The sequence below is a fragment of the Leptonychotes weddellii genome, chromosome 2 (assembly GCF_054177405.1).
Source record: "Leptonychotes weddellii isolate Sample4059 chromosome 2, ASM5417740v2, whole genome shotgun sequence".
Lineage (NCBI taxonomy): Eukaryota > Metazoa > Chordata > Mammalia > Carnivora > Phocidae > Leptonychotes > Leptonychotes weddellii.
This window is the reverse complement of record NC_138370.1, coordinates 25,497,005-25,566,782: the sequence shown is the minus strand read 5'-3', so window position 1 is coordinate 25,566,782 and position 69,778 is coordinate 25,497,005. Positions and strand designations below refer to the sequence as shown.

At 46.9% G+C, this 69,778-nt stretch overlaps 3 protein-coding genes and 2 non-coding genes across 10 annotated transcripts in view; 3 read left to right on the top strand and 2 right to left on the bottom strand.

The window, feature by feature from the left end:
• Positions 1–10,746: 10,746 nt before the first annotated feature.
• On the top strand, positions 10,747–19,582 carry DUSP26 (dual specificity phosphatase 26). 3 transcript variants are annotated; one of them, XM_081808921.1, is made up of 5 exons: positions 10,747–10,916; positions 12,832–12,989; positions 15,926–16,208; positions 17,656–17,870; positions 18,398–19,582. In XM_081808921.1, exons 3-5 carry the CDS (start codon positions 15,988–15,990, stop codon positions 18,595–18,597), a joined length of 636 nt encoding a protein of 211 aa, XP_081665047.1. In that variant the 5' UTR covers positions 10,747–10,916; positions 12,832–12,989; positions 15,926–15,987; the 3' UTR covers positions 18,598–19,582. The 3 variants fall into 3 exon arrangements, with proteins under 3 accessions (XP_081665047.1, XP_081665054.1, XP_006750731.1); XM_081808928.1 differs by lacking the exon at positions 10,747–10,916 and having other exon boundaries at positions 12,820–12,989; XM_006750668.3 differs by lacking the exons at positions 10,747–10,916; positions 12,832–12,989 and adding an exon at positions 13,661–13,933.
• Positions 19,583–31,051: 11,469 nt separating this feature from the next.
• Positions 31,052–45,778, top strand: RNF122 (ring finger protein 122). 2 transcript variants are annotated; one of them, XM_081808910.1, is made up of 6 exons: positions 31,052–31,492; positions 36,490–36,646; positions 42,264–42,309; positions 42,611–42,652; positions 44,067–44,146; positions 44,394–45,778. In XM_081808910.1, the coding sequence occupies exons 1-6, from the start codon at positions 31,468–31,470 to the stop codon at positions 44,506–44,508; spliced, it is 465 nt and encodes a 154-aa protein (XP_081665036.1). In that variant the 5' UTR covers positions 31,052–31,467; the 3' UTR covers positions 44,509–45,778. The 2 variants fall into 2 exon arrangements, with proteins under 2 accessions (XP_081665036.1, XP_081665026.1); XM_081808900.1 differs by having other exon boundaries at positions 31,053–31,492; positions 44,064–44,146; positions 44,394–45,522.
• Positions 45,779–57,538: 11,760 nt separating this feature from the next.
• LOC115937328 (small nucleolar RNA SNORA70) lies at positions 57,539–57,672 on the bottom strand. The gene has a single exon (XR_004072633.1). It is a non-coding gene; the product is annotated as a small nucleolar RNA SNORA70 (small nucleolar RNA).
• A 5,989-nt stretch (positions 57,673–63,661) lies between these two features.
• On the bottom strand, positions 63,662–63,765 carry LOC115937329 (small nucleolar RNA U13). The gene has a single exon (XR_004072634.2). It is a non-coding gene; the product is annotated as a small nucleolar RNA U13 (small nucleolar RNA).
• Positions 63,766–64,073: 308 nt separating this feature from the next.
• Positions 64,074–69,778, top strand: part of TTI2 (TELO2 interacting protein 2) — a 10,558-nt gene continuing 4,853 nt past the window's right edge. The window contains exons 1-6 of one of the 3 annotated variants that reach the window (XM_081808869.1): positions 64,074–64,342; positions 64,458–65,173; positions 66,328–66,514; positions 67,198–67,290; positions 68,957–69,144; positions 69,216–69,359. In XM_081808869.1, the coding sequence (XP_081664995.1) occupies positions 64,527–65,173; positions 66,328–66,514; positions 67,198–67,290; positions 68,957–69,144; positions 69,216–69,359 (1,259 nt within the window). In that variant the 5' untranslated portion in view covers positions 64,074–64,342; positions 64,458–64,526. Of the gene's footprint in view, positions 65,174–66,327; positions 66,515–67,197; positions 67,291–68,956; positions 69,145–69,215; positions 69,360–69,778 lie in introns of all 3 variants that reach the window. The other 2 variants (XM_081808879.1, XM_081808864.1) reach the window with 2 other exon arrangements.

Genomic DNA, 69,778 nt, shown 5'->3' with positions numbered 1-69,778 from the left:
GCTCAGTTGGTAGAGCACGTGATTTTGATCTCAGGGTGGTGAGTTCAAGCCCCATGTTGGGGGTGGAGCCACTTAAAAAATTATTTTAAAAGAAAACCAAATTATTGACTTCATGTGAAAAATTATAATTGTCTTGTGCTTTATTTTCTTGCCTTTCTTTTTTTTGTAATCTCTACCCCCAAAGTGGGGCTCAAACTCACAACCCTGAGCTTAAGAGTCACATGTTCTATTGACTGAGCCAGCCCAGGGCTCCTTGCCTTGTCTTTATTTAACTGTCTCCTATTTGACCTGACTTACTGAATCTTATTTTGTGAACATGTAAAAATTCTGTAACTAGGGGCACATGGGTGGCTCAGTTGGTTAAGCAACTGCCTTCGGCTCGGGTCATGATCCCGTAGTTCTGGGATCAAGTCCCACATTGGGCTCCCGGCCCAGCGGGGAGCCTGCTTCTCCCTCTGACCCTCTCCCCTCTCATGCTGTTTCTCACTCCTTCCCTCTCTCTCAAATAAATAAATAAATAAATAAATAAAATCTTTTTAAAAAAATTCTATAACTACGTGGATTTAAATGGTTATTTCCAAATGCTTAAAGGTACTTGGAAATTTCATTTCCTGCATTTTTTTTTTTAATGTCCCTTTCTAATTGGTTACACTGTGATATATCCACAAAGTGAAGTACTATGTAGCCATTTAAAATGGTTTGCATTTAGGGGCACCCGGGTGGCTCAGCCGTTAAGCGTCTGCCTTCGGCTCGGGTCATGATCCCAGGGTCCTGGGATCCAGCCCCGCATCGGGCTCCCTGCTTGGCGGGAGTCTGCTTCTCCCTCTCCCACAACTCCTACTTGTGTTCCTGCTGTCACTATCTCTCTCTGTCAAATAAATAAATAAAATCCTTAAAAAAATAAAAAATAAAATGGTTTGTATTTAAAAATATTTAATGAATGGGGAAATCATTATGAAGTACTCCTAAGTGAAAAAAGGGCAGGTTACAAAATAGAATGCACAATCTGATTCTAATTTTCATAAAAATATGTGTGCATCTGTATACATAGGGGAAATAGTGGAAGGCAAAACAGCAAAATTTCATTCTGAGTGTTGAGAATTTGAAATGATTTTTTATCTTCTTGTGCCTTTATGCATTTGACAAATTCAAAACAATGAATATTTAATATCCTAGGGTTTAAAAATTCATATTGTTTCCAAATGTTTTGCCTTATAAATTTATTCCACACCCACAGCGGCAAATCTTAAAACTGAAAATAAATTCACCAAATCAGCAGACGTTATCTCTGGATTGTGGGGCTAAGAGCCCTAGATTTTCCTTATGCTTTTTTGCGCTTTTCCCCCATCATGGAAAGGTTTATAATTAGAAACAGGTTTTTAGGAGGAAATACATTTCTTTCCTTCCTCTGGCTCAATGAAGTTCACTATCAGGAAAGAACCTGATGTTAGTCATTTGCACCTCCATGGGAATTTGACACCTCTCCTTCAGAGGTATGTAGGCTCCCCTTATGTTCTCTAATTAGGAGGATCTCTAAGTTCTACTATGTTCAGATGTCCTGTGGCTCAGCCCACCTACTGCCCCACCAGGCTTTCCGTAAAGAGTTATGGCCTCATGGGAGATCCCGTCTTCATGATTTGTCCTTCTCCTGCCAGGGACGAAGAGCCCTGTGTCCAGAGTTCTCTCCTCAGTCGTGTTTCTTTCCTATTTTTGCTCTTCCGCGTTCAGTGTAAGATTCCTTGGCTAGTAAAAGCATGTTGGCTTCATGGAGCTACTTATAAGAGAAACCAGAGCAGCCTCCAGTGGCTGGAGAAGTGAATTCCTCCTAGATCTCTTTTTCTTACTCTTAACCCCAAGCCCCATCGTTTTTGCTTTTTTTCTCCCAGTTAATTTCCCCCTTTACAGCAAGTCCTGGATTTTCTGAGGCAATGCATTTACAAATACCTTGTGCCACTATCCCCTGATGTACCCTCGTGCTTTGCTTTTGTCAGATCATGCATTCTCATTCCTGGTTCGGGAAATGTGGTCCCCATCGATGACCTCCCTATGAGCCTCGCAACAGCCCTGCAAGGTCAACGGGGCCGGGTGGAGATTAGAATTCCCCCTCTATCTACAGGTGAGGAGGTGAGGCTCCGGGAGATTAAATGCTTTGCCACAGGCGGTGAAAATGGCCCAGAGCCAATAGGCAAGCACAGCGTTCCTTTATTTACTCCTGCTTTCCTGAGCTCTGAAACTCCCTTACTAGACACAGAACCTTTCATTCCATCTTTGGAAAGAAGTCCTAGATGCCAGCTGAACTTGAAAGGAATGACTCATTGTGAACAGCTGAGTTTCCTAGATAGCTAAGGGCTCACTTTTCTATCATCCATTTCCATTCCTTCCTCCTTGCCTTATCCCCCTTCCTCCCCTCTGTTTCCCTCAATTACTTTTAAACTATTTGGGGTTTTGTTAAAGATTTTTTTATTCATTCATTGAGAGAGAGAGAGAATGATAGAGAGCATGAGAGGGAGGAGGGTCAGAGGGAGAAGCAGACTTCCTGCTGAGCAGAGAGCCTGATGCGGGACTCGATCCTGGGACTCCAGGATCATGACCTGAGCCGAAGGCAGTCGCTGAACCAACTGAGCTACCCAGGCGCCCCACTTTTAAACTATTTGGAAGAGTTTTTATCTGGCTGCCTTCAAAGGTGAGCTTCGGCCCCCACCCTATCCACCTGGCTGCGGCAGGCCCTGCATGAGTCATAGCAGGTGGGTTGGTGGGGAGGGAGGGAAAACTGGGTCTACGTTTTTCTTTTTTTTTTTTAAGATTTTTATTTATTTATTCATGAGAGACAGAGAGAGAGAGAGGCAGAGGGAGAAGCAGGCTCCCAAGGAGCAGAGAGCCCGATGCGGGACTCGATCCCAGGACTCCGGGATCATGACCTGAGCCGAAGGCAGACGCTCAACCATCTGAGCCACCCAGGCGCCCCTGGGTCTACATTTTTCAAGAGCACATGGGAGGCCCCGAGCTTCCATTATTGCCTTCAACAGTTCATCCAGCAAAATATATTGCAAAGTTTCTTGCCTTAGAAATAAAAGAGCTGAATGTGTGACAACACAAGACTATCATGAAATGCCTAACTATAGCTAATATTTATTTGGTGCCAGACATGATTCTAACTGCTTTCCATGTATGCATTCGTTGATCGATATCATCGCATTCCCTCAGTTACGTTGCAATGCTGTACAACAGCAACGTTTGGGGGGCTATTGAAGTATGGGGACTATTTGCCTCTACATTTTTTAATTCTTGGATTTCTTTTTTCCTTTTTCTGAACCTCCCATTGCTATTAGGTTGCTAAATATCACCATTGTGGATTTCTGATTTGCTTCCTTTAATCTCCTACAAATTTAGAAGGATAAATCAATCGTGTTAGAACTCTATCCAGAGAAAGGTAAATATGCTTGATAAGAGCATATAAGTAAAATATAGTAACAATCATGCATGTGTGGTGCCCAGATAGAAATATACTTGATACATCTGTTTCATTCATTTTAGGTGCCAGAGCCTTTATGTTAACTTTTTATGTTGAAATAATTTCCAGTTTACAGAAAAGTTGCAAGAACAGTACAAGGAACATCCGTATACTTTTCACCAACCTTTCACTGATTCTGGCTGGAAGGATCTCAATGAGTTCATGGGGTACAATTTCTCAGGATCACTAGTAAAGAATGTCACCATTCTAAGTATTGCTTAGTCTGTCATACATTCAATCTTCTAATTTTTCTTCCTGCCGTGAATGATTAAGATCTGGCTAAATTAATTTTTTCTATCTATTTCGAACCTGAAATCAGAAGTATGGAAAGCCCTGGAGATACTGAAACCATTGACCTGATGAATCACAGAAGGTAAACTATTTCAGACTGAAGAAAATTAATCCTGGCTTGTAGCTATACTATTTATTTATTCATTACAAATATTTGTTGCTAGGAACATTTTGTAATGGATATAACACTGTCAGAAGGCCTTTTTATCTACTCTTGCGTTCTAATATGGAAGCACATCTGACCTCATCGAGGATGGAGGATATTTTGATAAACTAAAATTTTAAAAAATCTTTTAATTTCTCTTTAATCTTCCCTTCTGTAGCCAAATTATTCATCCCTGAAGCTTTTTTTTAGTGATCCTATTTTCTAATGCCTGGAATCTGTGTTGCTAAAATGGATTTTAAAAGATTGACACGTGGGCGCCTGGGTGGCTCAGTTGGTTAAGCGACTGCCTTCAGCTCAGGTCATGATCCTGGAGTCCCGGGATCGAGTCCCGCATCGGGCTCCCTGCTCGGCAGGGAGTCTGCTTCTCCCTCTGACCCTCCCCCCTCTCATGCTCTCTCTCTCTCTCATTCTCTCTCTCAAATAAAAAAAAAAAAAAGATTGACACGTAAGGACTGCATGTTGCACACGGTAGAGACTTTCAGTGCTTAAGCTAATGCTGAATTAAACACCAAGCTGGTTTGAATTAAATGTTGAATTAATGCTAAATTAAACACCATGGTGGTTCCACCATTGGTGAGAAAAATGTCAAGATGATCTTCCCCATGGTCTCTCTAGACCACGCTCCTCTTCATGCAACCCAGAACTGGGCATACTTCTTAAATCTGTATTTATTTAGTCATTCATACATTTAGTCATTCATACAATATGTGTATGGTAGGTATCTTTTATCTTAAGGAAAAAAAATACAGGGGATGCGGAGAAAGGGGAACCCTCCTACACTGTTGGTGGGAATGCAAGCTGGTGCAGCCACTCTGGAAAACAGTATGGAGGTTCCTCAAGAAGTTAAAAATAGAGCTACCCTCGACCAGCAATTGCACTACTAGGTATTTACCCTAAAGATACAGATGTAATGACCCAAAGGGGTACATGCACCCCAATGTTTATAGCAGCAATATCCACAATAGCTAAACTACGGAAAGAGCCAAGATATCCATCAACAGAAAAATGAATAAAGAAGATGTGGTTCAAAAAAAAAAAAAGAAGAAGATGTGGTTCATATATACAATGGAATATTACTCAGCCATTAGAAAGGATGAATACTTACCATTTACATCGACGTGGGTGGAACTGGAGAGTATTATGCTGAGTGAAATAAGTCAATCAGGGAAAGACAATTATCCTATGGTTTCACTCATATGTGGAATATAAGAAACAGCACAGAGGATCATAGGGGAAGGGAGGGAAAACTAAATGGGAAGTTATCAGAGAGGAAGACAAATCATGAGAGACTCTTAACTATAGGAAACAAACTAAGGGTTGGTGGAGGGGAGGTGAGAGGGGGGATGGGGTAATTGGGTGATGGGCTTTAAAGAGGGCATGTGATGAGCACTGGATGTTGAATACAACTGATGAATTATTGAACTCTACATCTGAAACTAATGATGTAATATATGTTGGCTAATTGAATTTTAAATTAAAAAATTTATATTTATAAAACAACAGAAAATTATGTGTGTATATCTATATCAGCAGGAAATTAGAAATAAATCGCATACATATTTATATCAACATACATTTACACATACACAAATAGAAAAAGCAAAGGTGACAAAACGTTAACAACTGTTAAATCTAGATGGTGAATAGTATTCATTCCACTATATTTTTAAATTCTCTTTAAGACTGAAATTTTGTAGCATAAAATGTTGATGAGAAAAACACATAGCAAAGGAAGGGAAACCTCTACACACCAGAAACTGGGAGAGTGGTAAGAGGGGGCTGAAGCCACGGATCCCACAGCGGGGCTAAGACCAGGCAGGGACCACATGGGCTGAGTTTTCAACGTCTGAGCAGAAACAAGAGTTGGCCCCACAGGTACAACAGCTCCCATAGGGAAATAGTGTAAAGTCAGGATCTGGGAGTAAATAATCATCTAACAAAAAGAGCAAGAAATCTGATGCTTATGGAGGTTGAAACAAACATCCTCAGAACTTTGGAGGTTGAACTGATCATTCCCAGAAACTTGGTACATGATTGGGTTACCTCAAAGAGCAGTGAAGACCCAGACTGATCGCACACCCCAATACTAGTGGCCCATCATTATCCTCTAGCTCAGGCTGGAAAATGGCCACAAGGAAGAACAATGAAAACCAAGACTACCTACACCCACATAGTTTGGTGTCTTCATTAACATGACCTTACTATTCCATTGCCTTCATCAGCATAATTTTGCTAATCCACGTGACTCTTATCCAAGAAAGGAAAAGTTGCAAATAACTTTACAGTTCATCATAGGAACTTATCAAAAGACCCAGCAATTCAGGGTGCCTGGGTGGCTCAGTCGTTAAGCGTCTGCCTTCGGCTCAGGTCATGGTCCCAGGGTCCTGGGATCGAGCCCAGCATCGGGCTCCCTGCTCCGCGGGAAGCCTGCTTCTCCCTCTCCCACTCCCGCTCTTTGTGTTCCCTCTCTCGCTGTCTCCCTCTCTGTCAAATAAATAAATAAAATCTTCAAAAGACCCAGCAATTCAAGAAAGCATCAACACACAGTTTACATTCCAAGATTCTTTGAATGCCTTGTCTCAAAACCCTCACCTTGCTGTTTCCACAAATCCTAACCTCTTTTTTTTTTTTTAAAGATTTTATTTATTTGTTTGAGAGAAAGAGAGAGTGTGCGCAAGCACTAGTGGGAGCCCGAAGTGGGAGTCGATCCCAGAACCTTAAGATCATGATCCGAACTGAAGGCAGATGCTTAACCGACTGAGTCACCCAGGCACCCCCTGCAAATCCTGAACTCTAATATCATGATAATTGCCCAATTCTAATCAAGTCCCTACATTGAAAGACCTGCCTTAAACCAGAGATCAAATCTCAATAAATCAGGTCTTGTGGAGAAGCTATTTGTGAAGTTAGCATTCTTCCTCCCTCTAATAAGCAATAAACGCAGTTTTGTGTTACCAAGAGGTTATTCGGGTACTGTTTGGGAAGCCAGCATTCTACAAGGACAAAGAGAAAATTCTACAGCCAACAAAGGAAAAAGGCAGATTACAATAAAGTAATGGCAGGAACACTGAAAAAAAAAAAAAAAAGACTTCTCATCAGCAAAAATAAATGCTGGAAGACAATGAAGTAATATCTTTGATGTGCTGAGGAAACATAATTGGACCCGAAATTTCTAAAGTCAGGCAAAATATCATTTACAAGTCAAGGCAAATTAGAAATTTTTTGACACTGAAGCACTTGGAAATTACTACCAATAGACTCGTACAAAAAGAAATACTAAATATGAAAAAATGTACCTAGAAGGGATAAAAAGGATAAAGAAGCAAGAGTATGCAAAAGAATTGTTAAAATACGCTGGTAAGTCTAAATAAATACTGAATGTGAAAAAAAATTACAATATCAATCATTTTGTGCGTGTTTTCAAAAACCAGCTGGCGTTCCCAGTTAAAGACAGCATATTAAAAGCCAGCATTTGATTCTGCTTCTTCCTGAAATCCCACAAAAATGACAAAGAATTTTCTTCAAACATAGAACCCACCAGCATGAAAAGAACAGGAAATATTTCAGTAGCAACAAAATTTTGGATGCTGAGAAGCAGAAGGCAAGTCAGTTGGGGAATATTGGTGATCGATCTGATTTTACCACAGAGAACCCAAAAGGCCAGGTGGCTGGCAACACTAGCTATCTCTAGAACTAAGTCTGAAGATGGACTAAACCCATCCTACTAAAAACAGGAGGATGCCCAAGGAACCGGGCTTCCAGAGGCGAAAGGAATTCCCAGCATGAGAATAAGAGGAGATCCTAGGGTAACGGCTCAATGTGAGTGTAGAGAGCAACCGGTCCGGACGGGGATAAGTCAGAAAGTTCCAGAAAAGACTTATGGAAAAAAAAATGACACTGAGAAAGTAATTGATATGTTTGCCAAGAGGAGATTTAGGCAACTGGGGGAAAGTGTGGGGCTGAATTAGTGAGACATCGCTGAAAATTAAGCAAACAAACAATACTCATTAACTGGAGGGAAAACAAAGTTACGAAAGAAAGGAAACATCATAGCAAATAATGTGGTTCAACTGTGAATAATACTTCTATAGTTTTAATACCTTAAACACTGACTACTTATAAACAAAATTATGATATAGCTATTTTAAAAAAATGTATAGGGAGGGGATGTTGATATATACCTTGTGGGGGATGGAATAAAGAGGAAAAAAAAAAAAAACCCCTCAGTGTTCATCGTGAGAAATCAATAGGTAATGCCTAAAACTGAAAACTCAAAAAAACAGCAATATAAACATATTATTGAGAGAGGTGAAATGAAAGAAATACCCAGTGTTTTTCAATACCTTTGCTTCCAGGCAGTGGGGAACCAGGAAGGGGAGCGAGGCGGAAGGGGGAAGACACACATGGAGGGCTCTAGGCAGAGGGGTACTACTGTTTCACAAGTATTGCAGAAAGCATCAATCTTTATGCACGCTATGGGACTGATGACCATAGAAACAAACATTTTTCTAAAGCTGGATTCAAAGTACTGGATCGTAATTAATAAAGAAGATGGGAGGAAAAGTATTTCTGAAGGAAATTAAAATAAAAATCCTCATGCAGAGGGTAAAAGGACCAATTAAATGTAGACTTTGTTTAACTTGAAAATTGACAGAGCTCAGTAAAGAGAATAAAAAACACGAGATAAACCGAACCAAAGAAAGGAGACAAGAAGAAAGAGAAAGCACGATAAACTTAAAAAAACAAAAAGTAAGATGGCAGAAATTATTTTAAATAGATCAGTCATCACAATAAATATAAAAAGAGAATCACTATTAAAATACAGATTGCGGCGCCTGGGTTGCTCAGTCAGTTTAGCGGCCAACTCTTGATTTCAGGTCAGGTCATGATCTCAGGGTCCTGAGATCGAGTCCTGCCTCCGGCTTGAGCTCAGCCTGGAGTCTGCTTGAGGTTTTCTCCCTCTGCTTCTGCCCCTCCCCCTGCTTGAGTGCTCTCTCCCTCTCTAAAATAAATAAATTTTCAAAAATATAATACAGATTGATTTTTAAAACTACCTATAAACAGTTTATGAGAGCTACACTTAAAATAAAATAAAATATATATACATGTGTTCCAGACAGAGATTTTTTTAAAGTCTTAGAGAGACAACCTACCAACTAAAAAAAGTTATAATTTTTTTTAAAAACCTGTGAATTTTACGTATCTAATAACACAACTTGGTACTATCCCAAACAAAAACGGACAGAGCTATCTTGCAGGACTTTTTTCTCCACCAGTGCCCGCAGTTCTTGGTCATGCCACTTCAAAGAATGAAGAGGTAGACCAGACAGAGTGGTGGGCAGCAAGGCAAGGTTTATTGAGCGATAGCAAAGTAATGGTACAAAGCTCCCAAGGAAGGAGGGGACCCAAAGGGATTGCCATCAGAGTTTCTAAATCTAGGGGTTTTTATGCGCTTGTTCGTGGGCTGTTTTAATCTGGTTAACCCTCCCTGTGCCTGTCACCCAATGAGGTTTTTGTCACCTGGCTATCATATGGGATAGGGTGGAGGGCTCTTTCCAGGGTGGTGTAAAATCCTCTTAGGGTGGGGGCCTGTTATCCCTGCCTGCCTGCCTTCCAACTATCCTTCATCAATTAGAGTACGGAATTAGCAAGCCCATAAACCTGGGAGATTTTAATCCATCTCTCAAAAGCTGATAAATCAAGAATATTTTAAAACCTTATATAGGACGGAAAGAAAGATAGAAACTTGAATTCCAAGACAGAGATTAAATAGCCTCTTCTAGCATGTGCGGGACATTTGCTAAAAAATTGGCCACATAGAAAGCCACTCAGGAAATCTCAACCAATTTCATAGAACTGACATTTAAAATGAAGTCATATGGACTGTAGAAAAATTGGGAAATGTAGATATTTTAAAGCACAAGATAAAAATTATCTGCCATCCCACTCTGTCTAGAGATGACCTCTTTTAATATTCGGCATATTTTCTTTGGGTCTTTTTCAAAATGTGTATTTATACCTGCTTTTCTTTTCCTTCCCTTCTTTTTTTAATAGGGGGATTTGCTGCATATGCCTTTTGTATCCTGTTTATTTGCACATAATGTCCTCGTTTATTTCTAGCCTCTCTAGAGTTTATTTTCATTCTAAAGTCAGGCTGATGGAAGGAATATCTGCTCAGTGCGATAATGTGTGGCTCTTGGAGAAAGTGAATATTCACAGCGGTAAGATGTGTTCACCCTTAGGTAAACCAGGAGGAAAGTGGCTACAGACTGCATTGCAGGAGAGGTGGAGAGGAAGTTATTAGAGTTGAAGCAAAAGCCGGATTGCCCCTCTACCAAAAGGACCCACGCGCCTCCTCTCACCCCCAATTCAGAACCAGCAGGAGCCGGGCAGAGGAAATGCTCACTCACACCCGGCCGACACCCGAGAGGGCAGGCCCACCAATCCCACGTGCGGACCTGGGGGAGAGGAGGTGTTAACCAGGGGCGGAGGAAGAAGCCAAAGGACAGGCACTGGATGAATGGAGATTTAGAAGAATAAGTCAGAATCAACACGGGGCCCCTCAAAAGGACACCAAGTCTTCTGCCCCGCCTCCCCTCTCCACATTCCCACCGCCAAATAAAGTCACAATTGTCTGTCTTCTGCTACTGGACCCTTCCGGTGAAAATGCTGTCTACACCGGCAGCAGAGGTCAGGGTGGACCAGCCCGGGAGCGAGGGGCGTGGCGGTACTTAGGGCGTGGTGGCTGGAAGGAAGCCAGGTCCCCGTCCTTCTGCCTGTGTCTTGTGTCGGGAAAGCAGTAACCTGCAGCAGCGGACGTCCCCAGCGCGCACACCCAGCGGATCCTGCCCCTGGCCAGCCACGCCCCCTAAGGGCCCAGGACTCAAGGCTTGAGCATGCCTTCCTTCATGTAATTTCTGCTGAATGCCTGACACACAGTAGGACTTGGTACATTTTAGCTATTGCTATTCTTTTTCTTTAGGTATGCCTACTTGCTACAGTGATGTGAGACACAGGCTTTGGTTTAAAACAGTCCTGGGTTTAAATCCATGCTCAAATCCCACTTATTAGCTGCTTGGCCGCTTCAGAGTGGATTTGCCCCCACTCTAAACCTGTTTCCTCAACTGTAAAATGGAATTAATAATACCTACTTTATGGGATTAAATTAGCTAATCTATGTAAAGCACTTAGCATAGTGCCCAGCCTGTAGTTAATGGTAGGGGTTAGAATTACCATTTAACACATGGTTGTTGGTGTCTCTTGGGGTTTTTTTCCCCACTCCTCCCCCTCTCTCTCTTACTTAAATTTTTTGGGGGGAGCGAGGTGTTTCTTTTGAGACCGTTTGGAAATCTATTCCTATTTTTCAGTAGCCTCATTTTTCCATCTTAGTTATCCCAGTATAATGTATCCATTCATGCCTTCTAGTATGGAGGGCAGAGATTTAAAGAAATATAGAGGGGCACCTGGGTGGTTCAACCGGTTAGGCGTCTGCCTCCTGCTTGGGTCGTGATCCCCCGGGGTCCTGGGATGGAATCCCAGCATAGGGCTCCTTGCTCAGCAGGGAGCCTGCTTCTCCCTCTCCCTCTGCTGCTCCCCCTGCTTTTGCTCTCTTGCTCTCTCTGTCCAATAAATAAATAATATTTAAAAAGAAAGAAAGAAACATAGAAATAAGTGAGGTTACATATAGCTCATGGGTCCTTCCATAGATATCTGTATCAACACAAACAAGGAAGCAGACAAAAGACAGTGGATCCAGAAAGGTTTTATAAAGGAAACAACTCTTCAGCCTCATCTTGAAATAGAAGCGTTTGGAATCAGATAGCCCTGAGTTTGGACCCGTGGTCTGCCATTGACTAGCTGTGGGTGAATTAACATCTGGCCGAGTGTCAGTCTCCTCATGCATTCAGTGAGGATAATAACACCCACCTAAAAGTTGGGTGGGATCAAATGAGCTGATAAATGTGAAAGCACAAGGAATTTACAGATAGTAAATTATCAATACATGTGCTTCTATTAGCTTCCAACCCTCTCCTGTCCTACCTTCTGCATTACCTTCTCCCCACTAACTCTTTCCTCCATCCTCCCTCCCCCTCTCATCCTTAATTTTGTTTGATGTCACCTAGAAACATAATAAACCTCCTAGCTACAAAGAAAAATATAAAGCCGCCTGAGTTATGGGTTGACCCCTGGTCATTAGTGGTCCATTAATGAAGATGTTGATCCATGGACAACTTCTATGGGTACCTGTAAACATCTGCCCATGTTGTCCATGGCATGCTTTAAAGCATATTTTTCCAGCTTTTTGAGAAAAGTGAAATGCAGGGTTGAAACGGAAGTCTTGCCAAAGCTTGAGATCAAGTTTGCCTACAACATCTTCTCAACCTACCAACCCTAAAGACTCTGTCACTTAAAATGAGGTTAGTCCAATAATATGTGCTCTTTCACGATTTGACTTGTGACCATTTTTTACTGACTTTTCTTGGGACGACAAATTAAAATTTCAAATTTCCCAGGCCAATTCTTTGTTTTAAATGATGAGGATTTCATTTCTTCATGTAAATCGTCATGCCAAGAAGGCATGGAAAGGAATTGAGTTTGCTTCTCTAGAAAGGAAAAGGCTGGGGGGTGGGAGGGATTAATCCTTGCTGGCAGCCTGTAATGGAACCTCCTCTTTAGCACAGAACTGACCTGAGGATTGTGTCACTTTGGCCAATAAGTACTTTCTCTGACCGGAGATCAAAGCCTCACCCACCACCCCTGCTGGGAACATAGTCAGTCCCGATTTTGGCTGCAGTTGCTAATGTGTTCTCATCTGAAACTAGGTCCAGCCTGACCTTATCCACTTCCTGCCTCCTTCCTGCAGACAACTCTCCCGGGAGTCCACATCTGCCTGGTTTTCAACAGCATCCTCTGCTGACATGCATTCACTCTGCCACCTCCCCCATCACACGATGACCTGGGGACTGGGGACGGCAGCACCGCCCCTGCCTGCGAAGTGTTGACCGACTTCGAACTGACAAGGTGATTACAGTAGAAAAGCAGCTAAAGCTAAACATCACTGAAAGGCAGCACAAGGGAAGAGGTAGGGGCATGAATTTCTTCCAGAGTCGGGGGGAAAGGTGTTCCCTTAAGAGCTGAGCTGCCGGAAGTGGCTTCCTGATAGAAATCCACTGTGCCTTCTCCATTGTGTGGGGTCACTGGTTTAGAACAGTTAAAGACATGAACTTCGAGTCAGACTGCCAGGGTCTGAAACTCAGCTCAGCCCATAACTAGCGTGTGGCCTGGGCAAATGACTTCACCTCCCTGGGCCTCAGTCTCCTCCTCCCTAAAATGGGGACAATGATAATGCAACCTAGCTCACAGACTTGTGGTGAGGATAAACTGAGGGAAGAGATGTGAAACACGTGGTATATACTAAATACTAATAAGGGCTCCCGACCCGTGTTGTTTATGACACGGTGTTCTTGAGAATAAGAAATGGACAAGAAAGGCGCGCCATGGTGTCTATGTAATTAATTAATGCTGTCTGGGGAGGAGCGAGTGTGTTTAAGGCATCGTCTGGGACGGCTTGTGTAATGTCATCCTCAAGCAAAATGCCTTGTAATTGGCGCAGCTCCGAAAACACACGTCCGCCCGAGCATGCACGCGAGGCGGGGCTGCTCGGCTGCGTGCTCTGTGTCCGGGCTGTAAACACCCGCGGGTGAGCCCACGCTGCGTGTGCGCTCGGGCCGCTGGGTGTCGGGCTGCGTCTCTGTGTGTCAGCGACACACCGATAGGAACCCTGCTTCGACGTGCGTGTCATGGCTTAAAAATAGAGGCTAATCCGTCAGCCGGTCTCGCAGCGGCAGCGGCAGCGGCAGCGGGCGGGGGCGGCGGCGGCGGCCGCAGGAGAGTCATGGCCGTGGGGCCGGTTGCGCCTGCCATCGGCCTCCGCGACTGAGACCCCGCGCCGCGCTCGCACCCAGGTAGAGGGGCTGCGGGGGGTGGTCGCCTCCCCCGCGGCGCGGAGAGGCGCACGGCTCCGGGCTGGGCTGGGCTGGGCTGGGCTTGGGGCGGGGGGTGCGGGACGCGGGAGCCGAGCTAGCTGAGCTCCCCAGGGCTCCCTCCCTGCACCTTCAGCGCCGGGTTGTCTGGGTTAGCCGGGGCTGGGGCGACAGCCATGAACCTGTTACAACCTCCACGGCGGCCGGGGGGGGAGGGGGCCGCGGACCAAGGCGCCTGAACGCGGCTGATGGGATTGGAGAAGGCCGAGGGGTATACCCCGGGACGTAATGGGGTTCCGCCAGCCTCGAGGAGAAATAGAGTCCCACCGAGCTCCTCCCTACACCTGGGCTCCTTCCCGCTTCCTCTTTACCCTTTAGCATCAATCACCCGGGCAGCAGAACCCATTTCGAGAAACCGTTGTTTGGGAATAAAGTGATGGGGTCTTTAGGCCTGAGGAGACAAGGCAGATGATGATGATGATGATGATGATGATGATGATGATGATGGAATGATGATGGTGGTGGTGGTTGGTGATGGCGATGGTGGCTAGAGTGCTATATTTCTGTGCTCTTTCTGCCCCAGCCTTTGCAAACATCTCTCTCCCTGAACGCCCTAAGATCCAGGCTCCCCTCAGCAGCCCTGATCCTAATGCCCATGCTTCCTAAGACCTGTTAGTGCTCGGTCTCCCCTGGCCTGGGGGAAAGGAGAGCCGGGGCCCTGGCTCACAGGGAGGGATGGGTCCGCAGAGTGTGTGCAGGTCAAAGATGGCCTCTCGATACTAGACTTTTGGTTGAGGACCAGGAAGGGAGGGGAAAGGGAATCCTTGGGACCAGTCCACCCTGGTGATGGGAGAGGGGGAGGAGGAGGACGGAGGGGCTCTTGTCACAGTGGCCTCTCTGCCTGAAGGACCCAGGACAAGTCTCAAAGGCTGGCTCTTCCCAGCTCTGCAGCTCTGCACAAGCCTTTTACAAAGGCCAGTTGTCCACAGGGAGTCTGAGGCACACCTGCTAAGCCCCTCACTGCCAGCCCCATGCCCCGAATAGGGTCACTTGACTCCAACAGCAACTCAGATGGTCATTTCAGCCTCTGAGCCCCTGGGCCTGGCAGAATCCCTTATCCCTTCCCTTCTTCAGCCCCCAGCCTCCGCCTCTCCCCTACACACCCAGACACATTACTCCAGCCCTGCTTGACTCAGAAATCCTCACATGAGAGATGAGGTTTGATCAATAATTTCTGCATGCTGATCAAAGGAGAGTAGATTGGCTGTTGTGCACTTAGCTTGGCACCCTCTTCCATTAGTGCATGCCTTCGGCAAGTATTTTTCAGAAACTTACACTTTCTCGTTATTGCTGTTCCCCACTCACCCCAGCCCCCAACGTAACACTTCCCATAGTAGGCTTAACTCTGAGGCAGTGGTAGGGCAGCAATGGGTTAAAGCAGCCCATCTCTCTGGTGCTGAGAAGGGCTTGGCATATGTCATGGCCCCAGCTGCTGCTATCTTCCTGCTCATTCTCTCCGGGTGGGTCCAAAGCCACCCCCCCATTCCCCTCCCAGCTCCCTGGGCTCTTTGCCTGGGGACCCAGGCAGATGAGACCCAGATTCCGGCTGGCGGGAGCTCCCACAATGGGCACTGCCACCCAAATATCAAATGTGTGCGCGTGTGTGTGTTTGTGTATGTGTGTTGGGAGTGGGGGTGGAGTGGTGGGGCAAAAAGCCAGCAGCTGGGCAGCTCCCTCTCCCGTAAACAAGGACATGTGACTCCCACCTCCTTGCCTGGCTGAGCCAAAGAGCAGAAAGGAGCTGCCGCAGCTTGGAGGAAAGAGTAATTAGGGAGCCCCTCCCCCCGCCCCCGCCAGGGCCAGACTTCCCTTCCCTCCCTTGAGAAGCTTCTCCCCAGGGCCCAGCCCAGTTGGCAAGAAGCAGCAGCTGCTCCGGAGCCACTCAGGTGTGTCTCCCTTCCGTCCCTCCTCCAGCAACAGCTACCTGGAGACTGACCCAGCATCGGCGCATAGCCACCCCTGCAGCCGCCTCTAAGATGTGCCCTGGTAACTGGCTCTGGGCCTCCATGACTTTTATGGCCCGCTTCTCCCGGAGCGGCTCAAGGTCTCCTGTTCGCACTAGAGGGGCCCTGGAGGAGATGCCAGATGTGCAACATCCCTTCCTCAATGTCTTTGAGTTGGAGAGGCTGCTCTACACAGGCAAGACCGCCTGTAACCATGCCGATGAGGTCTGGCCGGGCCTCTACCTCGGAGACCAGTACGTACCCGGCATCCCGGGGTCATGGCTGCGCGCGCGCGCGCGCGCGCGTGTGTGTGTGTGTGTGTGTGTGTACGCACGCAAGAAGAAAGGAGAAGGGTGGCAGGCAGGTGCTGAGTCGTGTTGCTGGTTCCAGGGTGAGGAGGGAGGGGCAGGGGTGCACGGGCAGAGAGTGGAGGCTGGAGGGTTTGGGGCGGTTGGGGCAGGATTATTGATATGCCCAACTCTGGACAGATAGTCTCTGTTCAAGTAATAACGTCACTCACTTAGCAAAATTAATTACTGAGTGCCAATGCCATGTGGCGGACACTGTAGATGACTTCCCTAACCTTCCATGTGTTGTGCTGTGATGCTGGCCACGGGCAGCCATCGGGAGCCAGGGAGTGGGTAGGAAGCCGAGGGGTTGACCAGGCAAAGCTGCAGTGTATGCAGAGGCCCTGCAGCAGGAGGGCCTGGAGAGAAGAGCATCCAGGGAGGAGGCCCCTCACTTCTCTGTCTCTCAAGGGCTTCATAGTCTACAAGGAGTTTTTCACATGCATTTTCTCTCTTAATCTTCACAACAGCCTTGTGAGGTAGGTACCACTGCCCCCAGGTTACAGATGGCAAAACTGAAGCTCAGAGACGTTGTGACTGGCCCAAGGTCACACGGGTCGTAAGTAGCAGAGCCAGGACTTGGAGGTTCAAGTTCAGGGCTCGTACTTGAGGAGTTTGCACTGGACAGGGCGTTGGCCCTGAGGTATGGCCATGTTGCCTGAGAGATGTCTGCCACTAAGCTGAGGGGGATGGGCCAGAGGAACCCCCGAAGGTGACGTCGTAAAACATGGTCCAAATGAGCATGGAATAACTAGTAGAACATGAGAACATTCTGGGTGTCAACGAGAGCAGAAAGTAACAGGGGAGCTAGGTGTGGGAGCAAGGGTCAGAATCCTATCACCTCAAGGTCAACAAGGAGGTTGAACGTGAGCTGGTCCAACAACCCAGCTGAGGTCCAGATTCCCTCTTGCGCATCCATGCCTATACACTGACCTCCTCTCTGTGCTTGAATACCCCAGTGACAGGAGAGTCATTCTCTCCCAAGGTGTTTCCGTCTTTCTTCAGCTGGATTCCACGGTTAGTACATACTTCTGTACACGAAGTGCAGAGCCAGTCAGTCCTTCCCACAGATCAAGCTGCCTTGGAGGACTCTCAATATTTTATTATGGCTATCGTTCGCCCACCCCATTAGTCTTCTCTTCTCCAGGCAGAACCTCCCCAGTACCCTCAACCCTTGCTCAAGGACGAGACGCCAGGTCGTTGCCCATCTTGGTTCCCCCCTCTGGGTCCTCAGTAAGTACAGCGGAGGCATGGAGCCAATGACGTTAGCTAGGCAGTGGACAGGGTGGAGGCCAGGGCTTCTTGCCCCAGAGCCTAGCTTCCCCACCCTCCCTTTATCCTCTACTCAATGCAGGGACATAGCCAACAACCGCCGGGAGCTCCGTCGCCTGGGCGTCACCCACGTCCTCAATGCCTCACACAGCAGGTGGCGAGGCACGCCCGAGGCCTACGAGGGGCTGGGCATTCGCTACCTGGGTGTTGAGGCCCATGACTCGCCAGCCTTTGACATGAGCATCCACTTCCAGACGGCTGCTGACTTCATCCACCGGGCGCTGAACCAGCCAGGAGGTAGGAGGGGGAAGCCAGGGGGAGGGAAGGAACAAGGGACATGGGAGTTAGGGGAAAGCTGGAGGGTTCAAGGCTGGAGAGATTTGAATGACGTGACAGAATGCTCAGGATCTGATATGAAGGCAAGAAGAACACTCTCAACTATTTGTTAAAGGCAGTGCATGAGAAGAGAAGGAAATAATCCAAAGTGTTAACAGAGCACAGATGCTAATGCACTGGGGAACACTCACCAGATCCCCAGATCCTCACGCTGTGCGAGACTCAGTTTTACATTAGTGATGAGCGGCTGTCTCCCTGGGAGCCCCTTTCAGGCTCCCGGACGCTGAGCTGCTGCACGCTGTCCATCTTATCCCGACCAGGCCTCCCAGGGGTCGGCATTCTTCCCACCCCTAGTCGGCACCCCATCCTGTCTCCGTGTGCACCTGCTTCCCTGTCGTCCTCCTCACCTGGCCCCGTCGCCCTCTCCCTAGCCGCCTCCAGCCCACCGCAGACAGTCCCACAGCCTCCTCGTGTGTCTGTCCTCGCAGGGAAGATCCTGGTACACTGCGCCGTGGGAGTGAGCCGATCTGCCACGCTGGTACTGGCCTACCTCATGCTGTACCACCACCTCACCCTCGTGGAGGCCATCAAGAAAGTCAAGGACCACCGAGGCATCATCCCCAACCGGGGCTTCTTGCGACAGCTCCTGGCCCTGGACCGCAGGCTGCGGCAGGGTCTGGAGGCCTGAGGGGAGGGGATAGGGGGTCAGGCCAGGTGCATTTGGCCCTGGCTCCCAGCTGGAGGGAGGAGGCCCAGATACCCCACCTTCCCCTGTCCTGTGCCTGCGCAGGGAGTCAGGGATGCTGCAAGCACGAACGTGATGGTGTAGATATGTTGTGTAGATGGTGGTGTAGAGACAGACGGTAAAGAGAGAGTGTGAAAAGCTGTGAGACCAGAGGGAGACACTCACAGACTTGTTACTCCAAGCGCAGGAAGAGGAGGTGTGGGAGGATTGGCGCTGTGCCCGCGGGCGCTGGTCGCGGCCAAAAGCTGCAGGGGTGCATGCCTGGGAGTCTTTAGATGATCGCTCGCTTCCTGGCTGCAGGTGTCTTGAGGGAAAATAAAGATGGTGGACAAGACAAGATCCTGGTGAAGTCGTTGACAGCTTGTAGGAGCTCCCCACCTCTCTCCTGGAAAACCCTGGCTTTCTGGGGATAGCAACAGTTCCTGACTCCCTCACCGTGGTCATAAACCTCCAGTGATTCTCGGGGGGGCGGTTCTTTCTCTCAAGTCCAATTTTACTCTGGCCACAAGCGAGATCTTGAAGTGTTGTTTCCCGCTATGTGCACACAGGGGCAGCAGAGGACCAAAAACTTCAGGCTCACAGCCCCTTTGTGCAGCTGCGAGGAAGGCACGTCCACCGCCCGGCTTAAAATAGGTCTCTGTTCCAAGCTCAGGTGTGGACGAAATATCGCTTTATTTTCAAAAAAATTTCCAGTTTCAATATCAAGTCCCCATCGTGATTGGATAGCAGAATGTGAATCTTAAATCAACCCCAGCCCTAAATCCTACATTCAGGGGGGTCTGGGCTTTGCCTGGTACCAAGGAATTGGAGGAGAGGGAAAGAAGGGTGATGTAATTGCTTCCTCTTGTCATCTTTCCAGGTTTGCCTCATTAGAATGTAATGCAATCTCCTTAGTAAACTTAGTAAAAATTTAGACTCACCAGCCAGAGAGAGTAGTATGTATGGTCTTTCTGTTATCCCAGCTGCCCAAATTGCCAGCCACCACATCCCTCCTTTTAAAAAAGACGTGTTCCCAGAACAGAATATCTGCATGAAGAGGAGAAGGGGACAGAAGAGAAAGTGAAAAATACAGGGAAAAGAAATCACTTAATATGCCTGAAGAGTCTATCTTACCCCAAAGTATAGAAACACTCAGAATCTCAAAGCTGGAAGGTGCCTTCCTAGATGACCCATTTCCACCCTCCAACAAGGCATAAATAAATTACCTTTTTAATATCTTTGATGAGATCCATCACACACCTCCTTGGACACCTTCGATGGTACAGAACTGGTACAGAACTTCCATACCATTGTACCAGCTCTGACTATGAGAAAGCTCTAATATCACACATGCATCATGCAGTCCCGTTACAGTGGTCGTGACATGAGGCCAAAAGATCTGCCAGCCTGAGCCCCCTGGCTATGAGAGCCTTTGGGCAGGTCACTTTGCCTCTTGCCCACCTCGTCTCGTGCGAGAGTTCTGTCTCTTCCATAGCGTTGCGAAGGGAGCTTAATTAGATATGCGATACTGTGCTCAGAGCACAGTGGTATTTAGTAAGTGTTCTTTCTCTTGCCCCATCCCTTCCCATGGTGTGAAGCCAGCTCCCCTGGCTCTCCTGTGTCCCCCGCTTTCCGCCTAACAGCTCTGATTGTTTCCAAGAGTCTGCGTTTGTCATGTTTCAAGTTTCCTCCCCAGCCAACAGCGGCATCTCTCTCTGTTTGTGGCAACCAATGCTGGTCTCGGTGCTTCAAGCAAAGCGTAGTTGCCAGGACCTCAGATTTCTGGTACTGTTGAGGGTCAAGAGCATCTAAGGGTCATAGAGTGAGGCCTTCATTAGGAATGTGGATTCCAATTAAAATGCATCAACCCCCTATCAGAACCATGAGCAGGAGGACTTAAGAATAAGTACAAATAACCCAGAAGTAACTCAGGCTCTTGGACGGACTGAGTGTTGACCTGACCAGTACAGAGTACTGTGGACTTGGCCCCTCCTTCGTTCTAGTCTAGTACACATATCTGTTACTATTGATGTAACCTGCAGCGCCTTCTAGCTTCTAGTAGAGAAGTATGGCTACTAACGCCGATTTGGCCAAAGATTATCCTCACAGAGCAGGTGAGTTCGAGCCCCACGTCGGGTGGAGATATTGCTTAAATAAATGAAAACACAGCTGTATGAGTGCAGGCCGAACGTGCCTCACGCGAATCCCCTCGCATTGTTTCAAGCTGAGTCACTTGGGAATTTATTTCTAACTTCTAGTAGAGAAGTACAGCTATTAAAGTAGAGTTGGCCAAAGATCATCCTTCAGAGCAGGGTACGTATTTGTAGATTTAACAAAGCTGTGTGACGGGGTTGCCGAGGCAGTGTCCTGCCTTTACAGATATTAAGCTATTAACCCGTTTAATCCTCCTTAAAAACCCCGTGAAAGGTGTCGTTGGCATTGCTTAAGAACAGGGCAACTGAGGTAAATAATTTTCGGGAGGACACACAGTGGCCAATGAAAGTGCTGGGATTCACCCTGGTGTAATCATCCTGCTGCCATGCCTTTCGTCCCTGACTCTACCACTGAAGGTTGTGAGCGTGTGTGCACGTGTGTGTGTGTGTGCGTGTGTGTGTGTGTTGTGGACCTATATGGTTCCAGGGAGAGAGACGGGGGGCACAGCCTGGTCATTACGCAGAATCAGTGCTATCCTCCCAAGCGGTTGGGGGTGGGGGGCGGGTAGCTGTCACAGGTTGGTCTTCCTCCCACCTGCCAAAACTGATGCTAAAAGTCCAGACTCCCTAATCCTCTTCGTGGGAGCAGTTGGCCATTTGAACCCAAGCAAAGGACTTGACGACGGACAGGACTAAGTGAGCTCTTGTCAGATGCAGCCTGAGCTTCCAGCTGGCCGGGCCCTGCCCCTCGGGGACGGGGCAGCCCACGTCAGTCTTGTCGTCCTGCTCTCTTCCTGCCCTCGCCGCCTCCAGCCCCAGCCTGGGTGATGTTGACTCCAGCCTTGGCGGCAAGCCCCGGAACCTTCGCCGCACCTGGGGAGAAGGAGGCCCCCGTCCCTCACCCTGTAAGTAATCCCAGCTGAGAAGCTCCACAGGGAGGGGAGCTAAGGGAGAAGGGCTGCTTCTGAGCCCCGAGGTAGCAGATGGCACCGGGGCCAGAGAGGCAGCTGAGCGTTCCACTGGCTGGAGCGGGCCCCGGCCTGGCGGCACAGAAAGGCCCCTGCTAGAATAATCTCTTACAGAGAAGGAAGCCTGATTGGGGCGGGGAGAGTGAGTCTGGTTATGAAGAAAGATAAACCCCAACTGATGGTTACCAGAGGGGAGGGGTGAAGTAGGTGATGGGGATTACGAATGCACTTGTGATGAACATTGGGTGATGTACAGAATTGTTGAATCAGGGACACCTGGGTGGCTCAGTCGGTTAAGCATCTGCCTTCTGGTCATGATCCCGGAGTCCAGGGATCGAGCCCCACATCGGGCTCCCTGCTCAGCAGAGAGCCTGCTTCTCCTTGTGCTCGCTGTCTCTCTCTCTCTCTCTCAAATAAATAAATCTTAAAAAAAAAGAATCTGTTTAAAAAGAAAAAAAATTGTTGAATCACTCTATTGTATACCTGAAACTAATATAACACTGTATGTGGAATTAAGACTTTTAAAAAATAATAAAACAAGAAAACAGACAGAAAGAAAGAAAGAAGCTGTTTATCTTAGGTTTCTCTCCCCAGAGCTTTTTTTGAAGAAAAGATTCAAAAGTTTAGAGAAGAGCCCTGTTCATACCCTAATGCCTGGATCCTATAAAAATGTTCCCTCGTGTGGCAAAAGGGATTTTGCAGAGGCATTTATTTTTTTTTAAAGATTTATTTATTTATTTATTTGACAGAGAGAGAGAGATAGCGAGAGCAGGAACACAAGCAGGGGGAGTGGGAGAGCGAGAAGCAGGCTTCCTGCCGAGCAGGGAGCCCGATGTGGGACTCGATGTGGGACTTGATCCCGGGACCCTGGGATCATGACCTGAGCCGAAGGCAGACGCTTAATGACTGAGCCACCCAGGCGCCCTGCAGAGGCATTTAAACTACAACTTTGTGGGATACCTGGCTGGCTCCGTGGGTGGAGCATGCAACTCTGGATCTCGGCATCATGAGTTCAAGCCCCACACTGGGTGCAGAGATTGCTTAAATAAATTAAAAAACAAAAAACACTTTAAACTACAACCTTGTATGAGGAAATAACACTGGATTGCCTGGTGGGCCCAATCACATGAATCCTGAAAAGCAGAGAACCTTTTGATGCTGTAATGAGAGATTTGATGTGCGGGCTGAACCCCCTTGCTGGGTCAGGAAGGAAGGAATGCCGGCAGCTTCTAGAAGCCGGGAAAAGGCAAGAAAGTGGATTCTCCTCTGATCCTCCAGAAGGGAACATAGCCCTGCAGACAGGGCTTGATTTTAGCCCCATGAGACCCGTGTCAGACTTCTGATCTACAAAACCGTAAGATAATAAATTCACATTGTTTAAGCCATTCAGTTTAAGCCATTCAGTTTGGGGTGATTTGTTTCAACACAATGGGAAACGAATATAAGCCCCTGGACTCTCCATGAAGACCTTCCCATGTGAACATCTAGCCACTGGTTCAAAATGCTGAGACTAATCTCCAACATGGTTTCGTTGGGTTTTTTGTTTGTTTTGTTTTGTTTTTGTTTTAAATTGGGAGCTGGTGACACACTGGAGGGAGAAAGATTCACGCGGGAAGGGCTTGCCCTTAGGGGTAAGCGAAGTGGCAGCCGGAGAGCTGAACCTGCCCGCAGAGGGTGCTCCGTGTTCCGTGCCATGTGTCAACGCCGGGGAAATGTTCCACCAAACTTGGATGTCTAGTTTCTCTTAAAAAGTTGAAAGGGACAGCGACGCCTGGGTGGCTCAGTCATTAAGCGTCTGCCTTCGGCTCAGGTCATGATCCCAGGGTTCTGGGATCGAGCTCCACATTGGGCTCCCTGCTCAGCGGGAAGCCTGCTTCTCCCTCTCCCACTCCTCCTGCTTGTGTTCCCTCTCTCGCTGTGTCTCTCTCTGTCAAATAAATAAATCTTAAAAAAAAAAAAGTTGAAAGGGATAGTGAGCCTACGTCTCCACTTGACCGTGGTGATTGGGGGCTGCCCCGTTTCGATGAGGTACCACCTGCTGTCCGGTTCATTATGACCCATCACGATGTATGTTCTAACCCTGGACCTGCCTCACTCCTTAAGATCATTTGCCTGCAGCCCCTGTGCTAAACCAACCCCACGGGGTCCTAACGTCTTGCCCAGGAATGTAAGATATTCCTTATCCTAAGAAGCCCAGAGCGGTCCACCTTGCCTCCTTTCTTCCCAATCACCACTTCAATCCCAGCCATTCTTGGAATGTTCTGTTTGTGGCCAGTGGTCACTAGCCTTCGAAATGGCCTAGGATTGTCCCCTTGATTTGGCAGACACTTAAGCCCTCTGCCCAATTCCTGTTTAGCATCTGGAGGTGGCCTGGGAGAAGGTGGTGAGCACAGCCAGTCTCTCAGGAAGGAATCTTAAGCCAGTGGAAACAAGTAGAAAGTGACCTTGGGCAGCAGGGAAAGGAATGTTTATCAGCCACGTTCTGACGGTCTGCAGACTAAAAGAAAGGAACTCTCTTCCCCCTAGGTAACTTTCCCTGAGGCAGTTTATATTTTTGAGAATTGTGGGATTATTTTGGGTAGGGAAAAATCAGAGAGGAGGGGCCTCTCCCTGTTGCTCTTTGGAGTTCACTCACAAACTGGGTCAGGGCTGGGCAAGTCCACATCCACCACTTATAACCTCGAGGGAACCTGAGCTCCTAATCCCAGTTGAGGCCAATGGCAGCTGGGAAGAGGACAGGCAAGAGGGGCAGTAGAAATATTAACCTGGGGGTGGGGGGCACCTGGGTGGCTCAGTCGGTTAAGTGGCTGCCTTGCACCCCTGTCATGATCTCAGGGCCCTGGAATGGAGCCCCACTTTGGGCTCCCTGCTCAGCAGGGAGTCTGCTTCTCCCTCTCCCTCTGCGGCTCCCCCTGCTAGTGCTCTCTCTTTCTCTCTCAAATAAATAAGATCTTAGAAAGAAAGGAAGGAAGGAAGAAAGGAAGGAAGGAAGAAAGGGAGAGAGAAAAAGAAAAGAAAGAAAAGGAGAAAGAAAGAAATATTAATCTGGGAGGAAGACAGTCTGCTTCAAGAATCTCTACATCCCCACCTGTGGGACTGAACACAAGGATAAATTGTACTGGCAACTTAGAACACTCCTTCCTAGCTGCACGGCACCTTGGCCCCTGGCCCAGGGATGGGAGGACACTTGTTTGCATTAGGAGAAAGGAGAGATATGGTACAAGATAAGGAAAGGAGTCAAAGAAGTGAGGAGAGGCCTGACACCCAGAGCAAAAGCTCATTCTGGTGTGTCCCCTGCCAATGCACGCAGGTCCGGCAAACTCCCAGCTGCCACGCAAGACAAGGCTGTGATCCAGCCCAGCTCAGGACACACAGGTGGATGATCACAACCTCAAAAACACCAGAACTGGAAGGAATCCAGGAGCATTTTTCATTTGGTGGATTTCTGACCATGCCTCACAGAGCCCCAGCATTTCAAATAACTTTTCATGGGGCCACCAATGTGGGAGCATGCTCAGGGAGAGACACCCCATGGTAATTCAAACAGAGCAGATCTGTTTTTATTTCTTTTATGCAGGCAGTTTCTGTTTTAAAATATATGTAATAAAAAGATTCTGCTAAAAAAAAACGGGGGGGGGGGTTGAAATCCACCAATCTCATCGGATTCTTCACTTTCTAAATGAGAAAGCAGCCCTGGAGAGGTAACTAATTGAAAGTCTCAGAGAAGGCACCAACACCAGGACCTGGGTAGAAGAGACCACTCATCGTCCACTAGATTCAATTCCATTCTCCACTTCTTCCTGTTATTAATAGAACCACCCTGAGTTTCAGCAGGACTCATGACTGTCCACCCAGAGACTCCATTTCCCAGCCTCCTTTGCAGCTAGGTGGAACCATATGACTAAATTCTCACCAATGGGATGGGAACAAGAGTAATGCTCTATTTCTTACAGAGAAGACGCTGTCTCCCCACTCTTTCATACCCTCCCTTGGGGTTGAAACATAAGATACATAACTGGCAAGCCAGCTTCTAATGGATGAACAAGGAACACATCTCAGGATGAGGCCAAGTGGCAAGAGAAAAGAACCTGAGTCTCTGGATGGCTTTGGAAAGCTGAACTTCCTCCTTGCCTTGCCCCTCCTTTTCTTGGAATATTTACAAGACAGAAATAAACTAGATTTTTTTGAGTCTCTGCATTTTTATGTCTCTTTGCTACAATAGCTGTATTATTTGTCCATTGCTAAACAGCACATTACCCCAAAACTCGGTGGCTTAAAACAACAAAAATTTATTGTCTCATAGTTTCTGTGGGTCAGGAATTCAGTGTGAATGAACTGTGTGGTTTTTTGTCTCGGGATCTCTCCTGCGGTCGCAGCCAGGGTGTTGGCTGGGCCCCGAAGTCATTAGAGGTTTGACCAAAGCAAAGTATCTCCTTCCAAGCTCATTCACATGGCTGTTAACAGAGACTTCCCTGTTAACAGAGACCGTCCCCACCACATGGCTTTTCTGTAGGTAAGTGTCTTTGAAGAAAACTGCAGTGCATTTTTATGACCCAGTCTCCAAAGTCAGGAGTTGTCACCTCTGCTTCATTCTACTTGTTAGAAGGTCTACAAACCCAGCACACTCTCCAGGGGATGGGAACTAGGCTCCACCTTTTCAGGGGACAAATATTAAAGAATTTGTGGACATGTTTTCAAAAACCACCCCAGGGACCCAGCCTGCATCCTAATTAATACACTAGACATACTGGCTCTTTGGTCCAGTGCCCCTTCTGAGCCCTGAGACTTCAGGATGTAGTTTAATGATAATAAGAAAACATTTACTAGGGGCTTTTTTTGTTGTTGTTGTTCCTGTCATATGCCAAGCATTTATCACGCATTGTTCCGAATGTGATCCTCTACGGTAGATTCTACTACTAGCCCTAATTTTCCAGGTAAGGAAACTGAGGGTTAGCAGAGTTCACACCAGGCCATATTCCAGAGACTTCACTCGTAACCACTGTACCAGTGTTGAGGAAAAGGCGTGTTTAGTGGAGAGAGACGTCAGTTTGGTTGGAAATCTGTCACTAACACTTAAGAGTTCTGTGATTTTTGCTAAGATCTAACCTTCTTGGGCTTTCCATTTTATCCTATAGGCAAGGAGAAAACAATAGTACCTGGAGGGTTGTGGTGAGGAATAAAGGAAAATACACGAAGCACTGGGCACAGGGCTTGGCATGCGGTGGGTGGTTAATCAGAGGTGTGACTCTCCTCCCGTCTACTTTATTATCCTATCTCCACTTGCACACATGAGATGGTTCAGCTGTGGCCTAAAACATCAGCTTCATTCCAGAAACCCAGAGACACAGCAGAACTATGTATAATTCCTAGGAAAAATAGGGCCCTAAACCCCCCTAGCTTCTGTTTCCTTCCAGCCTCCTTTGATACTTACGAAGAGCATCACAGGGGTGCCCGGTGGCTCAGTTGGTTAAGCGTCTGACTCTTGATTTCGGCTCAACTTATAACCTCAGGGTCATGAGATTGAGCCCTGTGTCAGTGGATGCTGCTTGAGATTCTCTCCCTTTCTTTCTGCCCCCTCCATGGATTTCCCATGTGGGTCAGGAGCTGAGAACAGGGTGAGGAAATTGCTGCTTCACTTTCCTGGGGAAAGAAGGAAATTATGAACACATTTCATCAAGAGTTGTATCAATCCCTGAAAAGCATCTTGGTACTGAGACCTCTAGGGTATCTGGACAGAGGAAGGCCAGATCTCTCAAGAATAAAATGAGTGAAGGATCTGATTTGCCCAAATATACAATGAACAACTCTCAACGCCTTCAAAGAATCATGTGATCCTCTCATGCAAACTTCTCTTAAGAAATAAAACAGTTAGTTGGATTTAATTATCAGCTTTTCTTAAGATTTTATTTATTTATTTTTATTTATTTGTTTATTTATTTGAGAGAGATGGGGGATGGGCAGAGGGAGAGGCAGAGGATCCCAAGCAGATTCCAAGCTGTGTTTGGAGCCCAACATGGGGCTCGAAGTCACCACCCACAACCCATGACCTGAGTGGCCAAGACCCAGGTCCCAGGACCCAGGCACCCCTTAATTATCACTTAATTACCACCATGGTTAGCATTCTCTTCCATATCTTATGGCTGGCTTTGGAGAACCATAGAAGAGAGACTCTTACTGAAGGTGAAATGGGATGATCAAGTCTTCTGGCCCCGTGCTCCTCCACAGAATTAGCTGTCTCTCCCCAAAGTAGTTCTCTGGTGCTTGCAAGGCCTTAAAATGGGGGGGGCTCCTGGCGTGTCTAAGAAGATGTTAGGGTAGGACAGTAGGGATAAAGACAACCCCTGACTCCTTAGAAGTTTTCCTGGAAGAAAACTTTCCTTTCCCTCTTTCTATGGAAGATTTAGAAACACATTCTACTTCAGATTCCTCAAGTAACTTCGACTATATAATCCATCATCTTCTTCACTGTTTCAATGTCTTCCTCAATGAAATAACCAGATGTGTCTTCCTGATTCACAAGGGGCTGAGGGTCTGAACCATCATCTGGATGGGGGAGCAGGGGTAAGTTACCTAAATTGTATTGACACAATGTGGGAAATCAGCTTGTCTTTGGTAAGACCTTTGGTCTAGGAAATGCTGGGAGACTGAACCAATCTTTTCAAGGATGTGTGCAAGACCAAAGCCCTTCAACCTATATCTCCCCCAGTCTATGCCATCATCTGAGGCACAGCCCTGTGGCCACAATGGCCAAGGAAGGTTGAGGGTGAGGAACTGGAAAGGGATGCATTGGGCTTGCCAAATTAGAGTCCTTTAGTGCCTCCGGAGACCTTACTGAATGTTTAAAATATCAGGCTTAGAACATAAATTGTTATAGAACATTGTGTCTGATGACCGAATTCATGGTCCTTGTAGGTATGACCCTAGACGTTCACTGTCCTGATTGACCAGCTCTATTCCCCATGAGAACTCCTGCTGTTCCTACCTTCAAGGCATCTTTCCCCCTTGGGGCTCTCTTTAGTCTAAGAAGGGTGGGAAGAAGAAGTATTTCTCACTTCTTGTCAAGTTTTCCTTCAAAGTTGGAAAATTTGTGCCCTAGAGGCACCTAGCAGGAACTTAATGCAATCAGGCTCACCTATCAACACCTTTCTCTTGAGCCAATGTATAGAAAGAATTATTGCGTAACAATTATACACATGTTTAAATCCTCAACACTGTTCCTAGAACATGGCTTAAATTGTATGGTTATTTATATACATGCACATACATAAATCTATTCCAAAAATACTTATTGGACCAGACACTTGGAACCACAAAAGTGGTTCATGCCCTTGAAAAATCTCTTATTAAGGAGGACTCATGAAGTGTTCAAATTTAGGAAATCATCGAATTATCTTTATAATCCCATAACATACTACATCGTACATGAAGTGTTGAAAGAGATGCCGAGACAGGGATGATGACAATGGTGAGCCACAGAAGAGGTGTATTTTTAGCTGAATCTTGCAAAATGTCAGGCACAGAAAGAAAAAGGGCATTCAAACATAAGTGATACCGTGTACAAAATCAGTCAAGAAAGAATATCCTCTGTTCAAGGGACAACAACAAAAGCTTTGTGGCTGACCAATAGTATGTGAGGAAAAAGAGCATATTTGGCATTAGAAAGACAGGCAAAGGCCAGACTGAAACCATTTGAATGGGACACTCTACAATTTGGCTTTATCCAGTAAATAACAGGGACCAATAAAGGTTATCAAGCAAGAGAAGTAAATGACCAGGTTTAAGTTTTAGTAAGATAACGCTGGCCCAGCAGAGAGGCCGGATTTGAGAGTAAGATCAGAGCATTATTTCTCTGCATAATTGCTAGAGAATTTGGCAGCGGAGGGATGGGGGAGGGTGGAGACAAGGCATTCTGGGGCCCACCCTTTAACTACTGAATCTCCGAGCTCCAGGCCTCGGAGTCTGCATATGTAGCATCTCTAAACAGAAGTGATTCACAGGGGCTCTAAAGTCTGAGGCCTAGACTAGAGTCAGAAAGGCCAGGTAGGAAGCTTTTGCAATTGCCCAATTAAGAGATGAAATGCTCTGGATCTGTACGTGATTCCGATCCTCAAGAACGGCTCATAAGAAAAAACAATTGTTTTAAGACAATTACGTAATTAAGTGCTAAAGTAGTTGTTCCAGACTGCTCTGTGATTTTAGCCAAGTTATTTAATACCTTAACCACCATGCTTTTAAATGACAAAGCACTCATATGCATAATCTTGTGTTGAGTGTCACAAATTCCCAAGAGTTAGGGAAAGTGTTTATCACCTTCAATTAACAGATTAAGCTTAATTGAAAGATGAGATTGAGTCATTCTTATTTGTTTGCTTGCTTGTTTACTGTCTGTCTCCTCAGGCACTGAAAATCACGGGAGAGTAGAACCCCGCTGACTCCGATGACCTTGATGGGTCCCCTGAGCCACAGTGCTTGGCACAAAGTAGGTTCACAGTGAATACATTCTGAATAAATGAAAGACAGAAAGACAGACAAGATAGAAATAAACAAGCGATGCAACATCAGATAAAAAGAAAGCATGGGGGGGGGGGTTTAAGAGATTCAGTCTTTCCTCCAACTGCTATTTATTTCAACACCTACGTGGTGCTAGATGCTGAAGATACTGCCCGTAAGGTATTGCCAATGTCGATTCCGGGGTTTGATTCTGCTACTCAGGAGCGTGGAGCCCTGATAAGTCTACCTTAAACTTAACCTTCGGGCCTTAGCTCCTTGTTTGTGAAACGAGGGGCTGACCAAAAATGAGAGGACAACTCGAGCTCTTTCCAGATCTCACTTTTGTAATTCGTCTGCTTCACTCTCTTGCTCCAGTTCCTCCATTTCCATTGAGCAAAGGAACGTGGTAGCCGCCACCCAGGACCAAGTCCTTGCCCACGGAGCAGAAATGTAACGCCTCCCTAGAACTGGCTTCTCAGAGAGCAATGGAAATGCTAAACAGCAGCAACTCTGAAGGCGGAAAACAATGTGGCAGTTAATTGTTCCGTTTCCTCCAGGTCCTCGGCGGAGGAGGCCGGCCCCCGCGCGCTCCGAGCACCGCACCGCGCGGCTCGCTTCTCTTTAGAGTTAAGTTTCCCGAGGACTGGGGAAGGCGAAGCGGGAGGCGCCCACGGTGCAAAGATGCTCTCCCCTCGGAGGGGGGCGGGCCTGCAAAGAATACCCGGGGCCAGCAGCAAGGCTCTCATTGGCCGGAGGGCGGGTGACGGGCGCGGGGCGGAGTTTCCCGGGGGGAGTAAAAGGGAGGGGGGTGTGCGCAGCCCGTGTCAGTTTCGGAGTCCTGGCTGTTCACCTTCTCGTCTCCGGGATCCTGAGCCCAGCTTCCCGCTGAAGCTTTTTCCCTCCTCGGCGGGCGAACTGGGCGCCCCCACCCTGTTCTGCAGCGCGCTGCATCTCCCCCCAGCCCGGGGCCCCTTCCTGTATTTCCTCTGTGGTGTACTGATCCAGGGGACTTTCTGTCTGTTTTCTCCTTTTCCCTCTTTGTTGCTCTAAAACCATTTAAGCCCAAACCCGCCGCGCAGGAGGGAGTTCGGTTTCTCCAGAAAGGCGGCTGCCAGGGGCTACACCGGCCCCTCCTGCGGACCCGAAAGCCGGTGCGCCCACCCCACCTGCCCTACCCGCCGCCTGCCTTCGTTCGCCGGAGGAAGCCAGCCGAGAGTTCATTGATGCACCCATTCCAGTGGTGTAACGGTGAGTCCCCGGGCCGGGAGGGCGAGCGGACGCTGGGCTGGCCGCAGACGAGGTGGGGCGCAAGGCTTGAAATCAGACAGACGGCTCGCGCTCTTCCTCTTGAGCTAAGTTTCTCATGAAATGGGACGGGCGAGAAAGCGTCCTGGCGCCCAACTCGGCTCAGCACAGCGCGGAATTTGAAAAAAAAAAAAAAAAAGAAAAAGAATCACAAGGCCCGGGACCGTCTCTGAACGTTGCGGCGGGCGGGGGGCGTGGGAGCCGAGGGGTTCGCGGCCTTTGTGTCGCGGCTTCGCTCTTCTACCCCGTTCCCTTGCCTTTGTGCGCTCAAACTCTGGTCTTTGTTGTGGTTGTCGGAGGAGAATTAAATCCGCGCTCGGGTGGGGATCTCCTAGAGGGAGCTCAAGTTCCCGGCCTGGAACTTTGCAGGCTATTTTAAATATGTATACAATGCAGCGTGCGGGACCGGGCGCGGGGGCGGCTCCTTCTGTGTCTTTGTTGGCTTCTCACTCGCTGCTAGGGGGCTTTTTGTTTGTGGAAGACGCCAGATTAAAGAGCGTGTCTTTACTGGGTTGATAAAGCCTTGCAGATGTCTCGGCGCCCGGGTACCTTTGGGTGCAGGGCCAGGCCGGCGGGAGCCGTGCTCTCTGGCCCCGAGGCCAGATTACCGCACCCGCGCCCGAGCCTGGGTGGTGGCCGCACCTCCTTGCCCAGTCACTCCTCCACCCCACTCCCTACCCACCCTCCCGGGCCTGGAGTGATGCTAAATCCATCTCACCTGAGGCTTTTTGGCGTTTCAGGTGATACAGGTTGGGCTTGGGGCTGACTCCACCCAAGCTACCTTAAAGAAGGGCCTTTCTGAGCCGGTCAGTCAAAAGGTATTGGTTTGGGATACTAATACGTTCCAATGGGTTTGGGGTTTTAACCGTGTTGTTCCAAGGCATGGAGTTTCTGGAGAAGGGGGAAGGGGGGGGGCGCTTGCAGCTGGCCTTATCTCAGTATGGTAAGCTGGCTAGTTAGGAAAAAAAAAAGGAAAAGAAAAAAAGAAGAGAAAAAAAACCCTTCTTGAGAGCAGACCCCTGTCAGATCTTGGATGAATTCTTCCAAGCGGCTTTTGTTTTAAGGCAGGGTTTGGACAGCATGTGTATGAGCGTCCCCCATCCCCCTCTTCCTCTTGCTGGTAGGATCTAATTTCCTGAAAATGAACCAAGCTGTGTGTGATAGGCGGGCATTGAGGGACAGGGGGCGGAGGATGGGGGTGAGGGAGGACGGTGCATCCCAGCATCTGGGAAAGCTTCCCGTTGGCTGGGCAGGGGAAGCATTTCCCAGACCCACTGGTCTTTCTTGGCCAGCCCTTCTCTTGACGTCATTCCAGCCCCCAGCCTGCGCACCACGGAGATGAGACACTCTGATGTCAGGGCTTTGCTAGGTCAGCTGAGACAATGGAACAGAGACTTCAGAAGAACCAAGGTGGCTGGCACTTGATTCTGGCACTCCTATTTCATATGGGGTTTTTAGACCAGGAGAGGGCTTGCTGCTTTTTCTTGTCACTTAAAGTGACTGATAGATCCTGTTCTTTGACTCCAAGGAGGAAGCAGTCCCTTCCCCTGCCCCCAATCCCTTTGTTGGGGGTGGGGGTGGGGAATATCTGGAGTCTCTCTTTCCTCAGGTTGGTATTCTGCCCTTACAAGTTTTGGAGGAAAAATGACTCCTACACCTTTTGGCCAATATATATCTTTACCATTTATTTTTAATTGTAAGTAAATATACCATCTCCTCTTGGCTGTGAAGCTCTTCTCACCTATATCTTTTTATCACATGAAGTCCCAAGCTCACTGACTCAGTCCTGGAACCCAGGAGAAGTCTCTGTCAGAAGAGCTAAGACGGTCAAGGTAAACGGATCAGAGGCCCACTGAGGCCAGAGTGCCTGCAGAGTGCATACACATATCCTCTACAATAGCAGTTTCCCAGGACGGGAAACCAATGAGGTTCTTTGGGACCCTAAAGATAACCAGGATCCAGCTCATAAAACGTGCATGGAGAGCCAAGAGGGATTGGGGTTAGACCCTCTTATGGCATCAAATGTTGCTGAGGTAGGGAGCCTAGAAGCAAGGGCTTCCTGTTGAACATAGCAAGATTAGGAGCTAATTATTTAATCTTTTCAACAAAGTCTTTCAGGACAAGAACTACTTCTATTTTTTGTTTTCCCACAATGTCTAGGTCAGTGCATAAATCAGGCTCTCAATAATACTTGTTGGTTGACCGGTCATTCATTAGCTGAGGGCAGTTTCTGGGCAATTTTCCCAAATATCACTCTCCTTACTTTGAAGTGGGAGCCTTTGCCAAGGGTACCAGGTTGTCTTGAAAATCAGGAGTTATTTATCTGTCAACTAGTTAATTGAAAACAAGCCAAACGCTGGGCGAGGCACTGGAGAATATACACAAGTCCAAGTCCGCTGTCCTCAGACTTCACTCAGACTTACGAACATTCAAGCTGGTTAGGACTGTTTCCTTTCTGATTTCAGGATTCTCGTCCCACCTCTATTGCCATGCCTCCCTTGGTACAGTGAAAGCCTTTGTGTTTTCTTTGTCCCTACACAGTAAAATCATCCAGTCATTCTTTGCTTTTTTATATTCAATGTCTGTCATGCTACTTGTCCTGTAGTCAATATTTGAGTTCAATTAAGTTGATGCTTGGAACAGCATCTGAGTATGCAAGAACGAGAATGCGTTGTACAGGTTGTGAGCCCTGTAGAATTCAGAGGAAGAGGGGGCTCCCTGGGATATCATGAGGAGCAGGCTTGGTGGACTTCCAGAAGGCAGAGGGAGTTTCGGGCAGGGAAAAGTTGGCATGAACAAAGGTCTGGAAGCAGGTTAAGGACAGTTTGGACAAGAAATAGTGAGACAGGTTCCTGGTGGGTGATTCCATAAGACGGTGAGCGGGGGACGTTGAAGAGACCCAGGGCGTGTGTGTTTAGGAGGACTGGAAGCCAGTCACAAGCTTGGGAAATAGTGGTGGGCTAAATTAGAGGAGGGACCAGACATCGATGAGGTGTCTGGGACAGGGACTTGGAATAGAATTGGGCCCAACATCTGAAAGAGGTTTGAAGGGAGGCTCATGAGGTTTGAAGGGAGTCTCACCAGATTGATCTAGGGGATGACAGGGCATGAGATGTAGGACGTCAAAATTGACTTCCAGTCCTTTAAACCAGTCTTCTGAGTTCTGGTAGCACTGGAAATTATAATCTAGAATTCTGAAGTATATTTATGGGTTCTGGCTCCCAACCAAGATGTCAGGCCAGTGCTTAAAACCCATGTTGAAGACTTGAGTGCAGAGGTCTTTGGATACAAGCCTTCTTAGCTGCTTGACATTAGACAGCTTATTTAGTGATTCTTTTTTTCCTGTTGAAGGGGGAAAGTAAGTTTCACAGTGGCATTACAAAGATTAAATTCGTAGCCTGAGAATGTGCTTGGGATATAGCAGGTTTATGGTAGATGCTAGTTTTCTTGTCCCCACACGTGCTGAAATCCAAGAATTGTATTATGCTTGCCTTTTGGATCGCTGTAGTATTTTGTCCTGGTTGCAGGACAGAACATTCCACCCGGCTTATTGTTTATATCCTGTATATATTTTTTCGTACTGTTAAACATTACAGGAAATTTACTATTTCTCAAAACGAGTACTCCCAAAACAGAGCGGCTCCAGGATTGGTTCATCCAGCAGTAACCGCCATAATCTTGTCTCCTCTTTCCCTGTCCCTTCTGCCACCTTCTACCCTTGGCTTTATATTGAACAGCTTTCTCGTCCAGCTGTAACCTGGCTGTCACCATTTCAGTTGTCTCGGGAAGATGTGACTCTTTCCTTGTCCAGCAGGACTTCGCTCTGTTTCTGGCCAGAACCCTGTCAACATACCTACCTCCACACCAAACCCTGGCAAGGGAAAGGTGACTACAACGATTAGTAGGCCAGTCGGGATTTACCCGAGTGATGGGAGAAAGAGAAGTGTCTAGTGGCGGGTCAGTGTTTCCCACAAGGCATGTGTAAGAATCTGCCAAGGACCTTGTTCAAAATGTAGATTCTGGAGGGAAAAAAATGGGGGGGTTGTGCTCAGGTCATGATCCCAGGGTCCTGGGATCGAGCCCCGCATCATCCGGCTCCCTGCTCTGCGGGAAGCCTGCTTCTCGCTTTCCCACTCCCCCTGCTTGTGTTCCCTCTCTCGCTGTGTCTCTGTCAAATAAATAAGATCTTAAAAGAAATGTAGATTCAGATTCGTTTTGTTCAGGGTGGGCCTGAGATTTTGCATTTCTTACAAGATTCTGAGTCGGTGCCAATGCCATAAGATGGCTGCACATGGAGGCTTTGAGTGCAAGCGGGGAAAGTGGCCAAAGTAAGCGGCACCTGAAACACTTTCTGGAACACTGGCCCAGCCTTGGGGTGAACAGTTTCTCTTCTGGTCCTGGTGCAGCTTGTCTCCTGGAGCAGGTGACTTCATAATGACAGCTGACCTTTGCAACCGCACCTTGCGATTTTACAAAGCTTTGTTCTTACACACGGACTTGGTCCTCTCTGTTTTTTGCTTGTTTTTAAGTGACAAAGGGAAGCTCAGATAGGTCTACGTTCTTAAAGCCGCATCTCTAGGGAGAGGCGGTGTTTGCAACCCCAATACCCATGTTGTCAACCCAGGGCCCGTCATTTTGCTGCTGAGCTCTGTGAGCTTCTAGCTGATGGGATCAAGTCTTCCATTGGCTCGTAACCTTGATCCCCTAGGTGGGGATGCAGTTTTAAGTGCTAGATGTGCTATCCCATTTCACGGGTGACTTATTTACCCAAGATCACATGGCGGCTCAGTGTTAGAGCTAGGATATAGAGTTAAGCCTCTGTATCAAAGAGGTTTAGCAGCCCAGGGCCTGCCATTTCTCTCTCCATCCTGGCTGACCCAAGTAACATCAGCCTGGTGGTACATTTCCAACAATAAGTCTTCCTCTCCCTTTCTTTGCAGGGTGTTTCTGTGGCCTGGGACTGGTTAGTACCAACAAGTCCTGCTCCATGCCACCCATCAGTTTCCAGGACCTTCCTCTCAACATCTACATGGTCATCTTTGGTACGGGCATCTTCGTCTTCATGCTCAGCCTCATCTTCTGCTGCTATTTTATCAGGTGGGTGGCACCCTGGGTAACCTGGGGCAGGCAGGCAGGGAGAAGGAGGCCTGGGGTGGGGTGAGCCAAGTGAGACTTCCTCAGCAGAGCCCCTGGCTTCCCCCTGGGGCCCCTGCTTTGAGGACAGGGCTTAGCCTGCCCTTCACTGGGCCCCTGAGGCCTGCTGTTTCTATTTTCGTCAGCCTATCAAGTTGTCCAGAGCGTATAAGGTCAACCATTGGTTGGGCTGCATCGCACCTCTTGGCCTGTTATCCTAGGGTGGCCTAGGATTACCGTCTGACCACGTAATATCGTGAGTCCATCCCTTCACTGTGTCTCCACTCCCGGCTCACAACTCTGGGTAGCCAGGAATAGGTGGCCATCAGTTAGACCAGTGGCATGTCCCTCTGGCCTCCTGGGAAATCCTGTTGTCAGCCCTCCAGATGCTAATATTAGCAAGCTGATGTCTGGAGAGCTGGTTGTTTATTCTGCCTTGTAAGCTCTTATTTTTTGATATGGGGTGGGGGACACAAAAACCCCCAAAAAACTAAAAACGTCACTTGTTCTTATTACGTAGAGATCCAGGGAAGGACTTGAGCATGGCAGGGCTCCTGAGGCTAGCCAAGCTCCAGGAATGGTTTCTTCACCTCCTGTTGAAAGACATGGGAACTGGTGGCAGGTTTTCTACCAAAAATTTGGGGCATGACTGGTACTTAGACTGGAAATTAAAGTAGTGTTTCTGACGAGGGCATGCTCTTGGTATTAACAGTTCCTCATTGTCTGGGACTACCTTGCATACTGAGGAGTGTGCAGCATCCCTGGGCACCCTAGTGGTCCTTAGGGCCATTGTGAGAACCACTCCCTACCCCCCTACACACACACACACACACACACACACACACACACACCCTAGTGGTCCTTAGGGCCATTGTGAGAACCACTCCCAACCCCCCTACACACACACACACACACACACACACACACACCCTAGTGGTCCTTAGGGCCATTGTGAGAACCACTCCCTACCCCCCCTACACACACACACACACACACACACACACACTTGACCAAATGCCTGAGTAGCTCTCAGCTGGAGTCTTGCCAGATCATTTAAGTTGAAGGAAAGAAGGAGTTCTGGCTCCCTACTGCGAAGTCGTGGTGGGTCTGAGTGCTTCACCTGGAGGGAGGCTGGGGGGAAGGCAGACACTCTTCCGTCTGTATTCCTGAAGCTAGAAGAGCTTCCTCTAAAAAAGGGGAAGTGCCCTGAGTGCCGCCAGCCAGCTACTTTAGGCCTCTTCTTTCTCAGAACTTAAAGTTCCTGGAACTGGAGTTTTCCACTTACAAGTTTATGCAGAGAAGATAGTGGTTTACTTTCCCTCTTTTACAATTGAGTCCAAAATTTGCATAAGTGGGAATGAGGGCAATTCTTCTAGTAGCTCTCCGTCCCCCATTTCTCTTTCCCCAAGCCTGTGTTTTCTTCCTCAAACTTTCTGGCTTCCTGACCACCAGCCACCCCCGTCTCCCCACACCAAGCAGTTCATGCAGTTCCCCAGAGACTGAAGATGGACACATACCAAATACCAAAGGTTTATGTATGATGCTGGGGGAGGAGTCTGCAGAAGCAGCTCTGTCTGGTACACACCCACGCTGCAAAGGGGGGCGTCGAGTGAAGAAAAATCTAGAAAATGGCCCTGGGCCAGGAAGTGGGTGACCAGGGTTCATTTCCTAATTCTGCCACTAATAGGATAGGTGTGACCTTGCCTTTTTGCTACTGTTTACCAAGCACCTGCTGTGTGCCACATTATGGTTGGCGTTTTGGGACACACACACACACCCCCGCCCCCCAACAGCCCACTTTGTAAATGAGGAAATTCATGCTCAGGCAGTTACGGGTTTGCCCAAGGTCCTAATGTCAAGGAAGATCCAGACGTGGGCTAGCCTGGTGGTCATGAGCTAGAGTCTTTCAGATTCCATACAGTTGCCTTCTCTGATTCTTACTCCTTGAATGGGAAGGGAAGGGGCAGCTGTGGAAGGTCCCTCAGCACCCCCTTACGGCTAGAGATCGGGGTCCCGCAGGAGGACAGGCTGGGGAGCTAGGCCTGGCTGACTTATTTTTGGCTGGCTGGAGTAAGAGAGCAAAAACCAAAAGCTTTCCTGACTGCGGGCCGCTTGGCACCACCTGTCCCTTCTGTCACCCCACCTTCTGTTCTGCAGCCTGCCCAAAGCCAGCTGACCCCGGAGTTTCATGGTTCCAGAGGCTCACTGCTGTGTGGCAGCCTGGGGTGTCTATATATAGAAAGACACACACAAGCACAGAAGCCACTTCCTCTCCCTGCTTCTCAGTTTCCTCCACTGCCAAAATAGGCCCATGACCCCTGCTCTCCACCTGGCGAGCTCATTGGCCCACACCAGCCTCCACTCTCCCAACTCCCCCTCACTCCTTCCTCGGTCCCCAAGAGCTGACCTGTGGCCTACACAGGATGGAGGGGCCAGTGAAGTACAAATAGGCAGGAAAGGAACAATTCTTTTCAGGACCTGGCTGCATTGTTTGTTCCAAAAGGGAAAAGAAGCCAGGGAGAGCCCACTGGCAGTGGCGAGAAATGGTCTCATTGAAATCCGATTATTTTTAGTAGCTTTTCTCACCCGACAGCTGAGAAGGCCACCTGTCCTCAGTTGCTGGCACCACAGCCTCTGCTGGATGGCCCAGGGGGTTTGCCTTTTGCTTTGTTTCCCTTGCAGCCTTTCTCAGCCCCCTCTCCTCACAATGTACACCTTCCTCTTCCAGAAATCTACACGCAGGGTGAAGGCTTTCAGTGTTCTGGTGGCGCTGGGCTCCGGGGCCCCCAGCTACTGGCTGGTCGTTGACTGTGACCCCTAAGTGGAGCCAGCCAGACAGAAGGGCTGAGGGTGGGGAGGGGGTAGCCCGCACATCCCATGAAACAAGCAGAGAGGCACGACACACTGTGCTCAGAGCCATGTAGGAGGTGAGGCAGTGGAGACACCAAGGATGTGAGGCGTCCCTTCGTTCTTGGAGTTAAGAGGCAGGCTCCTCACCACTTCCTTATTTGCTCTCCTCCATAGCGGTTGACAGCAACACTGTCTCCCTCAGAAGGCAGCTGTGAGCCCTTTGATCATGAGAACACTTTCTTCTGTCCCCAGCTTCATTCAGTGTCAGCCAGGTAACAGTTGCTCCTTTAGGCTTTGGATGCATCCATGTCTGCCCCTCTTGTTTGGAGGTGGGGACGGAGAGGCCTGCCTGTGAAGGGCTTTTCTGGACTAAGGAGTTCCCTGCAAAGTTAAGGTTGGGACAGTGGGAGTCCTGGTTAAGCCTTTGGTCCAACCCTCCAGTGACCAGAAACTCTCCAGTGGATGTGTTACCCTGGGCCTTAGCTCCATGGGGCGGGACTCCACCTGGACTAGAGTGCCTTTGTTTTTTTGTTTGTTTTTTTAAGATTTTATTTTTAAGTAACCTCTACACCTGACTTGGGGCTCAAACTCACAACCCTGAGATCAAAAGTCACATTTTCCACTCACTGGGCACCCTTGGACAGGAGTTCTTTTTTTTTTTTTTTTTTTAAGATTTATTTTGAGAGAGGGGAGAGTGCAGGGGGAGGGAGGGAGGGCAAAAGAATCCCAAGCAGACTTCATGCTGAGCAGGGAGCCTGACATGGGGTTCAGTCTCACCACCCTGAGATCATGACCTGAGCCGAAACCAAGAGTCGGGTGCTCAACTGACTGAGCCACCCAGGCACCCCTAGACTGGAGATCTTAAGAGGTTCCAGGTACACAGGCTCGCCAGGGCCCCTGACTTCTGTTAGGAACAGCGGAGGTAGGTGGCAGCCTGATCTGGATCTGCTCCGTGACTGGGATTTGGGCACGGCTCTGCTCTGCCCCGCATGCTGCACCTTCCCCGGCTTGGGCTGCAATTCGCCTTCTCCACAGTGTCCATGGAGCGAGCATCTTCTCTCACTCCTTTTGGTTGAGGCTCGTGATTTGAGATCTCTAACTCAGATCAGCACTCTTATTTTGCAAAAGGACAAATAGAGGGGCTTCGGAAGTCTTCCAATCTCTTAATGACCCCACTCTACTGGGCAGAAGCAGCCGTAGACAGTAGGGAGATAATGAGCATAGCTGTGCTCAAATAAAAATCTGTGGACACTGAAATTTAAGCTTCATACAGGTTTCACAAGACATAAAATATTCTGGGGCCCCTGGGTGGCTCAGTCAGTGGGCATCTACCTTCAGCTCAGGTCATGATCCCAGCATCCTGGGATCAGGCCCCGCATCAGGCTCCCTGCTCAGCGGGAAGCCTGCTTCTCTCTCTCCCACTCCCCCTGCTTGTGTTCCCTCTCTTGCTGTGTCTTTTCTCTGTCAAATAAATAAAATCTTTAAAAAAAGACATTCTTTTGATTTCTACTTTCCACCACTTAAGAATAAACATCAGTTTTAGCTCCCAGGCCCTATAAAACAAGTGTTCAGCTGGCTTTGGCCCTTAGGCCATAGTCTGCCACACCGATTATAACTTGATGTTTCCTTCCAATAACGCAAATCTGGGGTAGGAGTGATCAGTTCAGAGGAAGCCCCATGGCTCCCAAGTACAGAAGGACATAGAGCTACCTGCTTAATTTGGAAGGTTTCTTTCACTGCAAATAAAACAGCAATAATAATAATACGTAATCATGGTCCCAGCCATTAGTTGTAGCCCTGCTAATGAACGGATGTTTCCCAAGTGGTCTGGTATCGTTCTCAGGACAATGATGTGTTCCACGTAATGGGAAACAGGCCGCAGTATGTGTTGAAGAGCTCAGGCTCTATGGTCTGGTAGACTTTGATTCAAACCCGCCTATGCTGCCAACTAGCTGTGAGGTTTGGGCAAGTTATTTAACTTCTCTGGACTTCGGTTCTCCTCTGTAAAAAGGAAAGCTCTCAAAGTACATGCGTATGTTAACACAGGGATGGACGCACAGCAAGGCCTCCATAACTACGGTGTTCTTGCCATTAATAACAACGTGCTGTGTTTTGGCTGTTGAGAGTTAGGTTGTATGTAGGCCACCAGCTCGAAACTGGAGGGGAAGAAAGAAGGCAAAGGAGGGATCATCTGTGTTTGTCTGGTGCTGTGAAGGGGAGAGTATGCTTTGGTTCCAGAATACTTGAGTTCTCCAGGAGGAAAATTCCCCAGGGTCAACAGAGACTTATTTATCCTGCCGCCCTGGCTTAACGGCAATATTCCTTTTAAGACTATCTAACTCCTGTAGACTCAGTAAGCAGCTTGTTGATCCGTAGAGTTGGGGAGCCTGAAGAAAATGAGGTACCGGGAAACCACAGGCAGTAGGAATGAACCATTCTGCTAGAATGTGCTCGGCCGGAATTCCCCCATCTGTGGGACCTGCCAGGAAGTTTTGAGGCTGCTGGGCCCAAGAAAAAGCCTGAGTCTTTAATCCACTCTGGGTGACCTGCATGGGTCCAAACCACACTCCGTGGCATCTCTGGGATGAGACAGCCCTGTGGCGAGCAGCCTCCCCGGCCCCAGAAGAATTGCCCCGGCAACCCGCCTGCCTCTCTTACTCGGAATGGCTCTGTTTGTAGCAAGGCATAATAATAACTAACCTCTTCTCTCCCCTTTCTCTTTCTCCCCCAGCAAACTCCGGAACCAGGCACAGAGTGAACGATATGGCTATAAGGAGGTAAAGTGCTGCGTCTTTCCCTGAGACTTCTGTCCTACTCCTTGCCCTGCTAGGGAGCGGGCAGGATGCAGGCAAGCTGGTGCAGTGCTGGCCTGGAACCCCCTTGGCCTCTCTTCTGGCTCCCTTGGAAGCTGACGCTTTGTTACAGTCCTCATGTCTGGCTTGTCCCAGGCAGTGCCCGGAGCCCTCCCCCTCCAGAGGGAGAAGACCCTCCTTGCAGGGCTGGCCACTCCCTTCTTTGTTGAGAGCACCTGGCCCTGTGGTAGGCTTCTGACACCATGCCTCCTCTCTGTCTTCCCAGGTGGTACTTAAAGGAGATGCCAAGAAGTTGCAATTATATGGGGTAAGTGCACTGGGACAGCATGTAGGAAGGGCCCCGGCCGGCAAGGCAAATGGCACCTTCTCCATCCAGCTCTCAGTCTGGGCCTTTCAGGAACTTATTATTTTGTTTTGTTTTTTGGTGGGCAGCAAAGCCAAGGTTTATTGAGTGATAGCAGAGTGATAATACAGAGCTCCCAGGGAGGGAGGGTACCCGAAGGGGTTGCCCTTTCAGGAACTTTAGACCCTGTCTTCGTCTCCTTGGGCCAAATGGACTCATCCCAGCAGGTAATCCATACATGGGATGCATGATGTCAGCGCAGGCAGAGAACCTAAAGGGATCACAGAAGGGTTTGAATAAGCGGGGCCACGTGGCCCCAGGAAGGCTGCTCTGCGTAATGTTGAAGGGGAGGATGGGCACACCACTCCATGCCACAGAGTCCAGCCGTCCTTGCTTTTACCCCCATACATGCGCCCTGTCCTAGCCAGCTGCGGATCTGACCCGTGTAGCCATCCCCGCAGTGCTTCCCTGTTTCCCCCCAACCAGTATAGCAAGTCCTTGGGTCTCCACACATGGCCTTTTCAGGAGGCCGTTTTCCTCTTCCTGTCCTACTTGCGCTCATGAGATCATCTGACCTTCTCGAGGCATCCATCCATAACCCCAAACACTTGTGCACAGGGGGTTTGTGGTTGTCTGGTATTGCTAGACACGAGACAGCCTAGGAATGCCTCATTTCATCCTCTCCTTTTTAGATTTTACTCATTTGCGAAAGAGCATGAGTGGAGGGGAAGGGCAGGGGGACAAGCAGACTCCCGGCTGAGCAGGAAGCCCAACACGGGGCTCCATCCCAGGACCCCGGGATCATGACCTGAGTCAAAGGCAGACACTTAACTGACTGAGCCACCCAGGCGCCCCTTGTCCCTCTTTTTGATGCTACTGCATTTCAGCACATGCCTGGGTGTTCCCTGAGCCCTCCTTGAGAGGAAGAGTTCAGCTATCAGGGGTTAATAATACAATGACAAAGAGCTGGATTTAAAGAATATTAACTGAACACCATATCCCCATCCTTAACCTCTAGTTATTGATACATGCCCCCTTGCCAAATGTACCAGGCGAGAGAAGGGATTAAAAAATACTCTTCTAGAACAGTACTGGTCAATGAAGCTTTCTGTGAAGATGGAAACGTCCGATATCTGCACAGCCCAGTATGGGAAGCCCTCGAAATGTAGCTGGAGCAACTGAGGAACTAAACTTTTAATTTCACCTTCTTTTGGTCAGTGGAAACATCCTGTGGTTAATGGCTACCCTCTGACTCAAGTGTCGGTGGCTGATGAGGAAACGGGACCATGGCTTAGCTTACTTGGGTGGGGATGAGCTGATGGGTGCGTGTGGTTCCTGCCCGGCCTCCTCTCACACCACCCCCTTCTTCCCACAGCAGACCTGCGCAGTCTGTCTGGAAGACTTCAAGGGGAAGGACGAGCTGGGTGTGCTCCCATGCCAACATGCCTTTCACCGGAAGTAAGTGTCCACTGCGGGGAATGTGCTGCCCAGGGATGCCTTTTGAAAGCAAATAAGCAGGGAGCATCTTGTAGAACCTGTAATCCCTGCCCCCTCCCGTCTCCCCCTTGCCAGTGAGGCCTTACATCCTGTCTGGACACCAGGCAAGCCAGAGGGGTTGGACTGGGGCAAGGACGGAGATGTCCTGAGAAGCCGCTGGGCTCCAGGAGACAGACGGAACAGGCTGGCTGGCTTCTTCTGCCCACAGGTGTCTGGTAAAGTGGCTAGAAGTACGCTGTGTCTGCCCTATGTGTAACAAGCCCATTGCTGGGCCCTCGGAGGCCACTCAGAGCATCGGGATCCTGTTGGATGAGCTGGTGTGAATGCTGCTTCTGTGCCAAGACCTGGAAAAGACCTCCTGCCTCACGGGTGCCTGATCCCTCTGCACAGCTACAGTGAACAAGGACTGTTGGGTGGTGATTGACATGCTTACCTGAAGGGGCAGGGATGCAGGGCTGGTCTCCCAGCATCAGGGTGAGACCAGCATCGCCCCACCTCTCTGCCCCCTGAAGCCGCCTTCCCTGCTACTCAGAACTAATGGCGTCCCCCATAAAGAACACTGTATCCTGATACTGGATTGTCTGCCTGCCTGTCCCTGCTGGGGAAAGCCATCCACCCTTATCTGGCTGAGCGCTTGGAGTTCACCCCCTGAGGGTTCCCCTTAGGAGGACAGGCTGCCCTGACCTCGAAGAAGGGTTAAGATGGGCCCTGCCCCACCTGTCACCTCCCTCCCCTCTTCACTCCTTGCCTAGGAAGGTGAGAAGGGGAGGAAGGAATGATCAAGGAACCATCAAGGAACCAAGTGCCTCCACTGGAAGTGAGAGAGGCTCTGTAGGAAGTCAGGAAGAGCAGGGGACACAGAAAAAAGGAAAGTCAATGTTTACATGGGGCCTGTGGAAATAAAGGCTGGTGGGCAGGCCTGCTGACTACAGGGTACTGGAGGGCAAAGGCCTTCCCCCTGCTAGGATCTGTGGTGCTATCCGTTCACTCTCTTCCTCGGTTAATCTCAGAGCTTCCTATGCCGTGTTGGGGTTTGGGTGCCCCTCGAGAGGAAGGGCTTGTTCTACACTCAAATGAATTCCCAGGGGCTTTTTCTAAAGGAGCAAAAGGGGCCTGGGGATGGGGGTGTCTGTCTGAAGGTTAATTAAGGTAGCAGCAGATACCTTCTTCCCCTTTGTAAATAGTATTTTTATACTTCATCCTCACCATCTCAGGCTTTATACATGGAACCCCTGAATGGAGGGGGTGGGGTTTTCTCTCCCCCACCTGGAGTAGGTGAGGGGTGGGACAAAGGTATGTATTTAAAGAAAATTAAATTTAATAACAAGTTTCTCTAACTTTTTGCCTGTGGTTATGGCCTGTGTCTCTTGGCCCTTTTCTGCCAGCGAAGGAAAAAAGTTCTCTTACTGCTGCTTCTCACTTCTCCATACTCAAAACACATGCCCAAAGGTTCCCAAATCTTAAAAAGAAAAATTGATGTCAGGTTATTACCTGTATGCCATAGGACTAGCATCCATGTACTTTAAGGCCTGATTAAAATATTCTAGAAATGAGCTGAATGAGCCTGGCTTCAAGAAAGGTGATGCATGCCACCATGGTGTGTGATAAAATGCCAAGCTTAGTAAAACTTGAAATTAATAAAATCCTACACGACATGCAAGTAATTGTGCTCTTACCACCACTCAAGGTCCAGGTTGCTACCACAGAAGCTTGATCTCTTTCCCTTATCAGTTTTTTCTCACCACCTTGCTGACAATCATGGACACATGCTACCCTCCTATACCAACATCTCTGAAGTGTTGCATCAACAAATTCATGCCCCCGTGCGTGCTCAGATCTTTGACCCACGCCCTCCACCTTTGCTCTCAGTGTCTCAGGGGAGTGTGGAATCACTAATGGATATGCAAAATGGACTAGGAGGGCCGAGAACAATTTTCTTGGCCATCATGAGCATGGAGCAGGTGGGCTGTGGTTCCCCAGGGTGGCCAATGGTCATCCCAGGAAGCAAGCCCTGGGTACTGTGCACACTAGGAATATTGAGCAAAGTAGAGTGTAGTGGTGGGTCACAGATGTACGAGAGCTGCCCATGGACTGAAAGGAGTCAGGCCTAAAGGCTAGGTGTGATACCCTCCCACCCCTGCAGTGGTACCATGGAGGCTGTTGGCACAGCTGGTGCTCATGCATGACAGACCTGAGGTGTAGCTAGGGCATCTGCCCATCCTAGGGAAGTTACCAGCACCTGTCTTGGTGGGGTCCTTCACCCAAGTACCTCCTCCACACTCTGAGGAGTAACTCCCGCTCCTTAAAGCCTCTGCCCCCTCCTCGCTGTTACCAACCCTATAGAGTCTGGTCTTGTCTTCATCAGGGGCCCCGCTTCCTCTAGTCCGGTCAGCTTCAGTGCAGGGAATAAAGTGCTTTTCCTAAGGAAGACCTCCCGCCCTCTAGCTCCTGCTGCAGCCTCATGGTGGATGCATTTCTGGGATGAGGAGGAAAGCAGGTGGTCTACAGGTTGGCTTCAATATCTACATGCTCCTACTTCACCATCTCCCTTCCTCATAGCGTTGGCATATTCCGATTAAAATGTTGGCTCTAAAATGTTTGCAACTTGAAGAGCATTGTCCTGAAGTCGAAATGACAGGGTAAAAATGCCTTGTATTGCTTGCAGCGCTTCAATCCAGCTCGGTAGAACAGTGCACAGAGGCAAAAACTGTTTTCACGGATCAGAGAGGAATGACAGTAACCAGTCACAAGGTAAATAGTCACTGGTCCCAAATACACTGTCATTAGTGTGGTCTTGTTTCTCGGGGCAGTGTTTCTAGGGCACCTGCCAAGCTGCCAGGTGCTGGAAGGCAGGGCAGCCCTTGTCTTTGGAAAGGGTGTAAGCACCGTGTATTTGGAGTGAGCAAGCTCATGGGGCAGAAACTGAGCTCAACTGGTGTGGATGTGACAGCAGGAGTCCTGCGGGGAGGTGATACTGGAGCTGAGTCCTGAGGCAGTGACCTGGATGAAAGCACTCCAAGGGTTAACCAGTCTGGTGGGTGTTAAAGAGTGCACACAAGTCAGATGAAGCTCAGGTGGGGAAAGGCTGGGGGTGAGACAGCCCCATGTGGGCCGGGAGCCTGGAACTTTAGGTTAGAGTGAGAATCCCAAAGTTCCTTTAGATCAGGCTTTTAAAAGATCCGAGTACCATTTGGAAGCTAAGACAATGCTTTTCTTCTCTGTGCACAAAATATTCAGAGGCAGCTACAGTGTGTGTAACATTATTACTGAAGAAGAATTTGCATCCTGATCATGTTTCAAGGAGTAAAAAAAAACAGGCACCAGTACATAGAACATGCGACTCTTGATTTCGGGATTGTGAGTTCGAGTCCCAGTATGGGCATAGATTATTTAAAAAAAAAATCAGGGGTGCCTGGGTGGCTCAGTCGGTTAAGTGTCTGCCTTCGGCTCAGGTCATGATCCTGGGGTCCTGGATCAAGCCCTGCATCGGGCTCCCTGCTTAGTGGGGAGCCTGCTTCTCGCTCTCCTCCCTGCTTGTGCTCTCTATATTTCTGTATCTCTCAAATACATCTAAAAAAAAAAAAAAAGCGAAAACCAAAGTAAAAAACTGAAGGAAGCTGAGTGATAATCGTATATACCAGGATCCGAACTCCAATGATTGGTGGTAAGCAAGCACCATTCAATCAGAAGATAATGACCACTTAGCCACCAAATTCTTTTACAAAATGTTTTGCTTTCCTTTCTGTATATGCCCCTCTGAGTTTGGGATTAGGAAAAGAGTGTTGAGAAAAGCAAATAAATGGCTTACTCATAATTACATAGATGTGCAAATCTAAGTTCAATGTTGGCTTTGTTGACCAACAATAGCTTTGGAGGCAGACTGCCCTCCATGAAGCTACTCAGAGCAGGAGGTCCTGTTAGCATCTGGGCTGATGCCGTCATGGAAGACAAAAACCCCAGAATACTGTCAAGTGATTTGTGTGCTTACCATTAGCTAGGACCATGGATTTTTTTTAACTCCACAATAGATGACTTATTTTTTAAAGATTTTATTTAAGAGAGAGCACAGGCTGGGGGAGAGGCAGAGGGAGAAGCAGACTCCCCTGCTGAGCAGGGAGCCTGACACAGGACTCGATCCCAGGACCCTGGGATCATGACCTGAGCCAAAGGCAGACACTTAACCAACTGAGCCACCCAGGTGCCCCAGATTACTTCTTTTAAAGAATCTGCTGTGGATCCACCATTTACAAAATGGTTAACTGAAGTGGGAATAAGAAACTCAGAGCAGAATTTGAAAGCCAGGGACTTGGATAGATTGGGAAAATGGGTGCCCTGAAGAATGGCACCTTCCTGTTCCCCTTCTCTCCCAACAGGTCTTCCATTCCAACTCAAAGTCATCCATTGCCCACTGGGGCTTTTCCCATTCTCACTAGAGCCTTTCCTGCCTCCCCAACTTTGCCATGCCCACCCACCCTCCACAGACTGTATCTTCCATTCTACCACCCTCTTCTGTCTCTAGCACCCTCTTCTGTCAGCGTAACATGGATGCCCTTGACCATATCACTCACTACAGGTGAATCTGTCAAAGTCACATGCACAGATGCAGAGCAACAGATGGGATCCAATTGGAGACAAGAAGGTCAAATGATGACCAGTCATGTGGAGTGGTATATAACCAGTGCCCTTCATGGGGAGAAAAGCAAGCTGCTTACCCTGCCTCAGACCCCAGACCATCAACAACCCTGAATTCCTACTGGTCCTACTTTTTAAGACATCATGCCCATTTAATTCTTCCTTTAGTAAACTAACATACTGGGGTGCCTGGGTGGTGCAGATGATTAAGTGTCTGCCTTTGGCTCGGGTCATGATCCTGGGATCCTGGGGTGGAGCCCCGCATCGGGCTCCCAGCTCAGCAGAGCGCCTGCTTCTCCCTCTCCCTCTGCTGCTCCCCCTGCTTGTGCTCTCTCGCGCTGTCAAATAAATAAAATCTTAAAAAAAAAAAAAAGTTTTCCTTCCATACCCATTTTCCTAAGCATTTTTTAAAAACATAAATAGATGTTGAATTTTACAAATTATTTTCTCCATCTATTGAAATTATCATATTATTTTTCTTTTTATTCTGTTACATGGTTAATTGTACTGATTATTTTTAGTTGTTAAGTCTACCTTGCATTACTTAAACCCTATATGATCATATCTAATAAACTTTTTATGTATTTCTCAAAAAAAAAAAAACTGACATACTATGTAGACGGGGGATATGACCAATACCACTTTGTGCTTTGAAGTGGCTTCCGCTTCTGTCCCTATATGACAGTCTCAACAACAAACCAGGGCATGTGCTCTGTAGAAGGGGAAATGTCCAGTTGGTGGCTCCCAGTGCTCTTCACAGTCTTGTTGCTCTCCATCACTGCTATACCTCAGCACATTTTTTCTTGTTCACTTTCTCTCCTTTCTCATTGCTTTTTTCTCCCTCTTCCTGTTTTCTTCATCACAGCCTACTCTGTGACATTACTGAGAGCACCAAAGCCACCTCAGAACCCTCCTGATGGGCCATGATTGTCATGAATGGTTCAAAAGATACACCAGTTCCTAAGGGTTTTTACCCAGATGATGGTGTGAGTTCCTCTGGGGGCCAGCTCTGGGTTTCTAAGTGTTTAATATTTATATATGCTCATGAAGTCTTAAGATGGTGGCTGATACCCTCCAAGACCGGAGAAGAATCCATGATGACTTTAAAGGCATGATGCAGTATGAGAGGGGCCGACAAATCCAAGCCCAACAGAAGGAAAACCCAGGTTTGCTTCAGTGGCGAGAAGCTGATTTGGAAGCACAGAGGATGTCAAGTTGGGCGAGAAAAATCCAAACAAATCCAAAATGCAATAGCGTGATTGTACCCAGCCAAGGGGTCATCCTCTCTGCCCTCTCCAGTATTCTTCAGTAGTAACCAAATCTCTGTTAAGTAATTTTAGTCAGATTTTTATGTCTGCAGGAAAACAGAGAAGCTATACAAAGTCCTCTGAGGAAGGAACTGGAGTATTTTAAATCTGGGTGGATAAAGAGGAAGGGGCAAACAACTTCATGGTGGGCTTCAATATTATGTTGCAAGCATAAACCTCCATCACAAACTCAGTCACTCCAGAAATAGATTGTTTTCTTGCCTTCCAGTTGCCTTTGACCCTGAGCCACCCACTTCTCCTCATCTTTGTGTACACAACTGTGTTTGCCTTCCTTCCTAAATTATTCATGAGCCTTAGAGTCTTACGCAGATCACTCCTCTCCCCCCATCCTCTGTACACACTATGAAACAACCGATCTGTCTGTTCTCTGGGCCCCAGAGACCCCACATCTATCATCCCTGGTGCCCAGTCTGCAGTATGGGAAGCTTGCTGAGGTGTTGAGGGTCCAGCTCAACCAAGAACCCGCAGAACTTCCTCCACGGACACCCTCTCGGGCTGCCACCTGGGAGCTAAGGTGACCGTCCGTATTCACCTTGGGCCCCTCCACCATTTTCCTTTTCAGGTTGAAGTATAGAGTGAACCACCTACATTCCACAATGAACATATTGTTGTATTTGTTTTATCCCATAATCAATGTATTTTTCAAAGCATTTTAAAGTAAACTTCATAGACCGGGACACTTCTTATATTAAATTTTATAGTCAGCTTCTCTGTTTGCAAGTGAACTGATAATGACCAGAAATCTGCCTTGAATATGAAGATACGCACTTTCTGATAACTTGCTGATAAATTCTGAAGGGAAGTTCTGACGTCAGGGTGGTTTTAGAAATTACTCAGATATGAAATCATTTTATATTTAAAATGAGGTGAGTAAAGCATTTTTCACTGCCTCTGGTAACTTTTAACCTTGCTCAATTTTATGCTGGCATCAAGGAAAAAAGAAGGGACGCGGGAGGGGAGAAATGCATTGGGAGTGTAGGACATCCTCCTCTTACTGCACATACTAACATTGCTTGCACAATTACCCATGGAATATTCTCATTTTGGACTTTTTCCACACCCTAAATTTAGCAAGCTAGAATTATCTTTTAAATACCACTTTAAACAACATTTTTTGAAAGGAAGAATGCCAAAGACGGGAAAATCTGCATTTCTTTGTGGTTAGAATATAATGGCCTCAACTTAATTATTCTGCAAAGCAGCAGATTACTCCTTTATTAAATGCTGAAGATACAGTAAAGACAGTAATATAGCAAATTCATTACAAGTCTGAAAATTAGAAATTTATCCATTCAGATTGAGAAACAGGCAATGCATTTACAGGCATCTCTACTTTATATGCTCTGGTAATGGCGCACATTGAAATGAATAATTGCCTTAAATGTGTAAGGCAGGTTTCATCACTTAAGGGAATTCTATGTTTGAGTCTTTTTAGGTCTAAAAAAGTCTTTAAAATGAGGGCTGAGGACTTTTTCGTTTAATTTCTCAACTTTGAAACACTAAAATCTTCATATAAAATCAGTTTTTTTTAAAGTGAGACATTGCTCTAGAATACAACGGAATTTCCGTAAGTCGGGTCTACAAGGAGAAATGCATGAAGCGAGCACAAATGTAGAGAGAGAAATTTTGAATGAATGGTTTTTGTTCGTAATTATTAGTTTTACGGTGGGGGGGAGGGCTCAGTATTTGAGAAACAAAAGGTTTACAGTGATGAACTGTGGCTTTTTTAGGAGATCGGGGTACCTTCCTTGCTGCTCCTCATTATGAGGTTAATTTGTGCAGTGGAATGAACAAAAAATGCGTTTTAAACCCAGCTCTGTCTCCAGTTAGCTGGGAGACCCAGCCTGGTTCTATAAGTGAGGCCTCACCCTTCTCCTCAGTAAAATGGAGCTAATAGTAACTGTATCCAGAGTGTGGTCAAGAAGTGTACCTCAGAAACCAATAATACATTATATGTTAATTAATTGAACTTAAATTTTTAAAAATGAAAAAAAAGGAAGAGTACATAAAAGCACGTGTAATACAGACTCAAAGTCACATTCAAATATAAGCTATTTTTGTTTCTAAATAGGGACTTAGACCCCCAAGTAAGTGGACCAAGTGAAAAATCTGCAAGAAATAAGAAAGCGTGGGTATTTCCCCCAACAGTCCAATAGTCCTGTATCAAGTGTACACGATGTCATAGGGGTTGCACTTTGCTTTCCTTCACTGGGCATAGCTGATATCCAGCGAATAGGCTGTCTGTAGAGAAGCCAGGTGTGGGTCATTGTACTTAGAGCCAAAGATGGAGGACTACGTATCTCAAACATTTTAAATTTATTCATCAGCCAATGCCGATGCATCGAGATTGGCCAATGAATTGAATGCCTGCTGCATGCAAGCCACTGTGGCAACCACCAGAGACCAAAATGGCCTCTGCTCCCAGGATGTGTGTGGTCGTATGAGAGACGCTAAACGAACATCATGTACACATGTGCCAAACATGATCAAGCATGCAGCACCCACCTAAATTAAACGTGGGGTGCGTGTGAGTGCAGGCAGGAAAGGCCTTTCTGAGCAAGAGGCACTGAAGCAGGAACCTGAAGCATGACAAGAGCTGAGGGAAGACCAGACAGAAGAAGCATCTGTGAGGACGGGGAGGCCAGACGGAGCCTGGGTTGTTGAGGAACAAATCCGGTGTGGTTGGAGCTCAACAAGAGAAGGGAAATGGGGTGCAAGAAGAGACTGAAGGGACGCTGGGGCACGTCCTGTAGGGCCAAGTGGCCACAGTAAGGAGTTTTGAGTTGACAGTCTCAGGAGTTAAGAGAAGTGACATTGAGTTAACTTTTTCATGGAGATAATGGTGGGCGAGGATGGAAGTGAGAGGCCAACTGGAAAGCTACCCAAGTGGCTCAGTGAGGCGGGCTTGGACTGAGACGGTGGTCGTGGCAGCAAAGAGAAACTAATGAGTTCAGGATATATTTTTGGGGAAAAAAAATCAATAGAACTCACTACCAGATTTCATGTGGGGAGGGAGGGACTAGCAAGGATGACCGGTTTCTGGCTAAATGGCTTGGTGGAGGGAAGGGTTATTCAATGAGAATGAGGTTATAGAAAGAAAAGCTTTGGAGGGGAAGATTCCGATTTCAGTTTAGAAATATTAAATTTACCCAAAGGCACACCGAAGGAGATGCTAGGCAGGAGTCTGAAATGCACCATTCCGAAGCTCAGCGGCATGCGTGAACTAGATGTCCACAGTGGGGGTTGAACCTACAGATGGGATTGAAGGCCACGGGCAGCATGGGCTCCCCTTGGGGGAGAGGACTGGCAATGAGAAAGGGGTCCATGAGAGGTCCTGAAGCACCACCACCTTTCAAGACTGGGAGGGCAGAGCATGTGGGGAAGGAGAAGGAATGACAGAGGTGGAAAGAGAACCAGGAGAGGTGAGCTCTCCACAAGCTAGAGAGAAGGCTTTACAGGGAGGAAGATCAAGAGTCAAATGTTCCTTAGCAATCAAATTAAGAGATGTAGGAAAGTGGCTGCTGACTTTGGCAATGAGGGCATTATTGGTGGCCCAAAAGCAGTTTTGGTGAAGTGTGGGGGGGGGTGGGGGGTGGAGGCAGAGTGGAGTGTGTTGAAAAGTGAGAAGAAAGAAGCCCTTCCTAAAATACTGAAAAGAAACAAAAATAAATGAATCTACTAAACGTAGATCAAGTTGGTCACAGAGCCATAAACGAAAGAAAAAAGTTGGGGGGGGCGTGTGGGTGGCTCAGTCGGTTAAGCATCTGCCTTTGGCTCAGTCATGATCCCAGGGTCCTGGGATCGAGCCCTGCATTGGGCTCCTTACTCAGTAGGGAGCCTGCTTCTCCCTCTGCTGCTCCCCCCCGCTTGTGCCCTCTCTCTCTCTCTCTGTCAAATAAATCAATAAAAGCTTTTTAAAAAATTAAAAAAAAAAAGAAAAAGTAAAGAATTTTTTAGGTGGCTTGACGCGTAGCATTTGGTTGTAATTATTTACTCGTATATCCTAAAGACAAAAAAGAACAGCAAAGAAATCTTCAATCATATTCAATAACCTTTAGTGATAACACTTTTATTTAAATACCTATATGTGTATATTTAGGATAAAGCAAAGAAGTAATTGTTAATGTTGTGAGAAGATAAGATTTTCAGTGAAAGAGATGTCTCATACTTTAAAAGTATAAGCCTAATATCTTAATTTCAATTGGAAATATCAACATGAGCCCATGATTTATTTTCATTTTCTTAAGAACACATATTTCTTAGATGTGTCTGCTGAGCCTGGAAACCTAAAATAAGAAAAAAACCTCAGGAGCAATGGCATTCCACTGTTCAGATTATAGCCTTTAAATAGCATTTCCCCTTAGAAGGAGCTAGGGCTCCTGAATGGTTGATTCAATCTTGCCATTCTAGAAAGCAAGGAAGAAACCCAAGACTACTGCTCATGTCAGAAAGACACAGGAGCCAAAATTAAAAGACTCCCATTGGCGGGGCGCCTGGGTGGCTCAGTTGGTTAAGCGACTGCCTTCGGCTCAGGTCATGATCCTGGAGTCCCTGGATCGGGTCCCTGGATTGGGTCCCGCATCGGGCTCCCTGCTCCGCGGGGAGTCTGCTTCTCCCTCTGATCCTCCCCCCTCTCATGTGCTCTCTCTCATTCTCAAATGAATAAATAAAATCTTTAAAAATAAATAAATAAATAAATAAATAAATAAATAAAAAATAAAAGACTCCCATTGGCCTCAAATATGTGTGGGGGAAGAAAAGGAGGACAAGGGGTATATAGGAAATCTGTACCTTTCGCTCAATTTTGGTGTGAACCTAAAACTACCCTAAAAATTAGACTGTATTTTTAAAAAAAAAATTTTTTTTTTTTTAAAGATTTTATTTATTTGACAGAGAGAGACACAGTGAGAGAGGGAACACAAGCAAGGGGGAGTGGGAGAGGGAGAAGCAGGCTTCCCGCAGAGGAGAGAGCCCGATATGGGACTCGATCCCAGGACCCTGGGACCATGACCTGAGCCGAAGGCAGTTGCTTAACAACTGAGCCACCCAGGCGCCCTAAAAAAAATTTTTTTAAGACTCCCTTTGGCCAGGGGCACCTGGGCAGCTCAGTTGGTTAAGTGCCCGACTCTTGATTTCAGCTCAGGGCATGATCCCAGGGTGATGAGATCGCCAGAGAGGAGCCCCTGTTGGACTTCCCGTTCAGCAGGTAGTCGGCTTCTCTCCCTCTCCCTCTGCCCCTCCCCTCACTCATGCAAGTGCGCATGCCTATGCTCTCTTTTAACTCTCTAAAATAAATAAATAAATCTTAAAAAAAAAAAAAAAAGCCTCCCTTCGGCAAGGGATAGGACAATTTGAGTATGAAAAGAATAATGACAATGGAATGAAACTCATCAAATCTACAGAATTCCTTGAGATCATATGAAACTAACAACAGCAAAATATCAGGTTTCCACTGAAGGCTACTAGAGCACTAAACTCATTCTAAAACTTGGCCAATAAAGGGGAAGAATCAAGCCTTCACCCTGCTTTTCCTGTACAAACTAATGAAATATCAGGGGAAAGACTGTTGGGGAACTTTATAGCAGATCCATCTCTCATCAATAAAAGTGGGAAATCACAGGCCTCTAGTGATAAGTACACGGCCCTGCCCCCAAGGCTGATCCTGCACTTAATCCTGCCTCTAGGTCTGACAATCTCTCCATAGGAAATGGGGGAGACAAAGAGGAAAATTCAATGACAGCAAGAAGCACCAATCTGCCAAATCCAAAGGTTCAGTCCTTTTACAAGACAAACGGCCTTGTTTCTTCAATGGCATTTCACAGAGGGGAGCTATTATAAAGTTTTCAAAACTCAAGAGAGATAACCAGGAGCAAGCTTCCCATAACAAATGAAATTCTAAACGAATGATATAGGTGGGGAGTGAGAGACAACATGTGTGGGTTTGTTACTTTGTTTTCGGTTTTGAGACATTTTGCTGAGCAGAGAAACGGTCCTTGCTACAGAGGGGCATGGTGTCAGGGAGAACATTTGACCAGTGGAACAGAGTGAGCCTTTGGGAGCACCAGCGGGAATGATTAGGGCACAAGAAGGGAATGTCGTTGGGGTGAGGTCCTCCAAAAGACACAGTGAGAAGGAGCCCAGTCCCTGCGGAAGGAATAGCCCCTGGGTAAGATGTGCTTACATCATACACTCTCCTAATAAAAAACACGTGTAGAAATATTAAGCTGATGGCACAGATCTGAAAAAGAAGCTAAGTGAACCTAGGCGTTTAGGAGGGAGAAAGGTATACTGGAGATGTGATGGATTTATAGCACAGTGAAAGCTGACATGCTGGGTCAAATTTTCAACATGGCTCTGACTTTTGTTATTCCGGTGGATATTCTATGTTTACAAGATTCTTTTGTTTATAGCTCTCTTTACTACAGTGTTTCAAAGAATTCTAGCTCATTAAAAGCCATTTGGTGCAAATAATTAGTATACTCTTTTCACCCAAACCAGCCTTCATTATGTTAAAACTTCTGTACCCTCACAGGCAAAAGGAGATAGTGGTCACCTCATTCTCCATAGGCCTTCAGGGGTTGTAAATATTGGACTCTCATTTTTCCAGTTGGCCCGTAATCAGAAAAGTGGCTTTGCTGCAAGCAGTAATTACCTTCCAGTGTGTTCCCAATCCTATTATTAACCACGCCGCGACCACGTGAACCCTGAAAGATGGAGCTGCAAATGCTGTCGTGCTCTAAACCCATCAGTTTTGACTCTTCGGAGAAGGAAAGGGAGCAAACACTTGTTTTTTTTGTTTTTACTTTCTCTCATTTTTGTTTCTCCTGATGAGGAAGTCTTCACCTCACATCGTCAGTCATATGGTCTCAGAAAACCTGAGAGGTATGGCTAAAGGTTTAGCCACCAAATCTCTGGAATTTATTGCATTCTTCCATTTCTCCTTAAAGGAAATAGTTAAAAAAAAAATTTTTTTGACAGGAAGTAGGTTTTATTGGTGGGCATGAATAGGGAGGGGGCAGTGCCGAGGTTCTCATGAATGCAGAGCCCTCCATTTGTCCAAGGGGCCACGATTAGGGATGTATTTGACCCCACAGCCATCTGGGATAAGCCGCTTTTCAGCCACCATGTCTTCAAATTCATCCGCATTAAACTTAGTAAAGCCCCACTTCTTGGAGATGTGGATCTTCTGGCGGCCAGGGAACTTGAACTTGGCCCTGCGTAGGGCCTCAGTCACATGCTCCTTGTTCTGCAGCTTGGTATGGATGGACATGATGACTTGGCCAATGTGGACCCTGGCTACTGTGCCCTGGGGCTTTCCAAAGGCACCCCGCATACCTCTCAGCAGCCTAGATTGGAGATAGCATGAGGTCAGACCTCAATATCCACTGGAAAGGGCTGTCTTCAAGGTCCCGTAGGGCAACCCATACAATCAACAGGCTGCACACACTACCAAGGAGGCTACTGTTTGCAACCATGGCACACTGGGCCCCCATGGACAAAGAGAGGAAATAGTTAAAAATTTAACCTCTTTGTCCATCACCGCGTTCATAGATAATTTTATGTGGGTACGCACGGTCACATATGTGCTTTGGGAAGAGGGGTGGCCAGTTTTTCCTTTCTGTGTTTTTGTTTTGCTAAGCTCCAGCCGCTTCCTCTCTTCCTCCTTTTCCCCAGCTGAGCGCCCAAGGCCATCTATGCTGAGAAGCTGGGATGTATCCTCCCGTGTTTTCTCCTTACTCAGGTATTCCTCGACCCACACCTAGGCATGTATCTACTTAGAAAGGCATGCATTTTTTATTTTATTTATTTTTTATTTTATTTATTTTATTTATTTTTTATTTTTATTTTTTTAAAGATTTTATTTATTTGACAGAGAGAGCACAAGCAGAGGGAGAGAGAGGGAGAGGCAGGCTCCCTGCTGAGCAAGGAGCCCAATGTGGGACTCAATCCTAGGGTCCTGGGATCATGACCCGGGCCGAAGGCAGCCGCTTAACTGACTGAGCCACCCAGCCGTCCCAAGGCACGCATTTTTTAAAGCACTGTCTTTTTTTTTTTTTTTTTAAAGATTTTATTTATTTATTTGACAGAGAGAGACACAGCGAGAGAGGGAACACCAGCAGGGGGAGTGGGAGAGGGAGAAGCAGGCCTCCCGCCGAGCAGGAAGCCCGATGCGGGGCTCGATTCCAGGACCCTGGGATCATGACCCGAGCCGAAGGCAGACGCCTAACGACTGAGCCACCCAGGCGCCCCTAAACCACTGTCTTATAAACAGGTGGCCATAGCGTCCTTTGCATCCTAGGCTCACCATTGCACAACACCTTGCGGGGACCCCTCCTAGTTAGTCCTCTGGTTTAGCTCCACTTCATTCTCTTAGTAAATGGAGGGAGAATTCCCCAGTGTGGAGGTGCTACTGATGAGCCTTCACTTTGTGCTCAGGTTTTTGCCCTATGAAGCCATACAATGAACCTACTTGTTTATCCTCGTGGTCTCGAAGAACCCATAGTCTTACATAGGGTCATCCGTATTTGATAGGGTCTCAGGAGCACAGCTGCCAATGAATTCATTTATTGAATTTTTATTAATTTATTAATTTATTATTTATTAGGTGCCCCTAATTTCTACTATAGGAAAAAAAGTATGTATTTCACATAAAGAAAAGCTCTTGGGGGTCCTCAATACTTTTTTAGTGTTTTAACTGAGATTTAATTCACATACCAAAGAATTCACCTTTTTAAAGTATATAATTCAGTAGGTTTTAGTATTTTTACAAGGTTGGGCAACGATCACCACTAGCTAATTCCAGAACATTCATAGCACCCTAAAAAAGAAACTCCATATCCGTTACCAGTCAGTCTCAATTCTTCCCCTTCCTCATCCTCTTTCTGACTCTGACTTGTTTGTTCTGAACATGTGATATACATGGAATCTTCTGTGTCTGGCTTATTTCACTTAGCATACTGTCTTTAGGACTCATCCACATCGTAGCAGGTGCCAGAACCTCATCACTTTTTGTACCTAATATTCCACTGTACGTATATGCCACATTTTGTGTATTCGTTCATCAGTTGATGGACTTTGGGGTTGTTTCCACTTTTGGCTAGTATGAATAATGCTACTAAGAACATTTGTGTCCAAGTTTTTGTATGAATACGTGTTTTTAGTTCTCTGGGCTCTATACCTAGGGCCAGAATTGCTGAGTCTGACTCTGTGTTACGCTATGCTTAACTTTTTGAGAAACTGTCAAACTGTTTCCCACAGTAGTGGCACCATTTTACATTTCAACCACCTATGTATAGGCGTTCCAGTTCTCCACAGCTTTTCCAAAACTCGTTATTTTCAGCGTTCTTGATGCTAGACATCCTTGGGAGTATGACTCAGTAATTTTTAGAAGTGTAAAGAGTTTTGAGACTAGAAGTTTTGAGAGTTGCTTTTCTGACATAGAGCTTATAAAAATAAACATAATAATGTTGTCAATCTAAAAATTAACAATAATTCCACACAATTGTGCAACCTCAGGGTAATCAAGTTGGCCTGGACAGACCCAATTTACACCTTTGTAGCCTTTAACTTTCAACATGCCCCGTTTAGATGACAGATTATATGAACACCCTAATAATGAGTCAATGTTCAAATTTCTCCCAGTTGCCTTCAGTATGTCTTTTTCCAACGTATTGAGAACAAGATCCGACACTGCATTTGGTTGAGATGTCTTTAAAAACTTTTAATCTCTATCGGTTCTCCCTCGACTCCATTTCTTTCATGCTCGTCATCGATTGAAGAAACCGGGTAATTTGTGGAACTTCCCACATCCTGATTCGACTGATTAAACCATTGTAGTCTCTTTTCATCTGTTTCTTTGTCCTCCATGTTTCTTGCCATTTGGTAGTTAGATCTGGAAGTTTGATTAGATGAAGATTCAATGTTTGTGCAAGAATATTTCGTAGACACTGTGTACTTCCTATTGCAACAGGAGGCACGTGCTATCTGTCTGTCTCACTCAGTGATATTAAGATAAATCAGTGGGTTCAGGGTTTTTAGTTTGATTCAGCCAATATAGGTTTCCCACCAACATATTTTAATTTTTATTTTTAAGTAATCTCTATGCCCAAAATGGGGCTTGAACTTACCACCCTGAGATCAAGAGTCCCATGCTCTACCCACTCATTGAGCCAGCCAGGTGCCCCCCACCTCATACTTTTATTTCTTTTAAAGATTTTATTTATCTATTTGTCAGTGAGAGAGAGAGAGAGCGCACAAGCAGGGGGAGCGGCAGGCAGAGGGAAAAGCAGGCTCACCATTGAGCTGAAGGTAGACACACTCAACTCCCTGGGCCAGCCAGGTGCCCCCGACCTCATACTTTTAATAGCTATTGTTGCTTGTCCCAGTGTTTCTTTATGAGTTGTGAGGAGTGACTCTCTAAGTCCAACTGTTCTGTTGCATTTATTTTCCTTACAAACTATTTGGGTATCCTGAAATGATAGCAGAATAAATGCTTGATTTTTTCCCCTTATTTACCAGTTTTCCAAACAAATAGTTCCTTAGACAATACAAGAGTAAACAATGAGGGATTTTAAAAAATATTACTATGCATTCATGGATTTGTATACATTTGATTTGTTTCAATCAATCAGTCATTATTCTTTCTTCAGCCCAAACTGTTCCATCTTTAGCCAAAGGGTGCCCCTTTATCTTTGCTCTTGGGCTCTTTTGACATAACCCCAGTAGTATTTGATAGCCACTTTATTCTGGGGCATAACAAAATGCCACAGGCTCATCTTTACACAATCCCTGCCCCAGTTCTGAAATCAGTCATCTCCTAGAGGGGTCTTTGTTCCTCTTAGTGGGCAATGAATGGCATTTAGATGATCAGTTTGGACACTAGGGGTGCTCACAGGCAATGGATTGCCATTGCTTCTTGGCCTTTTCAGTGGACACAGCTAACATATATGTATTTTGTAGAAAGAGAAAAATTAATTATGACTCATACTACCTTTGCTGATTCAAATTTTCCATTATACAACTTATCCCTAACATCATTGACTTGATACTTGATACTTCATACTTCATCTCTCACTGAAGACCTTGGTATCTAACAATATCAATTCAATTACTTATTTACTATTTTACTTAAACATATAGATGTAAAGTACAAATACATGCAATAGCAGCTAAACAACAATACCAGTATTATTACTAACAAATACTATTAGTAAGTGTAGTTTGATTTCTTTGCCATTCTTTTTTATCCTGAGGATGTGTCACCCTAAGGATATATAGTCAAAATAATGAGTTTTAAAGTCAGTTACTTATTTTTCCAGGTAGTTATGTCAGTAACTCCTGATACACTCTGATTAGTGGCATTTTTTTTTCTTTTGGAAAATGCTTTATTTTCTTTTAAAAAAATAATCATGTAAGCCATTTACATGATTCCAAAGTCAAACTATAAAACACAGTATATGAAAATAAGCCTAGTTTCCACTCCCATTCCCTTCACTCTGTTTTTTCCTTATATGTAACCATTTTTGTTAGTTTGTGATTTACAGTTGCATTGCCTCTTCTTGAAAATGTAAGCAAAAGCACACATCTTTGTTAGAAGAAAGGCAATGTATATGTGGTTCCAGCCTTGCTTTTTTCACTCGATGTATCCTGGAGTTCTGTGGCCTTCCACAGAGACGGGCTTCATTCTTTGGTAAAGCTATACAGAACAGCTTTGTGTGGATGTACCCTGGTTTATTCAGCCAGTCTTCTGTGGATAGACTTGTGGGTTCAACAAACATTTACTGCGTTGCTAAATCGTGCCAGGCACTGGGGATAAAGACATGGTCTCTGGCCTCAGGAAACTCAGAGTGAAGAGGGGGAGACCACTGCAATACAAGCGCTTTGCTCACAAGAGAGTGAGATCTTGGATCCACTTAGCACAAAGGGTGCGTGGAACAGGGCAGACAGGCTCACACACAGGAGGGACACAATGACACTCTGTTGATTGGCATCTTGCTCCCACAGGGACCTTAATATGGGAGAATCCCCATGGGAGGAACTCAGTTTTGTTTTGTTTTTTTAATCAATGTTTGAAACTACTTAGAAAATCATGAGTGCCACCAATTGGTCAGAGAAGGCAAGGCCAAATGAAAGAGGCAGAGAGGAAGGGTCCTAATCACAAAACTCCCTCAAAAGAGGAAACGTAAATTAATACGTAAGCTGTGGTTTAACAATTAACGCCGGTAGTGAATTTAACACTCACCAGAGATGGCTCTAAGCTGTTGACACATACTTAACTCCTTTATTTTAAAATAACAATCCTAAGAAGTAGGGACTATCGTGCCTCACATTTTACCGTTAAAGAAATTACGGCACAGAGAGGTTACTGAACTCTTCAAGGGCACACAGCGAGCGAACGAGGAAGGGAGCAAAGAAGCGCAGACGACAGGATACTCGCAAGCAGTGCCCTCTCTCCCGGGTGGGAAAAAAGCACTGTGTCTTCCCGGACCATAATCACCCGCTGCGGAGGAGAAACTACCGTTGACACCTCCCTCCCTACACACAGCCCCCAAGATCGGAAAAACCCTGCAGGGCTCTCTCTGGACTCTTGGGGGGCGCAGGAATCCCGAGGCCCGTAGGCGACCTGCGGGGTGCACGGCGGAGGCCCAGCCGGCCCGCCCCGCAGCGCGGATTTGAGCAGCGGCCGCGAGCTGAGGGGTTGCCCGCCGAGGGTCCCCCTCGGAGCAGCAGCCGAGCCGGCTCTCCGACCCCTCCAGGTGTGCGCCGCCCATTTCTCCGCGCTCCCGCTCACGCCTGGGCAGCAATGAAGGCCGCTTCCCCGGGCTCCTACGACACGGGGGAAGCTACATGCAGCCACGGACGAACTCCCAGGCATCGTTACCCTCCCATGGGGTACCCCATGTCAACTGGACACAATTCTACACTCAGCGAACCCGCAGCGAGGGGACAAGCGGTGCCGACGTAGCATGACACGGGCAAGAACAAGGGGTCGCACTGGGCAGTGGCTCTCCGCCCCGCTCCGCCTCGTCTCGTCTCGTCTGTCGAAACCGAGCCAAAGACAGGTGGTTGTGGGCTGCCCAGCTTGAACCTGCAGATCGCCTCCGCCCGCTGACTCGGGAGCTTGCTCCCGGCGCCGCCTGCGGCCCAGACCCAGTACTGCGGGGGGCTGCCCCGGAGCACAGCGCGCTCACACCCGTGGGCCCGCCTGCAGTGTGACTGCGTCGCCGCGACCGCCCCGCGCCTGGGTGGGGGGTCAGATCGCACAAGCCAAGTCCTCGTCCGACACTGGCACCTAACCTGCAGCAGCCTACGGATATGCGCTTTAAGAAGCCGGCTCCTAGATAAAAAGCTACAACCTGCATCAGACCAGACTCTGAAACTGAAAAAATGGATGCTCACAAACAAACCGGCAAAACCTCTTCCCGCTCCTACAACCTGCAGACGCAACTCAGCCTAGGAATAACCAAAGCCCTAATTCTTTTGAAATATTTAAGTATAAAAGGACCCTCCAAGTTCACGTCAGACGGGTAATGTGCCCACGTCGTAACAAGGTTTGAGGGTGGCACATGTCACACAACGGCGTGAACACCCAATCATCACGCTTATGAACTACAAAAGGATCGTGAGATCGCGGCTGTTAAGGAGTCCCGAGTATGTCCCACTGACTTTAAAGAAAGGGTGACAGACTTGGGCTTTATATATTCAGTCTCACAGTAAAATTGGGTATAATTTTAAAATATCTTCGACATTTTTCTTTTGTTTCTACCTTAATACATGAAAACAAAAACAAAATTAGCGAGCGGATATGTCTATGCAAAATTTTCGCCCAAACTCCTCCTTTGTGGGGAACCTGGTCTCTGTTGCTTTACGACAAGCAGGCCGTGAAACGACGAAGTGTTGCCTGAGTATTGGCGGAAGCTAGCCTTGTGCTTTGCGGCAGCGAGGCGAGCTGGGTCCGGATCCTAGTAGGTACCTCCGTGCTGGAGGGTCTGGAGGCGCCGCCGGTGGTAGTGTTCGTGTGATGCCTTAGGGGTTTATTTCTTAAACTCTTAGGGTTTTTGTTTTTGTTTGTTTGCTTTTAATCTTCAGAAAGGCAAGAATAATTGATCTGTTGGGAGTCTGAGGCTCTGTTACTCCCGGAGAGGCTCCTTTCCCTTTCCTGCATCTTTTTCTTTACGCAGACTTTACTCTTTTGCGGGTGAGACTCGCGCCCCCCCACCTCCACCCCACCCCCCGACGTCTTGCCGTTTTATTTGGTTTTAGCTGCGTTCTCCGGGAGAATGCCAGCCTCCGGGTGATCTTTTTTTCTCTAGTAGATCCGCACCAGCCTCCCATCTCGGCTCCCTGGAGGAGGCCCGCTCATCACTGCCGCAGTCTGAGGAATGGAGCAGCACAGCCCTCGGGAATCCCCATCGCAGGAAGGATCTTCCTTGCCGGGAGAGCGGCCTTCCTCCGCCCTCGGACAGTCTTTCTCCCAGATTTTGCATCGTCTTACCAGCCAGGAGTCCCGACGGGGCAAGGCCAGAAGTGCCGTAGTTCAGGACCTCGGTGCTCTAATAGAAGCCGCAGAATGTGATCAGTTATTTGAGGGTAGTGGCACATCGCCCCGCGGAATGCCAGAGATGCTGGGGCAGGTGGCAAAAGCCCTAGAGGAGTATGCAGCCCCACCCAAGGAGCAGCAAGGTAGAGGTCATGGCCACTCTGAAGTGGCCGAGAAAGCGGCAGCAGTTGGGGTACTGTTTCTTAAACTGTTGGGGAAAATTGAGGCGGCCCAGAATTCCTTGCCTTGTCCTACATGGAAGATAGGCCTGCGTCACTTGGCAGGACCCATCTATATTTTCGCGGTCACACACAGCTTGGAGCAACCATGGACCAGCCCGAGATCCCATGACGTTGCTGGAGAGGTGCTCTCCTTACTCCTCCGAGTTACTCGGTGTGGTTCTGTGGCAGGATTTCTGCACGGAGAAAATGAAGATGAGAAAGGGAGATTTACTGTAATAATGGAGCTCCTCAAACCTGATCTGAATAAGTGAGTATTCTTGTCAAAAGGGCCACTAACTTGAGCTTCAGCCTAACATTTTAGAATATTAGAGCTCAAAGGAACCTGAGTTTCTTCGATGGTAAGATAAAGGTGTTGTGATAATAGCAGATCTCTTAAGGCCCAGGAAGGTTGCAGTTTGCTATAAATGACATTATCAGATATTGGCAAGTTCGACATTAGAGCCCAGGTCGTCAGACTTCCGTTCCCTAGTGCTCTTTCCAGTCCTCCTGACAACTGCCCTGGACATTGGAAGGCCTGTCCCATTTATTTACTCTAAAGTTTCTTAAGTTAGGTGACTATGGGGATTTGGAGAGGATTTAAACTTATGATTTGAATTTAAACTTAGGGATCTTGAAACTCATCACTAGTTATTAGATGAGGATGGTTGTTAGATATGAAAGTGGTGTTTGGGATGAAAAAAGCCCTTTAGATTGCTATTAGCTAAAGTATTTTCTGTAAGTTCCACTTGCTACTTTATATGTTACTATTAGTACCACGAGAGTGATGAGAGGAAAATGTGTACATAACTGTCATTTTACCAGGAACTTGGAGTTTTGAAGTAGTCTGGTACTTTTTATTGCTTCTGAGTAGGACCAGGTCAGAGAGCCTTTCTGAACCTGTTGCATTTTTTTTTTTTTGTAATATGAAGATAATATTATCTATTACACAGTTATTTTGAAGGTTGAGTAAAGTGTGTAAGCCCACTTTATAAGCTGTAAATTGCTTTTGTTCAAATATCGATTCACTTGCTCCCTTGTAATACTTATAATAATACTGAAGATATTTCTTTTACTCCTCTCTCCCTTAGCAGATCTTCCCTGTAACCACCCACACCATCACCACAGATTCTTTACAAGCTACTGTTATAAATGGCTCCTTCTCATTGGATAAGCTTTAGACCCAGAGCCCTGGCTGATTCATTGTTAAATGTATTTAGTATCAGGTTATTTGTTTTTTGTTCTTTTAGTGCAAGTTCTGCAAGTTATTTTGATCTAAATCTTAAAATGTATAACATCAGGAGTTACGTGTGATGTATTCTTTTCAAGGACAAGAAAATGCTCTGTTTAGCTTGAAGAGGTTGGTTTTCTTTGCTGATTAACACCGTGTCACTTTACTTAATGTGGTTTCACATTTCCGTGTAGGGAATCCTGGAAGAAAAACCCTGCCACCAAACATGTTTTCTCATGGACTCTGCAACAGGTCACCCGACCCTGGCTGAATGAACATCTGGAGAGGGTACTCCCCCCATCACTGCTCATCTCGGATGACTATCAAACTGAGAACAAAACACTTGGTGTGCACTGCCTCCATCACATCGTGCTGAATGTGGTAAGCAGCCTCTGCAGTCGGCCATCTGTGTGGATGGGACAGATTGAGGCATCATGATACCATTTTATTGTTGTCTTTTTTATCTTTTATTAGCTTCCTATTAATGTTGTTATGTGACTAAATTCGCTTATTTATATTTTTTTCTGTATATTTTCCTTCTGCCAGCCTAATAGATTGTACCTCATCGGTAACACCTGGACCATTATCCTGCATGTCAAACTGAATAACCAGACCTTGAGTAATTAACAGTTGACTTTCAAGGAGCAAAAAAAATCAGAAACTAAAAGAGGTTTTATCCAAATATGCAAGCCATTATTATATTACTCAGGAAACTTTTTTTTTTAACTGTGTATTTTGGAGCTTTTAAAATATACACAGAAGTAGAGAGTGGTATAATGAATCCTATGGCATGATAGATTCTGTGTATCCATACTTCAGTTTCAAAAATTACCAACATTGGGTGCCTGGGTGGCTCAGTCGGTTAAGCGTCTGCCTTCGGCTCAAGTCGTGATCTCAGGGTCCTGGGATCGAGTCCTGCACAGGGCTCCCTGCCTCTGCTCCTCCCTGCTGCTTGGGTGCACATGCTCGTGCTCTCGCTCTTTCACAAAAATAAATCTTTAAAAAAAAATCAACATTTTGGCAACCTTGGGAAAATTTTAATTGGGTAATTTGTCTGCTTGCAGCCGGCTGCTGATTTGCTCCAGTATAACAGAGCCCAGGTCCTCTACCATGCCCTTTTCAACCACCTGTACACACCAGAGTACAACCTCATTCAGGTAATTGTAATTTTTGTTTATAACTGTGAATCTCAGTTCTCAAATTTGAGTAGAAGGTGGTATTACGTGAATAAGAATAGTTGAGACATTTTCCTCTTTTGGAAGGTGAGGATGATGACTAAGTTATAGCCAACTTGAAAATAAAGAGGTAGCAAATGACTAGTGAAAATGTCTCAGTACTGAGCAGGCATCCACATTTCTGAGTCTCCACAGAAGAGCCAGTGTTTTGTCTTCATCTGGGTCAATTCTATATCACTTGAGGGCGGCTTTGTCTGAAAAGTTCTATTTTTATTAACTTGTGTCCTTCTCTGCCTCTTTGTATCAACACATACTTGAAACTCTTTGTAAGTTGGGTATCATAGTGCCATTCTTCCTTCCCAAAGACACTGAGTATCTACTGTGTGTGAGTAACCATTGTAAGTTCCAAGAGCGAATGGATCAGACAGGGTTTCTGGCTTTAAGAAACCCTTTGGAAAGACATGTAAATAAATGAGTATTTATACATGTCTGTAGTACAGGGTGATAAATCTATTAAGAAGAGGTTTGTATAGAATGCAGTGGGTGTCCAGCAAAGGGTGGCTAACCAGGTTTGGTGGTGTTGGGATGGTTTTAGGAGGATTTAGGAAGGAGGTGATATTTGAAGGATGAACAGAAGTTTTTTAGGATGGGCAAGAACATTCTGAAGACAGAAGAAACAAGTTATATAAAATCAGAGGTAGAAATAGCCTCTTTTTTTAATGCCTGTCCTCCCTTCCCCTCTCCCCCCAGCCACCTTTCTTTTTAAATATTAAGTATTAAATTGAGAATCCAGGTATTGACAGCCAAAATTTTAGGGCTCCTTAGATGATGGTTTAAAAACAAAACAAAACTAAGAGGAAAAAAAAAAATCCCAAGAGAGCTAGAAGGGAGTGCTTAGATACTGAAACTTCACATAGGGTGGTCAGACTGGACACAAATGAGGACCATTGTAGATTCTTTTTTTTTTTTTTTAAGATTTTATTTATTTATTTGACAGAGAGCGAGAGAGGGAACACAAGTAGGGGGAGTGGGAGAGGGAGAAGCAGGCTTCCCGCTGAGCAGGGAGCCCGATGTGGGGCTCGATCCCAGGAGCCTGGGATCATGACCTGAGCCGAAGGCAGACGCTTAACGACTGAGCCACCCAGGCGCCCCCCATCGTAGATTCTTTGTAGGAGCAGTTTTATTGTATGTGTAACTATCAATTTAATTTAGAAATTTAGTGGCAATAGACTTAGACTCCTATAATTTCGGTTAAAGTCCCAGCTGTGCCCATAAGGTCCCATTTCATAGCTTAGCAAAGAACAGTCTGGAAGAGGAGGTGTTAGGGGCGCCTGGATGGCTCAGTCGTTAAGCATCTGCCTTCGGCTCAGGTCATGATCCCAGGGTCCTGGGATCGAGCCCCACACATCGGGCTCCCTGCTCAGCGGCAGGCCTGCTTCTCCCTCTCCCACTCCCCCCTGCTTGGGTGTTAACTTGTTTGGAGATGATGTAAAACAAGCTTGAAAATATAAAGTAATATACACTTCATGTATTACTGGTATCTTTCAGAATTCTATCACACGGACGCCAAGGATAGATTAATGAAGTTGCTAGACCAGTCAGTGAATGTGAATGCAAACGGACGAACAGTTCTATTACTTCCTCCTAGGCTGTGCTCCTGTGTCTGCTGGATTTATTCCCTGTCCTTGAGAAAGGCCTGCACTGGAAGGGAGGTGCTGCTCGACCCACCACGCACTGTGATGAGGTACTGCAGTTGATCCTGACCCACATGGAGCCGGAGCACCGCCTTCTCTTACGCAGGACCTACGCGAGAAACCTCCCAGCGTTTGTGAAGAGGCAAGTGCCTGGGCTGCTGGTCCGGCCTACTCTTCATCTCCTTGGTGCCACATTTTCTCTTTCCTTTTTAGGTTGGGGATTCTAACTGTCCGGCACTTAAAGAGGCTGGAGCGAGTCATCATTGGTTATCTGGAGGTTTATGATGGACCAGAGGAGGAGGCTAGATTGAAGATACTGGAAACTCTAAAACTTCTCATGCAGTATGCATGGCCCAGGTAAAACAGCCAAGCAGGCAGGTGTGCCAAGAGGGGCAGAACTCAGCCAGTATTCTCTTCAGAAATTGCCCAGGTGTACTTTCAGTACAAAGTATTAAGGACATGCTTTATATTTGAATATCTCCATTTTTACATTTCTATTGGATATTGAACTGCGGAAGTCACATTGAAAAGATAAAATATACCCATTGTTACTGCAGGGATCTCTCTCTCTAGGTTTATAATGTATATTAGAATTTCAAAGGCTATTTAGAAGTGATACAATGCTTAACTTTGTTCACCCCAAAGTTTTTTAAATCTAATTGAGAACAGAGAACTTCTTAACACACTACTTGAACATCTGCAGAGCAGTGACCAGGAGAATACTAATTGAAGATATGATTGCTTAGAAAGCATTCCAACTCTGGCTGGAGGTTGGT

Coding starts and splice junctions, on each gene's coding strand:
- DUSP26 (XM_081808921.1), top strand. CDS start 15,988: ATGTGCCCTGGTAACTGGCTCTGGGCCTCCATGACTTTTATGGCCCGC. Junction 16,209..17,655: donor GGCCTCTACCTCGGAGACCA/GTACGTACCCGG, acceptor TACTCAATGCAG/GGACATAGCCAACAACCGCC. Junction 17,871..18,397: donor GGCGCTGAACCAGCCAGGAG/GTAGGAGGGGGA, acceptor CTGTCCTCGCAG/GGAAGATCCTGGTACACTGC.
- RNF122 (XM_081808900.1), top strand. CDS start 31,468: ATGCACCCATTCCAGTGGTGTAACG. Junction 31,493..36,489: donor CCCATTCCAGTGGTGTAACG/GTGAGTCCCCGG, acceptor CTTTCTTTGCAG/GGTGTTTCTGTGGCCTGGGA. Junction 42,310..42,610: donor AACGATATGGCTATAAGGAG/GTAAAGTGCTGC, acceptor CTGTCTTCCCAG/GTGGTACTTAAAGGAGATGC.